The sequence below is a fragment of the Theobroma cacao genome, chromosome 1, assembly GCF_053813885.1.
Source record: "Theobroma cacao isolate CCN51 chromosome 1, ASM5381388v1, whole genome shotgun sequence".
NCBI lineage: Eukaryota > Viridiplantae > Streptophyta > Magnoliopsida > Malvales > Malvaceae > Theobroma > Theobroma cacao.
The window spans coordinates 21,579,717-21,651,805 of NC_142639.1; the positions used below are offsets into that span (position 1 = coordinate 21,579,717).

Below are 72,089 nucleotides of genomic sequence, written 5' to 3' on the forward strand. Positions count from 1 at the left end.
CATTCATTATCTTTTATTTTTGATGATCATAAAACACTCCGAGATTAAGAATGCAATGTCTATGTTCAATATGAATGCTTCAAATCTTTATGCATAATGAGGTGCTACCCTTTAGTCAATGCATCTACCTTTCTTTACATAATATTCAACAAAACCTAAAACTGAGCATCACACACATAAATTAAACATGAAGACCTATTTAATTATATTTGATTTAGTCTTCCTTCTCTCCTTTTTCTTTTTCATCATTAAACAAGATATTCAAAACTCCTCCTTAATGAGTGCATCAAGATTTTCCTTTAATCTTTAAATCAAACTTTAACGAATGAGAATCATAAGCAGTCATACATCTAAGTCATACAAGCTTATAGATATAGTTCAATAACTTCAAGAGTCAAGCTTGTGTCAATGTAAGAACAAGTGTATGGGAGTTAAATCATTTCAAGAAATTGTCAAGGATTACTCAAATAATGCTCAAGCAAATTTGATCATTTTGTCATAATCAAAACTATAATAAATTTAAAGCTAACAAGTTATTATGGATATTCAATATATCTTGCTTAACTACTATGGATATTGTATATCTTGTTTAGCTACTATAGATATTATAAATATTTTATTGCAAATCTTTAAAGAAAACTAGATTCTTTAACTAAGGGGGAGCAACTCATTATGCATAAAGATTTGAAACATTCATATTGAACATAGACATTGCACTATTAATCTAGGAGTGTTTTATCATCATCAAAAATAAGGGAGAGAGAATGTTAACTCCATGTGTTTTTTATGATAACAAAACATTCCCATTCATTGGTGTCTAATTATATTATTTAAGTATGCAAGAGAAAGCTTAAATTCATTAATATATTTGGTATTTGAAAGCGAGTCAAGATGCATGTTCAGTTGCAAGATGGGTTAATTGGTTAAACAAGCAAAGAAAAAAGAGCTTTAATGAAGACAAATTAGTCTTAACTGATTAACACAAATCCTTAATCAATTAAAGCAATTCTGGGCACTAAACTAAGGACAAACAAAAAAGTCTTAACTAATTAACACAAGGTTTAATCAATTAAGCGGGTGCTGGATGAAAAACAAAAGCCTTTTAATCAGTTAAAGGAAAGGAGTTAACTAGTTAAAGTGTTAAAAAGCGCAAAAATTCAAATTTAAAATATTGATGATCGTTCAAGGCACCAAAATCAAAAGATTTAAAGTTGAAGACTTCTTAATTGGCTGGAGCCCATTTTTATCAGTTAAGGATGAATGGAGAGAAGTTTCAATCAGTTAAAAAGAGCATTAATCGATTGAAATGAGGCTAGCCAAAAACAGTACTTGAAGGTGCTCGAAACATAAAGTTATTAATCAGTTAAAGTTACCATTAATTGGTTAACATAGAGAAGTAGTGTGCAAGTTAGAGAAGACTTAATCGATTAAAAATTGCCTTTAACCAGTTAATAAAGCGCTGCTGCACATTTGAATTCAAGCATAAAAGGACAAAACAATGGCCAAAAATGGCTAGAGTCTATCTCCCACGGCCAAAAGTGATTCTGCAACTATTGAAAACCTTTCCAACAGTCAAAAAGCATATAGAGAAGCCATCAAAAGTGATTTTGAGCTTAGAAGACCAAAAACCTTCTCTTTACACTTGTATTTCATTCCCATCCTTTGAAAAAGTTTTTGAACTTAATTTTGTACATCATTGATCAACTAAATGATCAATTGTACTTCATCTTTTCTCTATTTCTTGCTTACTTAGAGTGTGCGAGCCATTCAGAGGGGTTGAACAAGCTTGGGTTAGCTTGGTTGTTGTTATAGGTTTTAACTTAGCCATAGAAAAGTTAGTTTTGGGTTTTGGTTGATCTCAAGAAAAACCATTGTTAAAGGTTGTGGCTGAGCCTATGAAAAGCCATTGTAAAAGCTTGGTGGAAGTTTGGGAATTCCATTGATTTTAGTGAATTGGTTTAAAAATCCCTGATTGGGAGATCAAGATAGTGGATGTAGGTTAAGGGGATCGAACCACTATAAATCATTGTGCTTTGTCTACTTTCTCTTATTTTCCTTTTATTCTTAACTCTTAAATCATTCGTCCAACAAGTTTCAAACTTTCCTCATCAACTTCTTTTAACAAGTTCTTAACTAGGAATTAATTTTAGTGACATTCCAAAAATGCTATTCACCCCCCTCTAGCACTTTACTTGGGACTAACTGAAAGGCCCACACAAACTCAGTGGAGTGACACGTTGGGAGGGAGACCTACCGAATGCCAATTACGTCTCCGTCCAATTAACAACACTTGCCACATAACCCAATAGCTTCTTTTATCTGCACATGGTACAACAAAGGGGTGAGTCATCTAATACTTAGTGAGGGGATGCTATCACAGCATAATATTTCATATATATATATATCTACACCTATCTAGCCATAATATACTCATATTCAAACATCTCCAACTTAAAGGTGCAAGGATAATCTTAATATCCTACATGCACAATTCATCATAGTCAAACTCACCAAATCACATATCAACGGCGTATCATATCCACAAATTTCAAAGTTCTATGTCCTCACAACAAATCATATCAATTCAAAGCTTAACCTTAAAGCTATTATCATCAAACTAGGCTTCATAGGCACACCTTAGTTGCCAAGCAAAACCTCACATATCATTCACAATCAATCACCACAATTTCATATTCAAATCAAAATATGCCATACCCGATGCATGTCGTCATAGTCAAACGAAATCAAATGAGTGATCCTACCCTAGACACAATCAGATCACGAACGGAGGTCAACTAATGGAGAAACAAATCACACTCAGGGCCAAGCCACTGGCAAAGAAATAGATCATGCACCTGCCAAAGCAATCGGAGGAGAACAGATCACGCAAATCGCTGAAGTAACCGACAAAAAAATCAGATCATTGATCGGAGCAAAATCCCAATATCAACATCACCCAAATTAATCTCAACGAATGGAATCAAAACACTACAAGAGGGAATGACAGTCGGAATTAGTACCACGATCCCTACTTACCACTATCCCTGCAGGCACACAAGGTTACAGGGTGTGGGACTCCATTCCACCTCAAATCATAGCAACGTTTGGAATTCATCCCTCGGATCGGATGGAACACATATCCACAAATCAGGCCACCTTGGTTGTGACATTCCATATGTCCACATCGAATCTCATTAAATTCATCAAGCTTCAGTCATCTCTAAGCTTGGTATAATTCTAAGTACCTTCTAATCTCTAAGGCATCATTAAACAAAACATAATCAATCTCCATGCCCTTATGCCCACACCCCACATGGGTATTCATCATATTGAATCAAATCAATCGTGGCTTAATAGCCTTATAATTATCCTCAATCAACCACAATTAAATGGGCATTCACACATAAATCATGTTCACAAACAGTCATGGCTCATCGGCCTCACATAGTTAACATCACTTCTATCGTTGTGCCATTAACCCAAATACATATTATGCCCATATTCCTAATTAGGTAGTCCATTCATCATAATTTGGCACAATCCTTAATTCATAATTCGTATCACACCATGGGTAAGCCTCTTGCTCTAGGTCCTACATACCATGGGTTCTAACACAATGCCATCATGTGGCTCACCACAAATCACACAAACACAGATTTACTCTTCCAAAGAACTAGTTGGCTTAAGCATTCTCATCTAAGCATACAATCATACTTGTTCTCTAGCCTAGACACATACCTCTAAGCAAACATACATATACATATATATATATACATACACATTAATTCTCTAGCCTAGGTATTCTCATTTAGGCATACCCTATACACACATACATAGTTTTCTAGCCTAGGTTCATCCGTCTAGGCATGCATCTTTTATCCTAGTATCATGGCAGTGCATACATTATGCAAAATGCATCACTTGCATTTACTTAAATCCCACTCACCCTGACAATCGAAGGCACACCACAATCAAGCTCAACCTTTAGCCTCCAACGATAGTACCTCGTACTTTGATATGGTGGCTAATAAAGCTTAATTGTGAAACCTCGACCTTTATAAACGCATAACTTGAGGTGGAACTTATGTTTAAAGGTTTAATTTGAGATAATGATGCTAGATTTATGTTACTTATAATTATCTTATGTCGTTATTGGAGTAAGATCAAAAATAATTTTAATTGGTGAAGAAAGGTGCATAATGAACAGTATCCCTATTTGTATATGTTTTGGTTTTTAAATTATATATCCCACTACAGAAGTTTAAATAACATGATTTTTTTACCATTAGAAAGCTAAGAGGTAGGGCTACAACTTTGATGTTTACCACTTTTCCCAGTTCTGGCGGGAAGGTGGTCAAAATCTTTGTCGAAGTGAAAGAACTGTGCCAAAAGAACCAAAATTGGCAGAATGTTTGAGCATCACGACGCTAGAAATTGAGAGCCGCGGCCCTCACCGTAAATTCTACAATTAACAAGATTTTGGGATTTTTGAAGCTAGGACTTTTGGGGGCTACTTAAGGGACCTCTTTCAGAGGATTTTGGACCTTTCCCTAGTGTCAAAATAGTAAAAGATTTCACAAGAACAAGAGGAAGACAAGTGGCATTGCTAAAGGCATTATTGTAATATCATGAACAATTGGATAAGATTTAACTATAAATATCTTCATTCTCCATCACCTTCCTCAGATTTCCAGCACTTCATCTACTTCTTTTTCCTCCCATCCCACATTTCTTCACCTTCCATAGGAGTACTCTTCAAGCTTCCATAACTCTCTCAAGTTAGCCTTCATTTTCATGCTTTTGTGCATTTTTTTTATAGAACCTCTTATGCTCTTTCACTCTTTCACCTTAAAACCCTTAAAATGTCTTAGATCAATACTTTCTCTCACTAACTAGGGTTTTACAAAGAGAAAAAAAGACCTTCTATAATAGTTGGTAATTCTTGAGGAGATATTCAATTGCAAATCTATCAAGGTGAGAATTGAAATTGCGCTAATATTTTAGTTGTTGAGAATGATTAATAGTTAGATTTATAAGTGTTTTGTAGTTAAGGTAGTTTATTCATTTTGGTGTGATTATAATAGTGCAAATAAAGAGCCACTTGATGGTAGTTGGAAGCTAGTTAGGAATAACTAGTAGAACATAATTTAGGAGATAGCTTTTAGAATTCTGGTTATGTGATTGAGTTGATTGTGATGCTAATGTGTGATAGGCTCCACCGAAACCCCACATTACCATTCAGGGCATTAATGGAAGTTGGAGCTGCTTTAAGAATCAACAAAGACAAGTGAGTGAACTTGCATTAAAATGTTTTGGGATATACACATTTATGTTTGATTGAATCTTTAAAATGTTTTATTGGTTTTCTTCAAAACTCGCACTGGAACAAGCCTTTTGAAATGTTTTCATGCTATAAAATGGATGGTGTGATGAATCCATGTGTTTCTGTATAATATTAATGTATATATATATATATATATATATATATATATTATGTCATAAATGGTACATTGTGTGACAAAAATGCAACCGTGCATGTGCGGAGTGAGTGTTCACCGGCTGGTGATGACGGTGGTGAGGGAGATGGATGATGATATTGCTTGTGCACGATGTGGGGGGATGCACATGAGCAGGGCGAGACAATGACTCCAGTTATGTGCACGATGTGGGGGGATGCACATGAGCTAGGTGAGGTGATGACTCAAGCTATGTGCACGATGTGGGGGGATGCACATGAGCTGGGTGAGACGAGGTGTCCGGCTATGTTCACGATGTGGGGGGATGCACATGAGCTGGGCGAGATGGTGGTGTATGTATTTATATATATATATATTTACTATATAGAGATGTTTGGACTTAATATGTGCTTGCATTGACTATTGAAAACTTGAGTATTGTCAATGTGTTCAGTTTATTGTGCAATGGCATGAGTGGATTTTCTCGATGGCAGTGAAAGCCCCTTGGATTTTGTCTAGCCAGAATTTCGTTGCAGCCAGAATGAAACTTTCTGTTCCGCTTATCATTTGGCTGGTTTTTGCCATATTTTCCACTTCTCCAATTTCATGTTGAATATGAATTCTTTATTGTCACATGATTTAGCAACCAAGGGTTCAATTGAGGGTTTTAATAAGAACTTAAGCTAAAGTGCATCATTTTCAAATAAGTGCATTATGATTTCAAACTTTTCCTTATTATATTGCTTGTTCCCTTCCTATGTTCACTCACTGAGTTTGTACTTACGTTTTTAAAATTCATGTTTTAGGTTTTCTGAGTTAAAGGTGATTGGATCCTAGGACGAGGTGTTCCTCCCTATACATTGCTCGGTAGGTTTAACTTGACACTAAGTGTTATCAATCGTGCCCAGAGTCACTCCGTTGACAGTCAAGGTCTAATTATGTGTATATGAATATTTAATGTGAAACATTAAGAATCATTTGTTAATCTATTTATGAATATATTGGTGGATGATGCTGTTATGAATGTATGATTGGGTTTTATGAATCGTTTTCAAAAAAATAGTATTTGAACATTTCAAGCTTTGGATTCTAAAGGAATAGGGATTAATGTATAAGATCAATTGAGTAGGCTTGTTTGGGCTTAGTGGGCTGAGCCCATTGGGCCCTTTCCTCAGTCATGACCCGAGATTTGGGTCGTGACACCAACCGTCCTCCAGCTCACAAATGCATCAATAGCCTCCATTCTCCCCTTAGACACATCAAACAATACAAAATTATTTATTTCCTAGCTTTCAAAAATATCCCAGCTTTTCGAAAATACCCAAATTCAATTCAAGGGGAGAGAGTTTGGCCAAATATGAAAATATCTAGATTTGAGGTTACTAGCCAATTAAATTGAAAATCAATCAATAAAAATGCGTAATCTTACCTCCAGATCATTTCCCAAGTTTAGATCTAGCTCAAATGGACTCCAAATGGCGTTTAGGTGCTTAGGGTTTGAAAAAGGTAAAGAAAGAAAGAGAGGAAGAGCTGAGAGAGATATGGGGCAAAATGCCCATTGACCCCTTTTAATTTTTGCCTTTTCTCTCTGATGTATCGATACATTTGGCAATGTATCGATACATCTGCCCTAATTTTGACTACATGTATCAATACATTTGGGTAGTGTATCGATACATTTCGAACAAAATGCTCTTGAGTGCCCTTTGCTTCAAATGTATCGATACATTGGGACAATATATCGATAAATGTTCATCTTTCTAAGAATGTATCAATACATCTTACCTAGATTGCACCTTTCCAACACCCAAACTTCCAAAAATTCGAACTTAACACTCCAAAAATCATTTCCCCTTTAAGTCATACTTCAAAATGACTATCTCACCTTATAATCCTCATTCATCACTCAAACACACAATTAAATCTCAATCTAAACATTAAAATTCAAGATTTATCACCCATTTCTCAAATTTTGGCTAAGCCTCAAGATATAGTGTTTTAAGTGACACAATCATTATTCTTACCTCAATTCATCAAGAATGCTCAATGTACTCTAAAATTCAAAATCTTTCTCTATAGACCATAATAGCTCGTATGCATGCTCCACAAGCATTAAGTTGAGTTTTCAAGTATACTCATCAAATCACTTGGCCAATACCACATTTAGGCCATATCAAAATTCAAGGGTGTTACATCTTCTGCTTAAACTCGAGGGCTATCAGCAATTAGTTAGCAACATTGGGTTTTTAATGACGTTGGTGGGCAATATTAGTAACTTGTTTGAGGTGATTGCATCAATGTTACCACCTTTAAACGCCTCAAAGTCTTCCTCATCATAACAGTCGGGTCCTCCGCCTCAACTATAGCAGCAGAAACAGCAATAACTGCCACCCCCTTAGTGAGCTTTGTATCAGATACTTCTTTGTATTTTCGTACTTTTCACAGATGTTTACATTGAGTTTCTTTTATTTTTATTGTTTATGGTTTGTATTACATTTTTATGCATATATGTTTGCTATATGTTTACTTTATCAATAACAACATCATATAATAATTGTCATGACCCGGAACTCCCATCGAGCCCTTGACAACCACCGCGACATCCCGATAGACATTCATTACCCGAAAAGTCAATCGAAACCTCGCAAGGTTTCACATCAGTTTTTTTCTCGCTTCCCCTGTGAGTATTAGTCACTAAAATTATGTTTTGGGAGATTATAAACATTTTCCAAATCAAAACAATAGAAAAACAATGTTTTTCTCACATGGGCATTTTGGTCATTTTTTCTCAAAAATCTCAAAATCCGCTAAAAATGTAGTATGCTGGTGCAAAACACATATTTCATAATCAAAAATAAATTTGGATGTCTAAAACATTTGTTTAAAATGAAATTATGACTATTAGAATAAAATAAAAATATTGAATAAAATATTCAATTTTCTCATAAAACAATATTTTTAGAACATTGCATAAATAATTTTACAGCGTAAAAGTAAAATAAATTCATATATATCATAATACAGTAAGCCGAAGTATTTAATTTAATTTACAGTAACAAGTGGGCCCTTGAATAACCGAAAGTAAGAAAAATTGTGAACCTACAATTTGGAAGATGCAAATCCAATGGTGGTCCTCGATGAAATCAACTATCTATAGACTATCTTGACCCTGAAAAGGGTGGAAAGGAGGGTGGTGAGATTATATAATCCCAGTGAGTAAACAAATACCAATTCAGCCATTCATGCCAATATTGTCATAAGCCAATCGATTAGAACCATAAATTCACAATACATCAAATGGTCTCCAATTACTCTATTTTCAAAGCCATTATTCAATTTCAAGATAATTTTATAAAATCATTTCATTAAATCACATTTGGTTTATAAAATCAAAAAATTAATCATTTAATTCGTTTTCCATAAAATCACAAATTCGAATAAAAACCACTCTACATAATTAAGACATTAGTAAGGTTACTCACAATGTCTAGAGTGCGAATTTTTGAAGTACTCTGACTACTGGTCCTCGGATGCAATTTCCTTGCTTTATCGGAGGACGCACCACCTTGACATAGTACAAAATCGAGGAACTTACTACATTGGTACTAAATCGAAATTAAACTAATTTAGACTACGAATGCATGATATGGAATACAAAATGCACTGGTAACCATTTAAACCCGGTATTGACCTAATTCGTCTTATCATCCGATTAATTGGCCAACGTGTCCAATTAGCTCCAAATTGCTCCATTTCTTTTCCAATACCTTAATTCACCAAACACAAGTCAAATAACCTAAAATTTGGCAAAACCATCTTCACTTTTCTTCTTAGAATTTTTGGTCAATAATGGTGCATTATCACCGTGATTTTTCCTACTACTTTTCCACACCATAATTCATCATTTTCTAACCAATTCTCTTAAAATAAAAAATCAAATTCATCCTCACTCAATACAAGGTAGGTTCGGCCATTGATGGGTGATGGGAAAAATGAATTCTTTTCTTGTTGTTTTGTTTCTAGACATGGTAAACTAACTAAAAACACTAACATAACTTGAAATCAAATCAATCCAACATCATACCCATTCGGCTAGCCATGAATCCTTCATGACATCTTGTGATTCAACCATGGAAAATGCAAAATAATGCATGGGAAAGGTAGATCACAAGTCAAAATTAAGAAATTTTACCTTTCATTGCTTGATTACTTGGAATCCACCAATTTTTCTCTTGAATTTTCACCCTAGGGTTCTTGTTCTTTCTTTTCTTCCTTTTTTCTTCTTTGGCCGGCCATATGAATGAGAAATGGGTTGATTTTATGCTGATTTTTAAGCCAAAAAATAAAATGATATAAATTTGACACATGTCACCATTCCATTGGTCCATGTGTCATACTTAGCCATTAAGCAATCTCTCTCTACCACTTAAATTTCCTCAATTATCCATGATAATATTGGGTAAAATCCATGTGCTGGACAAGTGTTGGGTGGTGTAAAATTACAATTTTGCCCCTCGGGTGGCAAAATGACTATTTTACCCCTATGCTCGAAAAAATGCCAAAATTAAAATTCTTCACTTCTCAAACTAAAATTATACTCCTAATGATCAATCTTAGTCAAAAATTCCAGCTAACACTCACATCTTAACCTTGGGTGGCAAAATGACTATTTTACCCCTAGGTCATGAAAATTCCAATTTACCTCCAAATCGATCTTCGAACTCTGAATCACCATTTTAAGTCATTCTAGGGTTTTAAAATTCTTAATTTCATCTTAAAATCTCTATTTGGACTAGTTCGAGGCTTAATTCAACTTAATTGTACCATTTGGTACAATACCGTCTTTTAACGATTTTCGAGGTATCCAAGTAAGCAAACATGCATTCTTATGTAAGAATGGCATAATAAGCATATTGTAAAGCTGGGCTTGATAGCACTACCCCCCTTAAAAAAAAATTTTGACCTCAAAATTTTATTTACTGAACTCAAAGAAAATGTGGGGGTATTGTTTTCTCATCTAAACCTCGACTTCTTATGTCCTCCCCTTTATAGGGAATTTCAATTTGTTCACCTCATTTACCTCCAATTCAACTCTAGTACTTCACTTATATTTATTATTATCCTTTAAAATCAGATCAATAGTAACCTCCACAATTATGATCTCTTATATCGAGACACCAAGCATGCTTCTATTACTATCATTAAACTTGAATCATAACTCCATCTCAATCACACCAATTTCGATCGCATTTTATACTTATTTAGGTATACCAATCACTATCCTATTACTTCATTCCATATCAAATTTCTCAACTTTCATTCATTCATTCCTATCCTCATTCACTATTGTGTAGTTTACGGCATCATTAACATGCCATACTCATTCCTGTACATATCCTCAGCGTTAGGGAAGATTAATGGCTTCAATTATTTTCACATACTTCATGTTTACCTTGCATTTAAGAAATTTCAATCTTCTTAATCCTATTAATCCATCTCATATGGCTTAATTGCATTATAGATTACATTTCCTTAACTATTTTCCCAAAATTCCTTAAGTCTCCATAAATCGACTTCTGATAAGATTCTTGATCGTAACATTACCTATACAACTCATCAAATATATTGAGTTCAAATCTCGAACCACTAAAACCATTTTTCATTTTAGTTGGGTACATCACTAACTCCACACATATGTGTACACGCACATTCAAATGTCCATATTCCTCATTATGTATACGAGTCTCTGTTTACAAATACCTTTAGACTAATTTCTCTTTGTTCATTTCCATCCATAACCAAGATTCAATAGAATGATCTTCATAATTCATACAAATTCTCATCATGCCTGTGCATAGTTCCACATCATTTACATACTTATACTCTTTTCTTATCATTTCCAATTATATGCTTAAGTTTCCATGTACTATATATCATTGCATCACAATGTCATCTCCATTGAATTATAATCTATTATGCCTGTATGCTTTATAATCCCATTGATACTTCAAAGATTTATCTTGACTTGATCATTGCATCTTATGCAATACCACAATTCCTAAGAGTCATCCTTTTTCCTCGATTATTCTTCATGCCTCTACATTACCTTGTATCCTTCTTGCATTCCGATATTGATTTATCACTTAAAAGTCAGACTCATTTGAATCATGTATGCCTTAAGCATTTTTGAATTCCAATTTCCATAATATATTAGGAAAGTTTCATTATCTGACTTCATTATCAAGGTCAACTTCAATCATCCTTTGTTCCACTCTTTCATATGAACATAACATCATTCTCCCTTAACCAATTTATAAATTGCACTTGAAATTGCAAAACTTGAAACTAGATTCTCCTTAAGTACTTTTCAATATTAATATGAATATCACTCTCAGCTTACAGCTTCCTTTTTATAACAGCTTCCTTTTTATAACCACATAACTTAGTGCTTGCTTTCACGAGATCCATAGCAGAACTTCTCTTGAGTATTTCCTTGGGGATATCTATCTTAAACTTATGTCTCACAACATGTGATCACTTAACCCGTAACTTAGCTGTTTGTGTGGCATCCCCTTCAGGGTCCACTCCGAGGTATTGTTACGTCTGGGTCCCCATCACTTAACTTACTTGCATACGCCACGCCTAAGGGCGGCACGACAGGCCCTGCAGAACCTTCTCACCAAGTTTCGAACCCCAGACCTTTTGCTTCCCCCCCTAAAGGGAACGCCTTTAACCATTTCAACTTTAACTCATTCATATCGATACCTTCCAAAACCTTAAAACTCCAGTTAACAAAACTTAGAATCAAGTTCAATGACTTTAGGTCAACTCGTAAGTTCAACTTCACATCTGTCTCATTTTATTCATGCGTCCTAGACATGAAGTGTTCTTAACATCGCGGCACGGTGGCTGTTGGAGTTTACTTAATCAATGTTATTCATCTATATTTAAGGTTACTACACTAATCATTCTCAACCGTTTGGTTTCCCTCCAAGCTTACGTCACAATTTCCATAACCATTTATATCCTCTTGTGCTTATCACATATAATAGGTAAAGTCGATATTTTCAAATTCACCTTATCCTATAACACTTGTCAACAATCAATAAATCTCACTTTAGAATACTCTTTCCATATTGTATAGTAACTTCACCATATAGTATCACGGCACTATGTTCCTCCATTCTACTATCATGCATACTCCACAGAAATTAATTAAAAGATTTACGTACCTTAACTAATGCTAATTCCATTTAATCATATCTTAAATACTCCAAACTTGTAAATTACAACTCCAAGTGTATGTCCATAGATTGATAATCTTTATATATTTCATGATCATGAAAACTACAACTTACAAACTAGCTTTTGATCATATGCACACTATTAGAACATTAATTTCAACATGTTTAATTCTCCTTTGGTGGTATGTTAGGATCATTCCTGGATACATTTCCATATTAACATTGATATACCTTTACCATAGCATTTAGTGCAAATTTGATGAAGGAATTGTCTCCAAATAACTCTTAAATACATAATTATCAAATTGTATACCACTAAATGTTAAGATCTTGACTTTATTCATCAATAACCAATCACATTTATTAAGTGAATAATTTACTTAGTTATTACACCTTGCCTTTGCGATCATAAGATCAAAGTTGTCCTAAACTTAGGATGCAGAAATTCTTTCTCTTAGAGTATATCCAAACATCAACATTTTCTAAATTCCTTACTCTGAGGAGATCACCTTCAAGACTGATCATTCGTATCATAAGCCACACTTTGAACCGAATAAACTTTTAAATTGATCTTTCAAGTAATTCGTATATCAGTCTCAATTATAGAACTTTATATGGCACTTAGACTAGATTCGACATTTCCAAATCATTTAACCTCAAGCTGCCAATTCCACATCTAGTCCTTTAATCCCTTGGCTCCCCATTTTTCTTTGCATAACAAAGTTCAAGCTCATCCTTAGAGCAGATTTGTTTACTAATTTCTTACTTCATGACCACACATCAATTATAGTAATCATTGATACTCACTCTCGAGTTAATTCACGTGCTTATATCCATGAACTATAGTAGGTCCAATTAATTCTTGAAATCTCACAATCGCTTAATTGAAATCAACATCAGTTCCCTCTAAGCTGCTGTACCAATTCAACACATATTCACATATAAAATATTTCAAAATCCCAAACCACTTTTATATGGGCATAACAAGCTCAATTAACATAGTGTTTTTATCTTCATGCACATAAGTATGGGCTTACTATTACCTCTGTCATGACCCGGAACCTCCCTCGGGCCCATGACAACCGTCGCGATGTCCCGATTGACACTCATTATTCGAAATGCCAATCGGAACCCCGCAAGGCTAACGAATCAGTTTCTTGCCTTTCCTGTGAGCAATCGTTGTTAAATATCGAGTTTTAAGAAAATATAAACTATTTTAGATCGAAAACAATCAAAATAAAATTTTCGCCACATAAGGGTATTTTGGTCATTTTTATCAAAAAATTTCAAAACCTGATAAAGATACAACGTATGGTAGAAAAATATCCACTGTAGATTAAAAATAAATTTTTGTAATCTAAATCATTCATTTAGAGTGAAAAGTTGGCTAATTAAACTAAATAAAAATATTTGGTAATATATTTTATTTTCTTATAAAATAATTTTTATAGAACTATACATAAATAATTTTTGTAGCATGAGAATAAAATAAATTCATACATACAATAATTTACAAAGTTATAATGTACAATAATAATTACAATGACAAGTGGCCCATAAATACACCTAGTATTGGTGATAGTAACCTACTGTCTGTGAGATAGAGGGGTCAACTGGAATCCTCGACAAAATCGGATATCTACTAGCTACCACAAGCCTGAAATGTTTGGAAAGGAGGTGGGTGAGATTTTGCAATCCCAATGAGTAAACAGACATTATCATAAATATCTAAAGGCGAGTAAAAGGGAGGCAAGTTTAAACAACAAATCACAAACCATTTCATAAGGTTTTCAATTTATTTCTTAAACCATAAAATATTTGTAATTTAACAAAACAGTTGTCAAGGCTTATAACCTTTATTAAAAACATGGCTCAAGCCAAAATCTAGTCCTCGGGGATACCTTGGCCAAGGCATCTAACCGAGTCCACCAAGGTTGTTAAGATATTTACATGTTAAACACATTCTAGTTTTGAAAACAAGTCGTTCCTTGGCGTTGGCTGAGTTACACATTCACGTGGAGGTTCGATGTGAAGTGAACTCTAACACTACCCCGGGAGTTACCTTCATCGCCTCTACAACCGGAGTAACTATGAAATCGAGTTTACCGTGCCCCTCTAATAGGTAGTCCACGGAAACCCGTCACTACAGTGACTAACCCACCAATTTTAATAAAATTTCGACAGTATAACGTGGCTTTTATTTATTTATCCAGCTTGCATAGTAAAAGACAGCTTACATTCTATTCCTAATGCAATTATAAAATATAGCCACATATACTCATATATCATAAGCCATTCATAAGAAAATATATTTTTTCAAGACAATTGGTAGCCTCCAATTACTCAATTTCATAATCAACACAATATATTTTTATTTGTCACATTTATTTCTAAAACATCAAAAATCCCGTTTTAATCTCATTTTCGTTTCATAAAATACATAAAGAGCATTTAAAAATAAACTCTAGATAATTTACAATAATAATAGGTTTACTCACCGTTTGTACAGATGAATGCTTCCTAGGTGCCCCGATCACTGTTGGTCGGGTACGACTTCCTTACCTTTACCGGAAGGCTCTCCTCCTAGACACATTGTAAAATTTACCCAATTCACTACATTGATGCTAAATCACTATATAATTGACTTAAATCCTATACTAATGCATGGTATGAAATGCAATAGCCTAGAACGGCTTAAACGCGGTATTAACCTATTTTTGGCACTTTACTCAATAAATTGCTAACGCGCTCCATTTTAGCTCTAAATCGTCCCATTCTCTCTCCAACATTTCTAACCATTAAATATCAGCCAATAACCTTCTAAAATCACCAAAATCAGTTCACTTTCCTCCTTGAAAAATTCGGCCAAAAATGGGACATTAACTCTGTAAATTTTCTACTTTGTTTTTCTATCACATTTAACCATTTTTCATCATTTTCTCTTCATTTCTCTTAGAATAAAAATCAGATCATCATCATTGTACCTCATTGCAGATTTGGCCAAGGGTGGGTATTGTGAAAATTTAATGCTTTCTTGCCCAATTTAATTTCTAAACACATTTAACTAACTAAAACTATCAATTTAACTAAAAATCAAAACCTAAAAATTTCAATTTTTCCCCCCTTGAAATTCGGCCAGCCCTTGATGTCACTTTTAGATCTCTCTCCTCAAGCATGCTAAATGGAAACAAAGGCATAGGAAAGGTAGAAATCAAGCTAAAGTCAAAAAATCTTACCGTTAGACGCGTAAACGGGCGAAAAACGTAAATTCCCCTTTGAATTTTCTTGTTTCTCTTTGGTTTTTCTTTTTTTTGTTCCTTTCCTCTCTATTTTCTCTCTTGTTCTCCCTTATGGCCGGCCATCACTTAAAATGGGGTTTAAATGAGCTGACTTTTCATTAAAATAATATTAAATCATTAAAAAGTGCCATGTGTCACTTTCTCATTGGCCCATTTTTAAAATTTCGTCTTTTAAACTTCAATTTTTCACCACTTAACATACCATAGTTGTTCATACCAAAAATAAATAAATCCTATGATTTTGACAAGTTTTGGGTGGTGAAAATTACGATTTTTACTCCGAGACGACAAAATTACCGTTTTGCCCCTATGTTTCGAAAATTGCCGGAATTGAAAATTTTCACTTCCTATCATTAAATTATACTCCAAATAGTTAATCTTGATCAAAAATTTCACTCTATGATCAAATAATTATATTAGGTGACAAAATGACAATTTTACCCCTGAACATCAAAATTTCCAATTTTACCCCTAATGAACCCTCGAACTCCGAACAATCATTTTTAATCATTCTTGAACTGTAAAATATTAAATTTCATCCTACGATTCCTATTTAAACTAGTTCGAGGTTAAATCAACTCAAGTGTACCGTTAGGTACAATATCGGGTTTCGTCTATTCTTAGGTGCTTTCCTAGCATAATAACATGCTACTCAATGCATGTATGTCATGACATGTGTTTATAGGGTCCGGTTTTACAACCTCAAAGCTTACTTTATACACTCCAAGTGAATTACAACCGTCACTATTCATTCTAATCAAAGTGCGCCCCTTATTACCATTATCACACGTGCTCTTTTATATTAACCCCAATATAATCCATAGTCCCCAAATCTTTTTCCAATTGACAACCATGAGTTCAATTATAACTCCACCAAATGAATAAATTATCACGGCCTATTAGTCCAACTCCAAATTTCTCCATCCTTAATCGAAGGGATATATCATTTCATTAACCTTTCATTAGGAGCATTCATTTTAAGATCCCTCTAACACTGGCTCGTGTCACGGGTGGCATCTTAAACCCGAACAACGGCCCTACTTATGACCTTTGCATGACATTAACAAAGAAGTGGATTACTGGGAACAGGAGTTCATATAACTCCTTGTCTACGACTTATGCTCCCATAAGATCTATAAGAAGAAACAGAACGAGTCTAAACAACTCCAAATTCTATATGCAGATGCACGTATTCTATTCTACCAAACCTAACTTAACTCAAGGCCACACTAACACTGTAGTTTTTAAACTAACTTTAAAACAACTTTAAACCCAAAAGCTCTAATCTTTAAAACTAAAAGCTCTGATACCAATAGACTTGTCATGACCCGAAACTCCCATCGAGCTCGTGACAACCGCCACGACGTTCCTATAGACATTCATTACCCGGAATGTCAATCGAAACCTCGCAAGGCTTAACATCAGTTTTTTTCTCGCTTCCCCTATGAGTATTAGTCACTAAAATTATGCTTTGAGAGATTATAAATATTTTCCAAATCAAAACAATAGAAAAATAATTTTTTTCTCACAGGGGCATTTTGGTCATTTTTCCTAAAAAATCTCAAAATTCGCTAAAAATATAGTATGCTGGTGCAAAACACATATTTCATAATCAAAAATAAATTTGGATGTCTAAAACATTCGTTTAAAATGAAATTATGACTATTAGAATAAAATAAAAATATTGAATAAAATATTCAATTTTCTCATAAAACAATATTTTTAGAACATTGCATAAATAATTTTTACAGCGTAAAAGCAAAATAAATTCATATATATCGTAACACAATAACCCGGAGTATTTAATTTAATTTACAGTAACAAGTGGGCCCTCGAATAATCGAAAGTAAGAAAAATTATGAACCTACAGTTTGGAAGATGCAAATCCAATGGTGGTCCCCGATGAAATTAGCTATTTATAGACTATATTGAGCTTGAAATAGGAGGAAAGGAGGGTGGTGAGATTATATAATCCCAGTGAGTAAACAAATACTAATTCAATCATTCATGCCAATACTGTCATAAGCCAATCGATTAGAACCATAAATTCACAATACATCAAATGCTCTCCAATTACTCTGTTTTCAAAGCCATTATTCAATTTCAAGATAATTTTATAAAATCATTTCATTAAATCACATTTGGTTTATAAAACCGAAAAATTAATCATTTAATTCATTTTTCATAAAATCACAAAATCGGATAAAAACCACTCTAGATAATTAAGACGATAGTAAAGTTACTCACAATGTCTAGAGTGCGAATTTTCGAAGTACTCTAACTACTGGTCCTCGGATGCAATTTTCTTGCCTTTATCGGAGGACTCACCACCTTGACATAGTACAAAATCGAGAAATTTACAACATTGGTACTAAATCAAAATTAAACTAATTTAGACTACTAATGCATGATATGGAATGCAAAATGCACGGGTAACCATTTAAATCCGGTATTGACCTAATTCGTCTTATCATTCGATTAATTGGCCAACATGTAAAACCCAACCCTATAAATACATGTCATGACATACATGCACTGAGTAGCATGTTATTATGCTAGGAAAGCACATAAGAAAAGACGAAACCCGATATCGTACCTAACGGTACACTTGAGTTGATTTAACCTCGAACTAGTTCAAACAGGAATTGTAGGATGAAATTTAATATTTTATAGTTCAGGAATGACTAAAAATGATTGTTCGGAGTTCGAGGGTTCATTTGGGGTAAAATTAGAAATTTTGATATTCAAGGGCAAAATCGTCATTTTGCCACCTAAGATAATAATTTGATCATGGAGTGAAATTTTTGACCAAGATTAACTATTTGGAGTATAATTTAATGATAGGAAGTGAAAAATTTTAATTCTGGTGATTTTTGGAGTGTAGGGGCAAAATCGTAATTTTGCCACCCATGGACAAAATTTGAGATTTTGAGAGAATTTTGATCAAAGTTGACAAATTGGAGAATGGTATGAGCATAAGGGATGAAAAATATGTCTATGGGCAATTTTTCAATTTTTGGGGCAAAAATGTAATTTTTGACTTTTACGGGGGCAAAAGTGTAAATTGCAAAAATTACTCCACCGAGACTTTGGATGAGTCTGAGAATTTTATCTAAGCTATGAATATATGAGACAAGTGTATGGTGAAAATTTGGAAACAAATGGATGAAATTTTAAAAATGGGCCAATGGGAAAGTGACACATGGCATTTTTTTAATGAAATAATATTATTTTAATGAAAAGTCAGCCATTTAAACCCAAATTTTGAGTGCTGGCCGGCCATAAGGAAGAAAAACAGAGGAAATAGAGAGGAAAGGAAGAAGAAAAGAAAAACCAAAGAGAAACAAGAAAATTCAAAGAGAAATTCGCGGTTTTCGACCGTTTACGCGTCTAACGGTAAGATTTTTCGATTTTAGCTTGATTTCTACCTTTCCTATGCCTTTATTTCCATTTAGCATGCTTGAGGAGAGAGATCAAAAAGTGATATCAAGGGCTGGACGAAATTCTAGGAGAGAGAAATTGAAATTTTTAGGTTTTGATTTTTAGTTAAATTGATAGTTTTAGTTAGTTAAATGTGTTTAGAAATTAAATTGGGCAAGAAATCAGTAAATTTTCACAATACCCACTCTTGGCTGGATGCTCAATGCTGTACAATGATGATGAATTGATTTTATTCTAAGGAAAATGAAGAGAAATGATGAAAAACGATTAAACGTGATAGAAAAACAAAGTAGAAAATTTACCGAGTTAATGTCCCATTTTTGGCCGAATTTTCCAAGGAAGGGAGTGAGCTGATTTTGTTGTTTTTAGAAGGTTATTGGCTGATATTTAATGGTTAGAAATGTTGGAGAGAGAATGGGATGATTTAGAGCTAAAATAGAGCGCGTTAGCAATTTATCGGGCAAAGTGCCAAAAATAGGTTAATACCGCATTTAAGTCGTTTTAGGCTATTGCATTTCATACCATGCATTAGTATAGGATTTAAGTTAATTATATAGTGATTTAGCATCAATGTGATGAATTGTGTAAATTTTTGTAATGTGTCTAGGAGGAGAGCCTTCCGGAAAAGGCAAAGAAGTCATACCCGACGAGTAGTGATCGGGGCGCTTAGAAAGCTTTTATTTTGTACAAACGGTGAGTAAACTTATTATTATTGTAAATTATCTAGAGTTTATTTTAAATGCCCTTTATGTATTTTATGAAATGAGAACGAGATTAAAACGGGATTTTTGATGTTTTAGGAATAAATGTGACAAATAAAAATATATTGTATTGATTATGAAATTGAGTAATTGGAGGCTACAAATTGACTTGAAAAATATATATTTTCCTAGGAATGGCTTATGCGAAATGAGTATATGTGGCTATATTTTGTGAATGCATTGGGAAATTTATGTAAGTTGTTTTACTATGCAGGCTGGATAAATAAATAAAAGCCACGTTATACTGTCGAAATTTTATTAAAATTGGTGGGTTAGTCACTGCAGTGACGGGTTTCCGTGGACTGCCTATTAGAGGGGCACGGTAAACCCAGTTATATAGTTACTCCGGTTGTAGAGGCGAGGAGGGTAACTCCTGGGGTAGTATTAGAGTTCACTTCACGTCGAACCCCCACGTGAATGTGTAACTCGGCCAACGCCAAGGAACGGCTGGTTTTAAAAATAAAAATGTGTTACACGTGTGAATATTTTAACACCCTTGGCGGACTCGGTTAGATGCCTCGGCCAAGGTATCCCCGAGGATTAGTTTTGGCTTGACCATTGTTTTTATAAAAGACATAAGCCTTAACAATTGTTTTGGTAAATTACAAATATTTTATGGTTTAAGAAATAAATTGAAAACATTATGAAATGGGTTGAAATTTACTGTTTAAACTTGCCTCCATTTTACTCGCCTTTAGATATTTATGATAATGTCTGTTTACTCATTGGGATTGCAAAATCTCACCCAACTCCTTTCCACCCATTTCAGGTTCAGTATAGACTGTAGATAGCTGATCTCATCGAGGACTACCATTGGATCTGCATTTTCCAAATCGTAGGTTCACAGTCCTCTTTACTTTTGTTTATTCGGGGGCCCTCTGGTTATTGTAAATTAAATTAAATATTTTGGCTTACTGTATTTCAGTATGTATAAATTTATTTAGCTTTTACGCTATAAAAATTATTCACGTATAACTTTATAAATATTGTTTTATAAGAAAATAGAATATTTCCCTTAATATTTCTTTTATTTTCTTATTTTATTCAAATAATCGTAATTTCGTTTTAAATGAAGATTTTAGACTTTTAAACTCATTTTGAATATGAATTATGTATTTTGTACTTGTATATTACGTTTTAGCCAGTTTTGAAATTTTTGAGAAAAAAATGACCAAAATACCCCTATGTGGCGAAAATTTTATTTTGATTGTTTTTGATCTAAAATAGTATATATTCTCTAAAGACTCGATATCTAACAATGATTGCTCACAAGAAAGGAAAGAAACTGATATGTAAGCCTTGCGGGGTTCCGGTTGGCATTCCGGATAATGAGTGTCAATCGGGACGTCGCGGCGATTGTCATGGGCCTGAGGGAGGTTCCGGGTCGTGACACAACATGTCCAATTTAGCTCCAAATTGCTCCATTTCTTTTCCAATACCTTAATTCACCAAACACAAGTCAAATAACCTAAAATTTGGCAAAACCATCTTCACTTTTCTTCTTAGAATTTTTGGTCAATAATGGTGCATTATCACCATGATTTTTCCTACTACTTTTCCATACCATAATTCATCATTTTCTAAGCAATTCTCTTAAATAAAAAATCAAATTCATTCTCACTCAATACAAGGTAGGTTCGGCCATTGATGGGTGATAGGGAAAATGAATTCTTTTCTTGTTGTTTTGTTTCTAGACATGGTAAACTAACTAAAAACACTAACATAACTTGAAATCAAATCAATCCAACATCATTCTCTCTCCATACCCATTCGACTAGCCATGAATCCTTCATGACATCTTGTGATTCAACCATGGAAAATGCAACATAATGCATGGGAAAGGTAGATCACAAGTCAAAATCAAGAAATTTTACCTTTGATTGCTTGATTACTTGGAATCCACCAATTTTTCTCTTGAATTTTCACCCTAGGGTTCTTATTCTTTCTTTTCTTCCTTTGTTCTTCTTTGGCCGGCCATATGAATGAGAAATGGGCTGATTTTATGCTGATTTTTAAGCCAAAAAATAAAATGATATAAATTTGACACATGTCACCATTCCATTGGTCCATGTGTCATACTTAGCCATTAAGCAATCTCTCTCTACCACTTAAATTTCCTTAATTATCCATGATAATATTGGGTAAAATCCATGTGCTGGACAAGTGTTGGGTGGTGTAAAATTACAATTTTGCCCTTGGGGTGGCAAAATGACTACTTTACCCTTATGCTCGAAAAAATGCCGGAATTAAAATTCTTCACTTCTCAAACTCAAATTATACTCCCAATGATCAATCTTAGTCAAAAATTTCAGCCAACACTCACATCTTAACCTCGGGTGGCAAAATGACTATTTTGCCCCTAGATCATGAAAATTTCAATTTAATTCCATATCGGTCCTCGAACTCCGAATCACTATTTTAAGTCATTATGGGGTTTTAAAATTCTCAATTTCATCTTAAAATCTCTATTTGGACTAGTTCGAGGCTTAATTCAACTTAATTGTACCATTTGGTACAATACCGTCCTTCAACGATTTTCGAGGTATCCAAGTAAGCAAACATGCATTCTTATGTAAGAATGGCATAATAAACATATTGTAGAGCTGGGCTTGACAATAATATTGTTACCAACATGACAAAATTTAATTTCAAAAAAATGATTTTGTAATTATTATTAACAAATTTCATCCATTACGAACAGAATTCATCAATTACCAACAAAGTTCATAAAAAATACCGACGAAATACTAACAGATTCTAAGGCATTGCTGACAAATTTGGCTTTTGAGCTTCAAAACCTACTCCGTCGATAATTTTGCAATGGAATTATCGACAAATTTATGCAGTCGACAATTATTGATGGATAATAATTCGTCGGTAATACTATTGATGGAATTTAACAATGAATTTTTCCCATTATCGATGAATATATTAACTGATAAATTCGAGCTTTTTCCAACAGAAATACTGACAGAATATTCGACCAGTAGTCTTATCGAAGAAAAATTTGTTACTAATGGATTTGCCATTACCGACGATAATAGTATTGATTGAATACTGATAAAATTTTTTATTGATAATGTAACATATCAAGAGAATCAAAAGTATTACCGAAAGAATTTTTCATCGATAATATCTTATTTTCTGTAGTGGGTTGTGTCATTGAGTTCTCTTTTTCTGCCTTGAACTCTCTTTTTTTTATCTTTTCAATTGTTACTCAATTATTCTGTTGATTTAATGGTTCTTAATTGTGGTTTGAGTTTTACATTGTAAATCCTTATGTATAGATGTTGGTGGCGGTTCTTATTTGGTTATTGAACCTAATTTTGGTTTGCTATCTTTCTTGTCAAAGCATTCCAAAATTAGCTGCATTTTTGTTTTCCTCCCATGAATGTTTTATTTCCTGTTAATTAATGAATGCCATTATTTTTTAAAATATATATTTTCAATTAACTAATTAAAAATTATGAAAAAGACAAATAACACCTTGTAATTAGAAAAAATGTTCTTTTTCTAATGCATATTCTTTATTCATTTCAAATTTCCGTTAATTATAAGGAAAAGAAAAGGAAAAATATGTGTCATTTTCCTTATACAAAACGACTTGAACAAAACCATTCTTCACATGTGTGGGGCTTGCCACCTTCATCAATCGATATATAAATAAATGTATATATATATATATATATATATGTATATGTGTGTGTGTGTGTGTGTGTCTGAGTTTACCAAAGGAGCTTAATTTTCTAGGAAGTTCTAGTATCGGCATACATGAACGTTGCCTGGGATGGCACTGCAGAATCACGATGTCACAGCCCAATTCTCGAGCCATGATCGGTGCAAGGGCCCAATAGGCACAGCCCACTAGGCCTTAGCAAGCCTCTCTATATGAACCTGTACATTAGTCCATCTATCATCCATATTTCTTTAAGATCTATACTTTATAACGTTCAAATGATAAATTTCTTCGAAAACCATTCATAAAACCCAAGTATATACTCATAATGGCATCATCAATCAAAATATACATAGATAGTTTGCCAAATGAATCTTAACAATTCACATTAAGCATACATGTACATATACAAAGACCCTAACCGTCAGCGGAACGACTCTGGGCGTGGGTGTTAACATTTAGTGTCATGGCAAACTTACCGAAAAATGGATAAGATGGAGCACCTCGACCTAGGACCCAATCACCTCCAATTCAGAAAACCTAAAACATGAAGTTAAAAAGAATGAGTATAAACCCAGTGAGTGAACATAGGAAGGGACCAAGCATACAATACGAAAAGTTTTTAAAAAAAAACACGATGCACTTTTGTAAAAAAAATAATGCAATTTATTTTAATTTCTTGTTAAAAGCCCTCAATTCAGTCCTTGAATATTTAATCCCTTAGTGTTGAAGACTTCATGATCAACAATGAAGTTAAAGAGCGAGAACTGCAACAGATCTCCAAACAACGCAGAGAGTTTCTCGCTGCGGCGAGAATCAATTTGGTTGCGACGAGAACAATGACTCTCTAGGTAGAAAGTTTCTCATCACGGCAAAAATCAATTTGGCTACAACGAGAATAGTGACTTCTAAGACAGAAAGTTTCTCGCCGCAGTGAAAATCAATCTGGCTGCGGCGAGAACAGAGCAAATGGAGTTAGAAGGATTTTTACTGCAACAAAAATCCATTCTTGCTGCAACGAAAAATGAGGTTGCTTGCAATGTACTTATTTAGGTTCGGTTTATGTTTGCTCACCCCTAGTACAATTTATATATATCATAAACAAACCCGGTGCTATGTTGTCTTTTAACTTATTTTAGAAACATTTGACAATTTCAATTTTCAACATTCAAGGCAATCACATATCCTTTCCCTAGCCTCTCTATAGTATGTGTCAACACATATACAACTACCAGCTCAACCTAGCTCATGTGCACTCCCACACCGCACATAGCTAATGTCATCATGTGCACTCCCACACCGCACACAGCAATATCATCATGCGCACTCCCACACCGCACCTCACCATCACCGTCATGTGCACTCCTACATCGTACATGCATGGTTGTAGTTATCATGCAATATTGCCTTTCAAGGCATAACATACATGTCAACATGTAAACAGAAATCTTTACACATTAATACTTTTCACATATTTTATTGTTTTGGCCATACACTTAGTTACACAATCCTATTTCCTAAAGAACTAATATTGACCTTCATACAACTATTTGTCACATCCCAAAATCATCATTACGACACATGCAACAATTCACTTAGTAATTCAACACAATGTAGGAAACACATGAATTCATCACATTACACATTTCACAACGTAAAGACGTTTCATCAAAGGCTTGTTCCCAAGCATATTTTAAAGAAAAGACAAATAAAATTTTTCAAGTGATTCATTCAAACGCATAAGCATTTATCCCAAAATATTTTTAATGCAAGTTCACTCACCTTAATAATGTCACCTTACAAAACTAGCACCCACAAATCCTAATCCAAGTAAGTCTTGAAATGTCATCAGAACCTATATTTACAATTAAACCATGAAAGCCTCAAATAAGTCATAAATTTGAACTTAAAAATTCTAATAAATGTACACTAGCTAAATTACATTTTAACCTAACATTTAACCTAGAATTCTAGTCTAATTTACAAACCCATTAAATTGACTATTCAAATTTAAGGTTTCTTTACCTTGATGAGCTTGGATGCATAAAGGTCAACAAAACCTAATATTTCCAAGAAAAAGAATTTGAAGAAATTAGGAAATAAAATTTGAAAATATAACCCATAAATTCTAAAATTCCAGAGTTGATAATATATACTTTTTGGTTTCAAAAAATGAAGATTTGAAGCTGAAAATTCAAGTGTTGATGAAGATGGAGTAGAAATAGAAAATAAAAGAAAGAAAGAGAGATTTTTTTCTCTCTCCTAGGGTTTAGTTGTGCTGAAAAATGGGGTTGAAAGTTGTGGGTTTGGTACCCAAGAAGGTAAGAGAAGGAAGAAGTAAGAAAAGAAAATGAAAAAATTTGATTTTCATGGTCGAGAGATGAAAATGGTGTTGGAAGGGTGAAGAAGAAGAAGAAAATGCCTTTTTGTGAAGATAAGAACCAGTCATGGAAGAAGAAGAAAAGAGTCAAAGCTTCCTTTGAAAGCTTTGACCAAGCTAAGGGTAAAATTATCATTTAACCCTCCAAGATTTTCACCCTTTTTAATTAAGTCCTCTCACAATCTTTTAATTCGAATTTCTTTCTATTTTTCTTCCTTAACACTTGTACCAATAAAATATCAAATTTATACTTCAACGCGGTATCACCATAATATTTAAATATATACTTACTCATGCTAGCTTTATTTAACAAAGACACGCGTGCCCACTAACATCGTTTTTCTCTGAAATTCCCTCGTTCTTCTACTTCCCCACTTAGATTGACCATATACTCCTCCTTCATGACTAATTTCGACATTGAATAAAATATTAATATTGTAATATTATTTTATTAATAAAATATTATTTTATTTCCCAATTTTTCACTTGTTTCCTTGGTACCCAAAGTATCTTATTATGCCCCGATTCACTTTCGAATCTCTTTTTATCTCGTTAATTCATCCTCAATGAAAGTATTATTATTTAATTATTATTTTCTCGCATGCGGAATATTTTACTTTAGAATATCCTTTTCACCCGTCATCACTCTTTGACACTTAAATTCACGTCAATTAGCCATTCGTCTTATCGATACAGTTATGTTTACTACTATACGAGGTACGGGTTATTACACACGGACAATACACCAAAGAAAGCAAATTGTTACCAGCAAGATACTGAAATAACACAGATTTTGCATTGACTGGAATCAAATAAAAAGTAAAAGAAAATTCCTTTATCCAAAAACTAAAACTAAGTTACAGCAATAGTCGTATATAACACAAATTAACCACTGTAGTAGGAAAGGAAAGAATTGGGTTAGCTTCTTTGATCTTACAAACAAAAGATATGGAACATAATGGAAATTAGATGATGTGTGTTTCGGAGTTAAGGCAAACGCTTGCTCTTTTGACATTTTTCCTAACCGTTGAGTTTGATCTTACGGATAAGAGAGATGAGCTTAGACATTGTCAAGGGCTTCTCTTGGTAGTCATCCAGACCAGCTTCAATGAATTCTTGTATATCTTCTTCCATTGAGCGTGACGATACGCCTGCAATCATGCTACGATTGCCCATTTCACGAAGTTTCCTCGTTGCCTGTCAATATTCCAAATCAAGCAGAAGAGCTTTGAATCAGATCAGTGATGTCAGTTCAATATTCTTGAAGTAAGAAGCAAAAAATTAACTAATTGATTACAGGCCAAAGCCAAACATTTTCTTACCTCAATGCCATTCATGATAGGCATCTCCATGTCCATTAGAATCAGGTCAAACTTTTTTCCAGAACAATGGGCATCGACAGCTTCTTTCCCATTACCGACAACTTCGTTTTCTACGCCAAGATTGTTCAAGAGCCTGCAGTGAATCGTTCGGTTGATCCTATTATCGTCCACAACAAGTGCAGTGATCTTGGTGGATTGCGCTTTTTCCACAGCATGTCTGCTCTGCGCCATGTTAATTCTTCTTATTTTCTGCTTCGGGCTCCAGGAACTGAGTAATTTCCTATAAACCGATCACCAAATTGTTAGTGAGTTGTGAGTTTCATTTCACTTTAATTTAATCAATGCAGACTACATATTCTGTTTTGTTTGAGGCAGACCAGAGATATTTTTGATGCACAAGGAAGTGACAAAAGGACGTAATGACACTAGCTAAAGCATTTACGTTGGTCAGACAATTAGTAAATATTTAGTGTAACTGATTAGACAGGGAATGACCTGGTCGAGATTAAGCTTTGACCATATTTAATAAATCAAAGAAGAATAGTATATATCTCAAAACAAAAATCCTCAATAATAACAATCCCCTTGATTTTAGAAGAGAGTTGTTCGCTTGAGAATATGATTTCGCTACTGCTAAAAGTTGCAAAAGTTTTTCCATGGAGAATATTCCAAGAAGATGAGTCCATTTAGATATGCTTGCATCTCAAGCACTAGAAGAAGACCTCCTCTTTGACCAGTTACCATATATGTGGCCGATGCACATAGAAACAAGTATATGCAGTAAACCTAATAAAGTGAAACAAGCCATGGCAGGTTGAAGGTCATACTAACCAGAATGAAGAAGACAGGATTGGGACTGTGGTGGGGGAAGTAATAATGCTAGTAAATAGCTGCGGAAGAGCATGATGATTGATGATGATTTTCTCCCATGGGTGAATTCTTGGGTTTTAAAGGGGCTTTCTACGCCAAAGATAGCGAGCAATGAGATATGGAACAGTATCGATTGGAATGTGTTGAAAATATCACAGAATCTAAAAATGCCCATGCTTGGGAGATATCATGATGAAAGAAACATCTTCAATAAAAATGAAAAACTGCTGTAAAATAATAACATTAACTTTAATTGTACGGTCCAATCTGCCAACTTGCCTAGACAACCTTTTTTGTTGTCTGTTTTTTACTGTTCTTTATTTATATTAATTAGCTAAGTAAAATATTATGAAACAAAAAAAATTAAAATTGTAATTCAATTTGACATTTTATGTCACGTGACATTAATATGGTATACTAACATGTCATAATCTACGTAACATACTAATATGATTATGTGATATTTTTCATTTTTTACGCCAACGTCACGTGAGGTATAAAACAATAAATAGTATTTTCACTAACGACAATTAATCAACCGTTAATCATATAAATTTATTTAATTAAAAATAAAAATACAAAAAAATTATTTCAATAATTTAAATTTTTTTTCAATACCATATCTATAATTAAATACTTAGTGTCCCTTAAGTTTTTCCCACTAGTCTGCTACTTTGATAAAGAAATATGTCATTGCTTAGGTAAGGAAATCAGATGCACAATTATGTTGGACCTATCACTACTTTTGGCTCCAATCAAAGGAGCATAATTCTGTGAACCATCCAATTTTAAGCATAATTTTAGATTTCATCAAAATTTCTGGGATGATGTAGATTTTCAGGGTAATTACAAATTGGTGCGATGGGACGAAAATAATGATTGGTTGCCACCATGGTAAAAAATATTTATTAAGAAGGAAAAGTCAAGTTCTACAATTGGTAAAGAAGAAATTGCATTTACTCTTTTGACCTTAATGAAATGGCAGCCAGTTGAAAAGAGCTTGCCCAATCTCCGGTCTTCTCTCCCTTTTTTTTTTTTTTTATCCTTTGCTATATATATAGTTAAATTACATAATACTCAAAAAAATTCTTAAATTATTTAAAAAAATTTAAATAAACTCTTTTTTTGAGTACATTCGATAAAGCCCTTATAATTTTTTTGGTCAAATAAGTTTTTATAATTAATTATTGATTAATTGTCATTAGTCAAAATGTCACTAGTCGTTTAATATCCACATGACACTGATATAATGTTAATATAGAGAATGAAAAATACTACATGATCATATAATTATATCAAATTAACGTCACATTATTATTAATTATGATATATTAACATGTCATATTAGCATATCAAATTAATATCATGCGACATAAAATGACAAATAATATTTTGACTAATTCAATCATTAATTATAAAGATTTATTTGACTCAAAACAAAATTATAAAAATTAATTTGAGTAAAAATAAAAATATAAGGGTTTAATTAAACGTAATAAAAATATAAAAACTTATTTAAATTTTCCTGAATGATTTAAAGAGTTTTTAAATAAGGTAAAATGCCCTGACTCTCTTAAGTTTTGATCAAAATTACATAAAAATTTATTAATTTTTGAAATGAAAACTTTACCCCAAGATTATAAACACCATTGACAGAAGTTATAAAAAAAACTAAAATACCCTTTCTTTATTTATTAATTTAAAAAATTATTTTTTAAAAAAAATATTTTTTAAAAAAAAATAAAAAAGAGCACCCATCCATGCTCCCAAGGTAGGAGAGCACCAATTAGTGCTCCCCAAAAGAGGGGAGCTCCAGATCAATGCTCCCAAGGGAGAAGCCCAATCAAGGCTTCCTAAGGGAGCATTCGGCTCCCCATCTAGGGAGCTTTTTCTTTTTAAATTAATAATAAATAATAATAAATAATAAAATTATATAATAGTAATTATAAAAATTAATTAAAAGTAAAATTATCTTTTTATCCTTGTCACAACAGGAAGTTCACAAAAATATTAACGGTTGGACTTACGTATCCAATGAAAAATATTTTTTTAGACGGAATGTTCATTTCAAAAACTAATGGACATCCGTGTAATTTCGATCAAAACTTAAAGAGTCAAGTTATTATACCTTTTTTAAATATTATGACAATCTTCTACTTTGCATAACGTCTTATGTATAAAATTTTATATTAAAATGCAGCATCAAGGCTTAACATGAAACGAGGAAACCCATTTGATGAGTTAAGAGGCATACATATACTACAAGCACGATGTCTACATGGTTCTTCTTCTATGTATATAAAGCTGAGGTTTATTCTTTTATTTTTATGTGAGAGAAATCTTCTCATATATGCAAAAACAAAGTCAATTTATTTTGTATAATAAAAAAAACTTATATTACAATTTCATGATAATATTAGGTTCAGAGTTAAGGGTATGAAAATTTTCATTTGATATATTCTAAATATATCCATAGAACTGGACCGAAATGTAGATATGTTAAAGGGTCTCATGTACTAATGTACCAAGCTCGAGGTACTTGGTGAGGAAAATTCATTATCTCTTTGTCTTTTCTAGGGTTTTTGTACATTAAGAACCCAAGGTACATGGCGAAAGAAATTCATTCTCTTTTTTTTTATATGATTTTTATTTCTTGATAGGAACCCTTCATTTTATAAAACAAGCCTATGCTTAGTTTAGTTATAGTATATAAGTCTAATAGTTATAGTTTTTTTTTTTTTTTTTTTTTGGAAAAGCAATATAAGTCTAGTAGTTATATATATATGTATATATATTTGAGTTTTTGCGTAAAAAATAAATCCATTGTTTATTCTTTTTGTATTGGGTTGAGGCTTATTGATAGAAAACCTATATTTCAATTGTGACTTCTCTTTTATATTAATTTATGATTTTAAGTGTCAAAAAACCACATTATGACACTTTTTCAAAATGTGTCAAAGCAGAGTGTATATTTCTGTGTTATTCATATGTACAAATGTTTGAGCTCCCGAGAACATTAAGTACCCATGTCATAAAAAATGCAAATCAAATGTTCCTACAACCATGAGTCAGCCATTAGGGTCAAGAAAGAACATGTAAGTCTAAGAGATGTACATTTTATTTTATTTTATTTTATTTTTTATTTTGAGCTTAAAAGATGTAGTCTAAAAAGGTAATCTATAATACATATATAAAACTGATTACTTTATACCCCCACAAATGCCTACAAAATGCATACTAAAGCAAAATCCAATGACTTATATTAGATGGCATTTCATTCCTTTGAAAAAAAACATGGAAGTTAAGAAATTACTTCCAGTCAGATAAAGATTAGCATTGCAAGGAATTGCTAATGAAGGCATTTTTCTGAGGAAAATGAAGCTAGCTTAGCTCAGCGGACTTTCTTATTCATGGCAGTACCAAAGCTATAGCCGATATTTGATATTAAACTACTAGACAATAGAAAACATTTGGAAAGCAAACAGCCCAAAACATCAAATTAAAGCTAGGATTTTATTGGGTAGATGAAGTCCTCTGATGCGCAGGATTCTGTGCTCCTCACTGGCCATCGAGTTCCCTCAGGATAGGCACCAAAATGTCTGGAGTGAGGGGTTTCTCAATGAACTCATCAACTCCAGCAGCCAGAAATGCCTGCCTCTCTCTCTCATAAAAGTGAGCAGTGACACCCAGCATCTTGCACCGCACGCCCATGGCACGAATCTGCCTTGTGGTCTGCCATCAAACCATTGAAGAGAAAACAGTTGATAATTAATAATGACAGGCAGGATATAACGATGGCATTTAACTAACGTCTCAAAACCAAGTAATGTTTGCTGCTACCACAAGGCCATTCAGGACAGGAGGCAGGATATAACGATGGCATTTAACTAACGTCTCAAAACCAAGTAATGTTTGCTGCTACCACAAGGCCATTCAGGACAGGAAGAACCATGTCAATGACAATGAGGTTGAAGTTTGCCCCAGAGGCAATGATCTCAACAGCAGCCATGCCACTGTCCACAGCCTGGGTTTCAACTCCATAAGCCTGAAGAAGTCCCAGCTCGACCATCCGACAAAACCTGCCACCATCAGCCCAAGAGCAGTCAACCTGTTCCTCAGGATCACACGAGGAAATTCATTGGCCTTTTCTTCTTCATCAGGTGCTCCTCCGTTGGCCCTACGTTGAGCTGTTGGATTAGCCGAAGCTACGGCTGCTGGTGCCATTATTTCTGCATGCAGCTGGAATTAATTAAAGAGGGATTAGACGAAGTTTATAATAGAGTGCAGGTTTATTTAAAAAAGATGAAAGATGTTACTCCTCGAATTTCAAGTGTTATTTACACTCAATTCTACAATGTAAAGGTGTTTGACAAGAAATTGTACTGACTAGCGATAACAAGAGAAAAAATCCAACAAAGGCTGACTTAATCTTGCCTGCTTTCCGGTGATGGCGCAAATGCTTATGAGTTTTGAGTAAGCACTTACCTCCCCTAGCCAGAAACATCTTTAGTTGTAAAAAGAGTAACACCGAATTACCTAAAACTACAACAAACGAAATAACTGCACAAAACTAATAACTAACGTAGAGACACTACTATGCTAATGCGTTCAAGAGGCAATGTTGCAATATATAACACTTACAAACAAATCCTGGAAACTGATTTGATGATTTGATGTCAAAGCAAGAGGCTACATACAGGTTTATATAGCCTGTATAGGATTAAAATTTTGGATTCACCTTCCATCCCCGGTGAGGAAATATACAGATTGGGACAAAAAAGTTAGATGTAAAGGGACGAAATTCGCTGAAAAGCGGTGATGGTTAAGGATACACTGAAGAATGCTTATCTAATAATCAGATTTTCTCTTCTATGTGTAATTAATTAGATATGTTAGCATCTTTACATTTTTATTACACGTGACAGTGTTTGGTTCACATTCATAATTTTTTTTGTAATACTTTCAATTTAATCGTTATTTTTTTTAAAATTCTTTTAACACAACCGTCGCCTCTTTTACATATCTGTTGATCAGATTTTCTCTTTTTTGTGCAATTAATTAAATATGCTAGCATCTTTACACTTTATCACACGTGACTGAACTGTATTTGGTTCACATTCATTACTTTTATTTCAATACTTTCAATTTAACCGTTACTTTTCTTACTATTCTTTTAATACAACCGTCACCTCTTTTACTTATCTCCATTTTTTTTTTATATAACAATCACCCTCATCAATAATACAGACCCATTCATCATTCACTGTGAATTTCGTTTAAGAATTTCAAATATGTTTTAAATTGAAAATATGAACCCATGACAAGTGATATCGAAACCTATCCAAATTAATCTTCACTAAATAAAAGCTCCTTGAAAGATAATAAAGTGGAAATAAGTCCAAACCAAGGTAAATCTCTTTTATATGTAAAGAAATCAGTGCATCAAAAATGTTACATAATTGAATAGGAAAAAAACGCCACAGATCTCACACAATAAGAGAGATAAATAAAAACTTTTTTCATCTACCCGATTGAAAATGTGAATCAGTCACAAAATGGGTAATAATTGCAACAGTTAAAGATGTTACTAGTAAAAAATTGAGATGCAATGGAAGAGAACCAAACGCGGATATTACCGTACCAAAAAATGAGCTGACTTTTAGTTGGAATCCAGGATGTTATATGAAAACTGAAGCGGTTGCAATCGTGACATGCTAGAGTCAACTAACAAAAATAGCACGCTTTGTATGAGCCAGATTTTGAGACTTTCAATCTCTACCCTGATGGATATGAAATGAACCAATAGAGTTGGTACAACAGCGAGAGAATTGATCATATACTAAGGAAATTTCATAATTTTCAAAAGTCTAGCTTAGGGTGAAGCAAAAACAATATTTGGATGGAATACAAAGTACAGAAACTTCTCCAAAACCATATTTCTTTATCAATATAACAACAATGTTACGAAAATGGTGATTACAACAGGGGCACAGTAGTGCAGCGTGCAATTCCCTATTTGATTCCCCACCAAAAGCACTCGTCCTCCAAAACCCAGCAAACCAAAGGAAAGAGAACTAAAATACATTTAAAAAGGAGAAAACAAAAATCACCCTCGACATGCATTCACACAATATACAAAATACACAACAATGAATAAGTAAACATTTCCCAATCCCAATCCCAATCCCGACTCCCTGTCCAAATGTACCAGTTAATCATGGTTAGCATCTATGGGGGTGCCAGTCCTGGCCTGTGAGATCCGATTCGCATAAATTGTAACCAACCGCAACTGTGTGCTGTTAAGCCCCTCCAAGTGTGGCAAAAATGCTTTCCCAAGCATTATATAAATATCCACTAAACAGAAAACGACTGTCTGTACCATCAACAATAACACGCAATGAGACATCAGACATCAATGAGGTTTAAGAAGAGCAAAGAAAAAAGATAACATACTATTTTGTACTTCAAACATGTGGAAACACAAGTTTATTTGCTTCTACCAGAGATAAAGACAAGCATATTACCAAGAGAAGCAGTCACGCTCTTATCAACTATTCTTCTCAACCATGTACCATGTCCACCTACTGAAATATAGATTTTGGAACAGAACACAGTAATCTTTTTCTGATTCTTATATTCTACTGCAGTGCAGCACACTACTCTATTATAGGCTCTGGTTTAGGCCATAGGCATAATGTGCCGATCACACTCCAATAACACAGAAAAGGAGCCGACAGGACTCATGCCTCTAAGGCTAGGTGCAAGGGGCCTGGCACTCATTCAATAATATGCATATTATAGGTTGCAGCCAACTTGTGCTATAATTCATTGAAAACATAATCTTTCTGTAGGTATAATGTCATATAGCATTTTCCTGAAGTCAGAACATTGCAGTTGCAATTGACTGCACATTCCTCTTTTAGACAGCTAACAAAAAACCAATATCATTGGCAAGATATCAAGGGTAGATTCTGTTACAGGCTTAGAGAATAAATCCCAGAAGCACATTTTCGATGTTGAAAATACCTCAGAGAAACCATTTTCAAATTTATGTAATTATTGGACCTCAAATAGAAAAATTAAAGAAAACATCATTCTGATGCCAAGGACGAGAATCATTACTCAGCATAAAAATAAAGTACTGGACTGTGTATAAAACTGAGCCAAGCCAAGCCAAACAATAGTCAGCCAGAGCATTGCTCAATATATAGTTCAAGTCAAGCTCATCTCTCAAAACTTCACTTTAGAATGAAAACAAGCTTTGAAGTTCAAGCTCAGCTTGACTTCACTCATAAAACAAGTCAATTGAAACTCAAACAAAAACTTGGTGGCCCAATTGTAAAATTAACGAAAGAAAAGATTAGTAATATTTATAATAATATAATTATCAGATGGGATTATCTTGTGAGCCTCTGTGTTGTATGCTACACTTATTGAATTAAAAGCTAAATGCTGAATTTAAATCCAATTCCTTTTTTTTTTTTTTTTTGCTAATTGAGCAAGCCCAACCAAGATTCTTTACAAGCCAAAGGCAAACAGCAAACAGTTTATGAATTGCTTGACTTGTTTAATTGTTTTCATCATCCCTACTCTGTGTCTCCAAAGAGACATCCCAACCATTAGAACTTGAACTTTCAAATTGGAAGTCTAAGATTCAAATCTTGGAAAGGGGAGGGTTTATGGGATGGGAGAGAGCTACTGCCTTTTGTATAGCTCAAGTCGCATATACATGAAAAAGAAAAAGAGAAAAGCATCGCTACTCCATGCATAGAACCTAAGTGTGCCCCAAGTATTCCCAAATATCAACACATAAAGCACCCTAGATGTTTATAGTCAAGATGTGTCTTATGAGAAAATTTAATTTTTGTTACAATTTTTTATATCTCAGGGCAACCATATCACTTACAAAGGATCAAGCAGCTAGATAACATAAACGGTAACACAAAAGACAAGTAAATTATTTTCTTTCAGAAGATCAAAAAAATTCCTCCTTTCTCTCAACTGCCCCCTCCCTACCCGATCCACCACCAATCCTCCACTTTTTCTCTCTCCTTTCTCCAACGTATAAAATCCTAAATTTGAGGCATTACTGTATAATGATAAATTTCCAAGCAAGAAAGGCAAACATGCAAAAACATAATTATTACCTTCCGGACGTCTGCACTCTGGTTTCCAAAGGCTTCAAAAAGAGCAGGCAAAAATGAGGGCAATTGAACCATTAGTTCCTCCTGTGATAGCCGCCCTACAAGCTGAACAGAAAAGCACAGAGCTTAGATACAGACAACACTTAACGCTAGTAGGCACAATTTATTTGTAGGAATAGTACAACTGACAAAGGAAAGCATACAAAAGCCCAATCCAAATAGACAGGAGAGCAATGACAATTCCAAGAATACAATAAAGTTTACACAAGCATGTAACATATCTGACAAATGCTGAATATTGATCCACTTGGTCTAATAAACAGGAAAACAATTATCATAATAATACAATTAACTTTTCACAAGATAATCCTCCTTTAATCTTAATCAATAGATGTCTCTCTTTACATTCACACCCTAGTTCAAGCAACACAGCTTAAGATAAACCATGGCACCTTTGGCTTACTCTCTTTTCCTATGCCACACTTGTCTTAAGACACCCATAACTCTTACAAATGTTTCGCAGATTCATTTAGACCCACTCTTCCTGCCCTCAATGTGCACTAGAATTAACAGTTTAGAGCAAGTATAATATGTGGTACACCATTCTTATGCACAGAGAGTATCATGCAACCACTTAAAACACACAAATCTGCATGCATGTGTCCTTGCATGCAGAATCTCAGCAGAAACTAGAGAAAAAAATAAAATTTAACAATTTTAACTCCAACTACGATTCAGTATAAATACCTTTGTTAAACAGTTTATGCAAATAACCAGAGTCTTCTCATCTTCAGTGACTAATAAAGGTACAATAACCTACAACCACAGTCATTTTATAACATCAGTAGTTAGAATAACCTGACACCAGAGGAGTAGAAAGCCAAAGCACTCTTTCTCTTCATTTAACAACAGGAAAACAAGTCATAAGAGAGAGAGAGAGAGAGAACCACATACACTTAAACATCTGAATGGATCATATTGAGACAACACGGTGTTCAAGCAGTGCTCAGCTTCGCTTGAAACCTAAACATGGATCAAAAAAGTTGAGACGTGGAATACGGGCAACAATACTCTCAAAGGACAAGTCAAGGAAAGTAAATTACTTTGGGAACAATATCTTTTGTTACATGAAGCAGCTTCTCAATCACTATTTCAACAGAATCTTCCATAGCATCTTTCTGGACGCATGAAAAGCCAAAAAAGGGATGAACTAAGCACACTTGCATGTTAGGGGGAAAAAAAGAAAATCCGGACAATGCTCAGAAATATGTAAATATGAGCAAACCTGGTTTTTAAGCATTTCAACTATCAATGATAAGGCAAGTTCTCGGATTGAGGAATCAGAATCATCTACAACTTCAAGTACAGCTGTCAAAATCTGATTGAAGTACTGCATAAATACAATTAATATTACAACTGGATGTACATCAGATATAGCATCGCAATATTTGACATAGGATACAGGACATATTCTTTCCTAACAGAATAGCACGGTTAAGAAACTTTCATGAGAAGGAATCAAATAAGGATTAAAGTTATAAAACTTGAGGCAAGCAGAAGGGTTCAACCTGGTCATTTCATGTTCGGGTCTTTTCAGGTTCTGATCATTCCAGGGTCAGCAAGCTTCCTACCATCTTCAATTTTATAATATAATTGGTAATTAAATTTTGCCTTTTGTAAAAAAATCATTCAACTACAAATTCAATCATTTTACTATTAACTTCAGGTCATTGCAGGTTTGAATCAAATCAGTTTGGGTTCAGGTCATTTGCAGTTCAGATTGTGGCGGGTTCAAGTTTCTTCGGATTCGGGTCTTTGACTTGTTGGTCAACTCGGTTCTGATCAGGTTCCTTTTTTCTTCCTTTTTTTTAGCCGGTTTTCAGGTTCAGGTTCATTTTGCCACCTTTATATAAAACTAATATAGGAAACAAATTTTCTCTGTATCAAAGAAAAGTGAAACAAGGGAGAGCCTTAGTGGACAGCCACATTCAAGACAGCTACGAGATACATAACTGAGTGTTAGCAAAGAAAATAGTTAAGACCATCTAACAATCAGACCAGCAACCAGAACCAACTAGACTCAATAGAAACCAGAAAAATTAATGCCCACTGCAACAAAATAAAGCCAATTCCAGAAAATACTCTGTTTGAGTTGACACACCTTGTTCCAAATGGAGAAATCATTAGCCAGAGAAATTTCAATTAATTGCTGAAGTGCACTGCGCTTACTTGCAGTAGGGCTCTCATCATTCCCATTGCAGATCTAGAACCACAGAAGAAAGCATTTATCAAACATGTAGTTCTTGAAACACAATGAGCGCTATGAGAAGTCAACAACTTATTTTCTCCAAGTAAACTCAATTGATAGAACAATTACTATCATCAGGGAAAAAAATAAGAATACTAAACTCACCAGGTGAAGAATTTGAGGAATGCTAGGCCCAGTGTCTGGCATAGAGCTAACCTTTACAGCTGCAGGTTTAAGATGATTAAGATCCAAGTCAGATGAAGTCTCATTATTATGTCCAAGCCCTTCAATGGCCCCCAAAGAGTCAGATCTACTCAGACCATTCATTTCCAAACGTGGAGTAGATAGACTTTCCAGGTTAACACCGCTTTCAAAGTTCTCCACCCGGCCAGTTCGAGATCCCAAGCTCTGACCCGAATTAACAATGTAGGACAATTCTTTGGTTTTCAAAGGAAGAGCATCTGCATTTGCACTGGACTCAAAGTTCTGATATAAGTTCTCCTGAGTTTCATCAGATGTTGCCTGGCCAATACTGCTTGCGATCAGGGTTGAATCCTGGGTGGAACCCCACTTCCTACCACCTTCACTATCAAGGGAACCAGCAGAATACCTTCCAAGTAAAAGACTCTTCTTGGACACACCAATATATCCTTCTTCAGATGATGTTCCAACAACATCAGATGGATCATAGGAAGACTTAGCACGCTGCCTTTCTTTCTTGTTCTGCAAATAGTTTATTAGGTCCACCTCAATACGAGGAGTGTACTGTTTAAGTGCCCGTCTCAATGAATTTTGTTCTTCAACTGATAAACTAAGAATAAAATTCAGAACTGCAGTCGGATCAAAGTGTGAGTAGACAGATATAATGCAAGAAATAGCTGCATCCTTAAGCTTAGTATTTTTGTCATGGACCAATGGCATCAATTTAGCAAGCCATAACTTCAGGATGCCAATATTACCAGAACCTTCAGAACTCATAGCATGCTTGTTGAAGGAACTAATAGCAAACTCAATAACAGCCAACTTTGCCTTTGGTGATCGCTGTTCATCTAATGAACGCAGCAAAGCAGGTAAGAGAGAATCTATGCTATAAGTTTTGCTAACAATTTCCAAAGTCGTTGAGCAAGGTTGCCTAACCAACTCCTTTGGATCAATTAACCGTGAAAAAACATGGGGTAAGATTCTTTCCATGTAACTCTCAAAGGGCTTTCGACATGATGGAATAATATCTGCAAGAGTTGAAAGGGCAGCCTGTGCAACTTTATGGTGGGGATCATCCAAGTGCTGGAAAAACAGTTTCATTACCTTCTCAAAATTCTGAACCACTTCCTGAATACCTTTTGGTCCCTGCTGCAGCAAAGACCGGAGATAAGTAAAAGCAGCAACCCTAGCACACCAATCAGAACTAGGACTGAGCCCCTCACTGAGGGCATCACTGAGAGAAGCAGGACCTTCAACATAATTTGACATCTCTCCAAGTGACAGCTGGCTATCATCAAAACTCTTTCTCCTTCCTGCAGACATCCGCCCAGCTACATGTTTTCTCAAAAGTGGCCTCTGGAAGTTTGGAATATAATTGTTCTGTGAATCCTTAGTGTTTACATCTCTATAAGGTGTGTCCAAATATTGTCTGTCAACATGTGGATTTATAAACCGCCTAGCCTCCCTAATGTCACTGTTCTCTTCAACAGAACCTCGCTCTTGTCTTTCAGATGCCCTTTTGGCAGAGTATAATGGGAAAGCTGGCAAAGACTCAGTTGCCACACTACTTCTATATGATAACTTGCCTGAATCTTTGGAAGCTTGAATTTGAGTAATGATGTCAGACATAATCATACCACCATTGCGGTTACTACCTTTACCAACACTAGAGGTAGTTGATTCTACTCCTAAAGAGCTTGTGAGACTATTAGAAGCTGGAACAGTAGCAGGGAATGGTGGATCACGAGATGATGGAGGGTCAACTCCTGCACTAGTGGGCAATAAAAGAGAAATTTAGCCGCTCACAAATTGAATCAACTTTCAGATCATTTCAGGTAATTATCAGTGCATAATCAAGTGACCTCATGTACAAAAATTTCAAGTTTAAGTTAAGTTAAACATAGAAAATCCATTCAATACCTAGATCCAAACTTGATGACCTCTGTTTTTCAGATATGTCCAGTCCTCTAAGCATACTTTCAATGGCACTGACTTTCTGTTTGCTTGCATGCAACACACTCTCCAGAGTACGTTCAGCACCTTTCCCAAGGGGCTTTGACTGGGATAGAATCAAACCAGAAGAGAGAGAAGTCCCTGAGGATAAACTTGAAGTTCTGTCCATTGCAACTATAGCAGACGTTCCATATCCAGGAAGATTTGAAGGAGCAGAAGTTTGAGAGGAAAATGGCATCTGTATATTTCTGTCACGGAGAGAAGGAGAAGCATGCCGCCTATGCATCCCTCCATCTTCTTCGTTAATTATCTGTGCAAAAAGCAAGACTTGAAACCACAATCTAGAAAATGGAATCATTCCAAAATATCCATTGACTAGAAAAGCTATATATACCCTTTGAATGACAGGATCAAAGAATGAGAACAAGCGACGAGAACGATCTGGCCAAGTTTTGGTGAACATTCTGTAGCACATTCTAGCAGTTGATCGTACCTGTTAAGTTCCAAATTCCCTAGTCATCTTATCATTGATTTTAGCATGGCCTCAAACAGATAATAAGCAAAAGGAAAATAACATTAAGTTTTGGGAATTAGTGTTGCCATATAAGGTCATCTTTTCAGATTACCCTCTTTATGTAGATAATATGAGTTCATTCAAAAATGTTAAGTGAAGCATCAGCCACAAATCAATGATGTTTACACAGGAGAAGCCTATCAAAATGATCAACTCAGTCGTTTACATTAAGGGCTCAATGCACAACAATACACACCAAACATCAAGAACAAAAATAATTGACAACATAGCTACCTCACTCATTGCATCTGCAACGCAACACCTAATAAGGTCCTCATATAAATCAGCCGATCGCTGTATTTCTGGTGCATCTGGCCAATGTTCAAGTATCAACAACGCGTACTCGACACACCTGCAGAAAGGAGATAAAAAAGTGAGTAGAGAAATAGAAAATAGAAGACTTCATCACAACATAGCAGAAAAAACAGGAATACCTAGCACGGAGTACAGAACTACGGTCATTCTTCGCACAATCAGCTATGCGGGGAAGCACACGGGCAGCTTTGCAGTTACGCAACATCTGCAAATTAGAAAGTTAACATCAAAAGCAGAAAAATCAAAAGAAAAAGGAAAATAGGGAAGGGGAGACAAAAATAAAGGAAAAAATTACCGTTTTTATGCAGTTATCTGCGGACTCTGCAATTACAAGCACAGTAATCACAACCAACTTGAAAAGGACCTGATTATCATACCATGAAATTAACAAGTGCATATGAGAATATAAATGTCGTTACACTACACAAGAAAGTTCAACTTACTGGGATGAACATCTCGGCACATGCCTCAAAATCTCCCAAGAGCTCCTTTGATAAGAAGGATAATAAATGGCAAGCCTGAAAAAAAGGAAACTAACTCAGAAACAGCTACACTTACGCTGCCAGAAAAGCACTTAGGGAATAAGAAAGTAAACAAGTGTAAATCAACCACCACTATTATACAGCCTCTCTCAAAATTCTTTATGGTCACTGTATAAAATTCCATCCACAAGTGTTACAGACAAGAAGTTTAACACATTATGCACAAACTTGGAATCTCACTAGCTTGGCTAGGTCAGTGAGAAGAATATGAAAACGACCAGAGCAAGAAGACACAAGCTTCATAGTCTTTACCAACAAAAATTTACAGAACTGCGATGACGACGTTAGAAGCATGTAAGAATTCTAGCAACTAACAGGAAGCAACAAAAATTGCAGCCTTTATAGTCTTTACCAAAAACACTAAAAACCTGTAAGATCTCTACTCAAGTGAAGTTCTAAGCTTATATCATCCCCTCCCAGGTGAATTAGCCAAAAACACCCTTCTTGGAGGTTTAAAGAGAATCAACATGGGAAGGACAGGTATGATGATGGGTCCATGAAATTTTCCCTAACATGAAACTCCAGCATTTTTTACTATATAGATATGTTCTAATCAAATAACAACACTGGAAAACTCAAGAACAAAATGAACAAAAATTCCAGCGATTGAGTAATTCTGACAATTAACTAAACAATTCAAAACAAAGTTCAGCAGTAAACTTAATATAAAAGGAAGTATTTAGAAAATAATATTCAAAAAGTATTCACAGGAGAAAGAAAACCTTACTCTAGGTGCTAGAATAAGCACTAATAGTTCAGAACGGCATAGATAAATTATAAACAAAAGAAACAAATCTCCTATAATATGAAAAGAAAGCACCACAAAACACAATAAATGGTACACACCTGCTTCACTATGCTTGACCTTCTATCCGATAATTGTGTACTTAGCGGGCCAACAAGCTGCTTCAGGAGTCCCCGGAAACATGGATAATCGGTAGCACCTGAGTATTTGTTCATTAGTCTTAATTGTTAAACCTCCCACTTCTCAAGCCATAAGCTATAGAGGAGAATATGCCATAAAAAAATGGATTTTTGATAGATAATTGTGTAAATAACAGAACAACTTTGCAGATGTCAAAACCAAGGGGAAATAGATTAAAGGAAAGGGATAACACAGGAATTTATTTACGTGGGTTTTGACAGCCCTTTATATACCTAGGAATTTGTATACCTGGCTCAGTTAGCATTGGCCACTTCTTTAAGAATAAGAATTTTCATACCTGTTCAGCTAACAATAGTGACTATAACTCTATAACAGCAGACAAATATGCAGTGCAAAACATTTGTGGGAGGGTGGATAAGAGAGAGAACAAAAACCTCCAGAAACAAGGCCTTCAACTCTCTGCATGGCAGCAATGCGTATGGACCAATCTTTTTCTGGCACAAGGGTAGAAGCAATTTTCTCAAATTCCCTTATTAGTTCCTTATCTGAGTAAACTTTAATTGGATCTATGGGTTTTTCTGTGATATCACTTTCACCTGCAAAAAACAAGATCACTTCATTAAAATTGAAGCCTTTGAACCATGATTTAAAAGCAGGCACCATATTTGAGAAATATATAATTTAGAAAACATCAACTTCTTTTAACCATCATTGTCAAAAGAAAGGTAGACAACATTGAGAGTACATTGGTTTATGCAAAGATCAGCATATCATGAGAACCATCCTAAATCCCTAATTCACAAAGAACATAAATTATTTGATATACACAGATCCAAACCTCCAAAAAGAGATGTCTCCCTTGAAGAACTCGAACTCTTGGCTCTTGGACTGCTTTTCTTGGGGTTAAGGATTGCAGGCTTTATCTCTCCAGCACCAAAACCACTCAACATTCCATCTGAAGATCGAACTTGTGGCTCAATTTTCTCTAATCTAGCATTAATATCTCTCACCTGCAGTTGTAAATTATGTTGTAAAAATAACAGAGAGTAATAACATCAATCCCTTTCTTCTAGAAGGAAATGTGATCAACTTTAAATGATAACTAATATTATTATTTATAATTACTACATGTTAAATTAAGGTAGACTTATTAGGAACAAGAAGGGGGGTGGGAGGAAGTAAACTGTCAATGCGAAATGAGTAAAAAGAAAAAGAAGAATATAATTCATCTGCAGCAGCAAAAATATTCAAAACAAAGCCAGAGGACGGAATATAGTATTCTAAAATTAAATATTCACCATAGATGCAGGAAGCTGATGGCGATGAAGTTCATCACGGAACTGAGTTCCAGCCTGCGTATACATTTCCTGTAAAAGAAATGATTTGATAAGAATTCTGCCGCCAGATATGACAAACCTTAACATATGAACCATGAAATCTCTAAAAGCACATTTGTCAAGAAGAAGAATGGCACATGTGGACCTTCAAATTACCAAAGAACTACTGCTTCAGTTACTGCAACACTCGTTAATGCATCCAAAGCAGAAATACCCAAGAAGAAAAAGAAAATTAACCCAATGAAAATTAACATATTGAATTGTTTTTTGACAAGATATCAAAACTATCAAGGACCAACATTCATCAAAAGAAGCATGACAGATTAATAAAAATAATTCACATTAATACTAATCCAAGGAGAGGACAACAAATGTCCAAACATCCAATATTTAAGGTTGCTGAATTTTTTGAACAGGAAAGTTAAGGCAAAACTTTAAAGAGAAAAGGAGGTCCAAACTTGAGTCAGCAGAAATCTAATTTGAGATGATTTTTCTTTGTTTAATGTTAAATGTATCTACCACAATGCTGGGAATATAGCAGGCAATCATTTTCCCACTGAAATGACATGAGAAGCTATTGACATCAAATGACATAAACATGTTTTATACATATTACTCTGGGGCCACAGCAAGGTGTCAAAAAATTTATTTCTAGTTTTCTTCTTCCAAGAAAATGAAAATTCTTGAGCAACTTAAGATTTTAATGTTCTCATGGGTAATTAACAGGTTCAGATCTCAGATGTTAGTGCCTATTCATTTTCTCATCATATTTTCTCTGTCCTCTAAAGGCATGTAAAAGGCTTATTGCTGGGTGATCAACATGTTTTTCTAGAACTGAGAAGCACAAGAGATGCCTCAGTAGTCAGCTCACCTATCAGGCTATATATCACCTGTCTATTCAAGTGAAAGTGGAAGTTGAAAGCATGGGTTAAATTTTTGAGTATGACCAAAACAAGAAGAAAAAGACAACAGATCATATTTGATTTTAAGTAAAGATTATCAAGTTCTTTCCACACATAAGTTCAAAATGTTGTTAAGCTCTTCTCAAAATAATGCACAAAAGGAAGCTCCACTAACCTCAATGCACAATATAGCTGCTTCACGAACACCAGGATTTGAATCATTCAGCATCTGCAAAATCTAAGAAATAAAGAAATTATAAATGTCAAATTATCCGTGTCACATTTAATGATGAGACAATAAAAATCCATTTTGGAAATGTTAAGAAGCATACAGGTGGAAGAATAGCCCGTTGAAGTGGAAGTTCAGTAGATGCAAAAAGACTGATTGCCGATGTGACTGTACGTGCAAATTCTTCCCGAACTCTCCAACTTTTATGCGTCCAGGCATAAGAGCCAGCTCTTTCAACAATAATTGTTGGAGAAGAAACCTGAAACACCAAATAATTAGTACATTTTACAAATCAAACTAATTTTCATCACTTAGCCTAAAAGCTTAAAGCATTTCAAAAACTCAGCAAGGCACTCATAGTCAAATTTACTCCAAAAGTAATTGCAATAATAAAACGTAAATCACCTTTCTTAAAAAAGAAAAAAATCAAACTGAATAAAGAAAACCTAAACCACCAGGCAATAAAAACTAAAAAATGCAAAGGATAAATTCATTAGATTGTGAGCTCCCTCATCCCATAAAGGTTGTCTTCTTTGGAAATGCACATTCATTAAGGAACCATCTGTTACTTTCTGCTACTTGCTTTTTGCAGCCAAAAGCACAAAAAAGAGTGGTACGACACAAAAGCAAACAACATTTTTGAAGACTTAGAATATTAAAATTGGAACTTTCTGGAGAACAAAATACTACATGATTTTACTTTTTCATAAAATATTTAAATTGAACTTGGGAGTTGGATTTTAGTCAGTTGTTCATATTTAATCTACTATGATTTTGTCTCTACTGTTGGTTCTTGCTTCATAGCAATGTTCTAGGAAGCCAAAAGCAAGTAACAAAAACAACAACTGAATGGGATCCAAGAAAAGTCAATAAATGCTTTTTGACAGCTAATACATTCGACATTCCTTAAACATTATGCACAATGCAGATAATTATGACTTGCTTTAGAGTGAGAAACAGAACAGAAAATCTCAAATGCTAAGGCTTCAGTTTTTGAGTGTGACTTTTTGAACCACACCAAAAATAAAAACATAGACTTTTGGGAGCAGGAGAATATCATGTATCTGCTTTCCTAGAATATATGAGGTGCATAGAAGGTGCAAGGTGATTGCATGAGGAAGGATAGTTCACGAACTGGCTTTCTTATTTAATGTTAACCAAAGATTAAAATGGAATGACTGCTTACATAAGAAGCATGAAAGTCATCCACAGGTAATGGAGAATGGTACTATTCAATTGCAAAAGCATACATTAGAGACTATTCTTGACTACCACTTTTCTTAAATTCTCTACAAAACTCATATAACTTTAAAAAGAAATAAAATGAGGAAGGAATTAAGACTCCATTTTCCCAAGAAATTGCAATGGCAATAAATGATCTTGAATTATTTGAAGTAAAACAATTAGGAAACCCTTGACTCATCCAAAAGCTAAGAAACACTGTATGTTTCATATCTCCTAAATAAAACAATTTGAGATAAAAAACTTCCATAAAATACACTAACTAAAGTCTTCCATAGTGAGGAAACTTGGTCAAATCTATCAAAATATTGCTCTAAAAACACTTAAAAACTAAATTACAACAAAGCTAAAAAATATTTTTTAAAAAACACAAAATCATTAAGAAAATGGTAACAAAAATGGTGATACTTAAAGGTCGCCTCCAAGAACAACCACAAATTAAATTTCTCGGCACATTATTAAACCATAAGAGCAGTCAGATTATACAACTACAAGGAACTGTCAATGTCTTCGTTTCCACTGAATCAATGTAAAACCCTAAATTCAACCACACATCACATAAATTCCATTCAAATTGAACAAAAATCAGTGCTGACACACATTATAAAGATAGAGGGCTTTCAGCAGTTTTAAGTAAGCGAAGGAATTATATGAGCGGTAGCCATTCAATAACATAAATAAAAATAAACAATATCTTAACCTCCATGAGAGTGAGCAGTAGGCGTCTGGCGGCGTCTCTAACGGGCTGTTTGGCGTCACCTAACCGTTCAACAACCGCGGGAACGAGCGCGTTGAAATGCAACTTCAAGTGATCACCGGAGAGGACGGCGGCGGAAGCAAGAGCCTGGAGAGCGCCCTGAGAGACTCTGAAGTTGTTGTCCTTGAGGAGATCCAGGCAGCAATCGACAAGCGAAGTGACTTCCGAAGAAGTGAGGCTCTTTCTAGAACCTTCGAGGAGTTGATAGAGCCGCTCCACCGCCGCCATTCGCTCCTTGGTGTCTTTGGCACGTGCCAGCTCCAGTGCCTCCTCCATCTGGATCCGGATCCGGTGAGACCGTGCTCAGATCTGAACAACTACTCAACAAGTTGCTATAATTCGAAAAACAGGAAGAAAAAAGAAAGGAAAAAGTGGAAATGTGTTTAGCGAGAGAGAGAGAGAAAGAGGGGATTAAATTAAAGGGAAGGAAAATGGTTGTTGTTGAAGAAGAGAGATTTGGCGGAGAAATGCCGCTTAATTTTTCTTCCGTGAAGGAAAGGGAGAAAGAGAGTAAAGTGCACTGAGATTGAGAGAGAAGACGATGGAAGTGTGTGGTTAAGGTGGTTATGGACATTACCCACCCGTTTTGTGTCAATTTACGAGTTTTGCCACTGTGACTTTCTTTTCCCTTGTCTGTGACTGCGCTCTATTTTACTCTGTTCGCATGTACCGTTAACAGCCGCACAGTGATGATTGGATATTTTGGATTTGGAGTTACTGAATCGGAAGCCGAAACCTTTAGATTTTTTTCCTTTTTCTTTTTTTTTTCTTTTTCAAAAGAGGTAAAAGAAAAAGAAAAAACTGTTTTTGGTGAAGAATATCAAAACTAAGGGTGAAAAGTTTAGATCTAAGTCTTAACATTTATTATATCCATGCCAATTGTCAATTATTCATCCAACGTTTACTCTACAACAACTTGTGAATCTATCTCTTATATGAGTTCAAATGAAAAAATTATAATAAGAAAGAGTCGTGCAATTTAATCCACTTGAAGTTTGATAGTTGTGTATTTATGTATATTCATGAATGAATAATTATTTGAATATTTTCTTTCAAAGAATATACAAATTTTATAAAATAAATGTAAAAATAATTAATTTTATTTATTTAGGTTTCATGTCTAATTTGAATAGAAATGTCCATAGGTAAAATATTTGTTATTTTTTTAATATTTTAATTCAAAATTTATAAATATCTGATTAAATTTTTAAATTGCTATTTGAATCTATACACCAATTTTCTAAACACTCACCATCAAAAACATGTATACGTTGAACACTTGATTAAACTCAATTTAAAATTAATCTTTAGGTATATTATTAATGGAATTAAATTAATAAATTAAAATTAATTCATAAAAAATAATTTAAAATTTAAAATTATATTTAAAACAATTAATGAATTTTAATAAATATTACATTAATGTAAAGAATTCATAAATAAAAACTAAAATTAATATTAAAAATCATCAAATTTGGATAGTGGGTACCCTAAGAGTACTATCTTGAATTTATGATGGTTAGTAATTTTACTATCTGAACCTAATTAGAAGATACCCTAATCTTACTTCATCGGTTCAAGTAATACAAGTTACCCAATTATAAAATTCTCATTGACATCCCCAAATTTAATCTCTCTTTCCATGAATGAATTAGCAATACAGTCAATGATAATAACGAGAGTTGTTGAACTCTGAGCATAATGTTTGTCTAAGTTGATTGGTTTGAAGATTAAGACTACTAAGCCAAGTTGTAAGGAAAACGTGAAGTTACCTTCCCTTAAACCTTAATGAAAGGCCATCAGATTAGAAATTTAGCTACTCCCCTTTTTCTTTCAGTAATTGCATGCTTATCACATAATCCAATACCTACTTTAAACTCGGAAGGAATATTTAAAAGACTCGCCAATAAGTACGTGGATTCAAAAGTCATAATGTCTAATACTATTATTTTACCATCATTAAATGATTGTTTGACAAACCTAATATTGAATTTATTATCATGGAATTATGTTAAGGTAGTGCTTGATATTTTAAAATGTAATGTGATTATTAAATATAATTGTTTGAGTATGATTACTGAAAAAATAACATTATAATGTTCAGTGTGTATGAAAAAGTGCTGATTAAAATATTGAGAATATAACATTGTAATGTTTGATTTATAAATACTTTATTGAAAATGTGATGTTAATTTTTAAAATTATTATTATATATGAAAATGCAACTTTAATACACTTTCATGCTTTTTATAATTAAATTAATTAATTTAAATTAATTAAATGAGATTTGCATTTTTTATCAATTTACAATTAAATTAGTTATTAAATTATTTAATTAATTAAATGATATTTACATTACATAGAATGTTACTTACTTCCCTCATATCAAATATTCCCTACTTATTAAATAAAACAACAACACTAATTATCTTTTACACATTGCTGTTAATATTCAAAAAGTAAAGAAAAACAAGAAGAATACACAATTGAATTTTTGAGATGCTAGTAAATAGATTTAAATGATCTACACTATATATAATTAGAACAACCCTCAGGAATTTTGTAGTATTTATTCTAAAAATTTTACATTAAACTAAAATCTTAGTTCATCTAACTCAAAACTTACTTTGACCATTTATTCTACTTCTAAGAAGAACACGATGTAAAAAGATTTAAAAAAAAAAACCCTAATTTTTCTTTAGAGTCTAGACTACCTTCTTGATTTATTTTAGCTTAGAATTCTATCAATATATGGGGTTTCTTTTTCACCTCTAACTTAAGAAACAAAAAGAGATGATATTTTTATATTATGTTCCCATAATCCAATCATTTGGAAAATTGCTAAAATCCCCAATTGCTTAACTCCAAAGCATTACATGTCCTATATGTCTATTATAGTCTTTTCAATCTTACCTAATCAATAATGAAGATATTATATTAAATCATAAAATCTTCTTTAAGCTTATGAATGGATCAATTTAAGTAGGCAAGATTAAACCTAAAGCTCAATTCAATTTCTTATTTGAGTTAGCTAAACTTAACAATAAAACAAGTTTATACCAATTAGCAAATTGGTTTTGTGATACTCCATCGTATATAAGATGTGAAAGTAACTATTAAAATCTACATAAGGATTCAAGCCAATCATTATTAATGATTTGAATTTAAACATTTGAAAGTCAAATAATTTAGGCTTGAAAAGTTGCTCAAGTAGTAATACTTGGACCCGGATCATTATAATTAATATCAGAGCATATGTCAATTTGGTGTGAGTTTTCACGTTATGCTGTAAGATTTTGATCTTATAAAATAAGCTTAAATTGTGATTATGATGTTGTGACTTTGACGAGAATATCAAGAATTTGAATTGATAAAATTTTGATAAATATGTTTATAAAAATTAAAATTAATCACTATTAGAAACTTAATTTTAAACTTTTGAATGTGATTTATATTCAAAAAGTTGTTGGATTAATTTACACTCAGATCGTTACAAGTTTTGAGTTGTTTTCTTTTATAAAAAATTAGCTGAAGATTTCAAGTAACTTAATTAATGTTTGTGGTATTTGTTGCGTTGGTTAGTTTTTTTTTTTTTCTTATATTATCTATAAGAATCTGTAGGGGTTTGGCTGCGCCCCCAACCGAACCAGATTCAAGCATCTAAGGAGACCAAGAAGTCGAAACCTGACAACTACTACATTAACCCTACAAGATAAGTGTGATTGGAATAGCTTTTGAAATTGAACAGCCGATGCAAAGTTTTACCAGAAATTAGTAACAAATTGTTTGTTCACGGGTCATTGAGTTCATCATTGTAATCATAGTTAATGGAAGTTTACAAAGGAAATTGGTTTCAAACCAGGCCATGATTTTGATTGGGCAAAGGTATGAACAAGAAAAGCCTAACTTCTTGACAAAGCCAAGCCAACTACCGCCTTTTGGACATAACTGAAGAAAATGATTCCAAAAGTTTTTTGTGTCCACTTCCACTTTGATTTTATCATGTTGGGGTGCACCCTCCTCTAATAATTTACAAAAATTAATCAATTCAGTGTCGCTAATAAGTTATTAATAGCTAAACAGGTTGGATCATCTTGATATGTTGCTGGACGGATGGACTCCCTAAACTTGGGTGCCTTTCAACAGTGCCTTAGCCGCCAATTATATTATGCCGTAATTGAGATATTATGAAGCTTCAGTTCACTTGGCTTTCTGGATTATGCGTACAAAGTTCAATTTGGAAGACCCAAAATTGACAACTCATGGAGATGCGAAAGCATTTTCAAAAGTATATGAACTTCAGTACGGATTGAAAGAGAATAAGAAACCCTTAGATAATGTTTTTGGTTCGTTCCAAGGATCACTCCATTTAACCCATTCTATTTATTTATTTCTCATTTATATTGCTATATTGATTAGTTTTTTAAGTGAATAAATTACAAATTGAAAATTCAAAAACAAAGGAGAGATTTTTATGTGTGAAAAATTTATTTTTTATATTATATAAAAGTTTTGCTTTAATTAATCTTGATTATTTTGTCTTTTATTAATCTTAGTAAAAAAAATTATAGCGATATGATCTCTATGAAAACGTTTGAATAAAAATAATTAATGATACTTTGTAGAGAAAAAGAATAATAAATAAAAAAGATGAAAAAAAAAATAATGATACTTTGTAAGATCGATCTCACTAGACGAGGATAATATTTTTCAAGTGCGATTGGTCTCAAGTTTTATGAAATTGATCTCAAAGAGAGAAGGTATATAGAAAATGTTTTACCTCTTTTTTAAATATAAGACATTTTACACTGATGAACACAAATTTCTGATTTGACATTCTTAATTTTGGGACTTTTTTTTTTCTCAATTAATAGGTTATATTACTGGAAAAGATATCATAGTTTTTCCTCTTCTTTTTCAATCTTTCCCTCATGGGTACACTTCTTTCCAATCCATCTGTCTTGTAGACAATTTGGAGTTTGTTGGGTTTCTCTTCTTATCCCAAGGTTCTTGATTTTCTAGTGTTTTTGGATTTTGTTCAGCCCAGGTCTTGTATTCTTAAGTCGCTGTTCCTAGGACGAGTCTTCTCACTGTACGTGGGTTTGGTTTGCTGGATAGCATCTATGATTCCATAAACTGGTTCATTAAATGGTGAATTCAAGGACGCAAGGTTAGTCTCCCTAGTGGTCGTAAGCTTGTGGTCCAAATGCTGGGATAAAATCTCTAGCTACAGTGATTCCAAGAGAGGGCCAGACTCACAGTTAAGAATTGTGACAAAAAATGCTCTATATTTTCGGATTCTAAATAACAATTTAAAATTGAAAGTTTAATGTTGAGAAATAAAAATTTCAAGATGCAATAAACAACACAACTGTCAATTAATAAGTATATAACATTCTAGAATAAGCCAATAGATAAATCAAATAAAAAGCAAAATTGAAAACGAAAATTAATCTTTTAGTACATGCCAGAATTACATACCCTTGCGGTTGGTTTTATAATTTAAAAGTTTCGTAAAAGATATTTTTATTCCTTTAAAATAAAAAATTTAATAAAGATTATTTTGATAATTTAATTGGATTTAGGGTTTTTAAGAATTTCTATTATATTATGTGTATTTTCCTTATGATAAATTATTAAAAAAATTTATTGTCACTTATTTTTTTTATTATTTCATTTATGATCCAAACTACATAATAATTATTTTAATTTTTTTATTCTCTTAAAATAATTATTTCATTTTTCTTTTATTCCATTCCATTCCAAAACATTTTCAAAGTACAACTAAGATTCAATGTGTTAGCATGTAAACTTTAGGGGTGGAATGACTAGGTACGGATTGAGAAATGAATACGAGAAAACAAGTGCATGAAATAACTATATATTATCTTCGTTAAAGATAACATTCTTGTTTGACACGTTAGAAATCGCAATAAACCAAACCAGTCTTCTGCCCCTAAGAGATGGGATATCTCCTTCACCCTTTATCACCATAACGAGGATATGTTCCTTACATCGGGGTTAGTTGAGCAAAAGGAAAACGAGGTCTCTCTTTGAAAGCTATAAAGTAGAATAGGATGGACCACTTCATGATCAGTACACACGACCAATCAAGTTTGTGCCCTCATTTGTTATTTCTCCTGTAAGATAAAAGCAAATACCATCAATAGAGATGGGGAAGGGGCCACCCTACCAAGTCCCAAGGCAGAAATAAGAGCGTATATACATAACCATTAAAGCACTATCATAGCCAGACTTTCTGTCTGTACATAGTCATACCTCCTCTGCCCTTTGCTTCCTTTCTCATTCACCTATCTGGTTAATAATCAACAATCTGTCTCCTTTATTCTTTCATCAATTCCACTCTATTGTTTCAACCATAGCATGGGATGCAATGTTTCCAACCATCAGGTGCTTTCCATTAGATGCATGGATAGCTTGACGAGCGTAAACGAGTTGTCAATGAATTTGGAAAAACCAAAGAATTTGTATTCTAACTATTTACATACATTAAAAATTGTCTCTAAATAGATTAATTGGTTGATGCTTATATGGTTTAATTGTTTGACACATGGTGATTTGATTTGGGTTGAATTTAGGTTGATGGAGAGTTTCAGGTTAATTTGGGGCTTATGATCCTTAAAGATTGCAACCTTCACTATTTTTGGATTGTCTTTATATTATTGAGCTTTCTTTCACTTTAAGCTAATCAGGCTCGCAACATTACATGGACCTTTCTCTAGTTTGATGTACAAAGTTTAGCTCCCGCTCGGATAATAGAATAAAATGACATGTTAATAGTTATTGACATTTAAAATGTCAAACGAGTAGCAAAATAGAACTCTAAAACTCATAATTGCATAATTGCACAGTACAAACTCATTTATAATGTCTAGCCAAACTTCAAAATCAACCAAACAAATTAGGCCAGTAGAAAGCTTCATTCATAACTAGTTAACAAAGATTGAATCACTAAAACCAGCACCAAAAAGGTTTTTCATACAAAAAAACATGCTTGACATTTCTAAAACTTTTCTTACAATGATAAACTAAAATCAATAGTTCAACAGATAAGAGATCATGAAGATCCAAAATTAATGTCTCCAAGGAATCACCATCATAAGGTACATTTGAGATTATTTGTAAACGCCTTATTTTGTGCTAGTTAATTTAAGATATTCCTTTATTTTTTTTTATTTTGTTTCATTTATTGGTCTTCAATTACCTAATATTAAGTCAAGTTAAGAGAGTCTAATTGGATTCGGCCCTTTTAAGATTAAAATATAGAGACTTTAAGCCCAATCATTACAATAAAAATAGGCTTTACCACGGAATCAATTTTGTCAATAATAATTCATTAGTAATTATTGACGGGAGAAGAATATGAGGAATATGGATAGACTACCAATGAAAAATGCCAATAGAAGTCAATCCGTCGGTAATAGAATGGTGCATACAAATAGCAAAATGGCACAAAGTTTACTGACAAAATTATTCCATCGGTAATATTTTATCAACAGAACCTACCAACTATTTTACCAACGGACTAAGCGGTTGGTAATTTGGTGAGACATTGATAACACTACCAACAGATTTGTTGACGAAAATTCCATCGATATTATTTTTTTATTTATCCACAGAATATTTCATCGGTGATTTCGTAGGTAATTAATTATTAAAATTAGCAAGAGGGAGTTTTCCCCCCATTTATTCCTATTTTAGTTACCGACGAGTTCTTCCATTAGTGATTCCGTTGGTAAGTAAAATAAAAATCCCCACGCGATATTTTCCCCTGATTTCTCCCTTTTCTCTTTTCTCGCTTTTGCTTTCTCTTCACTCTCATGTTGCCCTACAGTTCACCTACCTGAGTGCACCTTTTGTCGACGACCAGCGCCCCATGCCAACCCACCGTCCAGCCCTCCCACTTTCAAGTCCCCTTCCTCAAGCTTCTACCGCTTCTCTAATCGCCCCCTTCCATTTGAGTTTCTCAATTTTGCTTTAGCTAGTGGTGTGTTTGTGTTGCCCAAAAGGTAAGGTTTTCTTGCTTTTAATTTACCATACACTTGGTGTTTAGATTTTGTTATTATATTTGGGAGTAATCTTGTTGGTAGATTTTGTTTATATTTTGGGAATAATGTGTTGATTTGTGGTTGGATTGATTAATTGCTAGTATTTTGTATTGATTCTAGTTGTATACGTGCATCATTGTTGCTGATATTTTAATTGGAAATAATGTGTTGGCTCATGGATGTTGGTATTTTGGCTATTGAATATGTTGATTCATGAGCATAAGTAAACATTCATGGATTTTTAGGCATGAAATCTTTTAAATTTTTAGTGATTAAGAAAATTAGTAAAGTTTCATTAAATATAAATTTAGTAATAAAGAAAATTAGTAATTAAGCAATTAAGAAAATTAGTAAATACCTTAAAATTTATAATTATTTCAATTAAATAAGGTTTGATTAAATTTATGAAAGAATTTAACTAATCAAATAAAAAAATGTTTTAGTAATTAAGGATTTAGTTAAATTAGTTATTAAGAAATAAATTAAATAAGTAATATTATATAATATTTTATTTAATTAAATTAATTAAGGGTTTAGGGAATTAATTACATAATTTAATTAATTATGAATAATCATGTATTGATAATTAAGCAGTTAATTAAATTAGTTAATTTAGTAAAATTTAGGATGTATTTAAAATAACTAAGGATTTATTAAATTAATTAAATGTTTGGTAATTAAGCAATTAACTAAATTAGTAATATTATTTCATTTTTAAAATATTTAAATAAATTAAGATGTTAATTAATGAGTTAATAAAATAATTTATTTATTTAAGTAATGTAATGTGTTATAAGAAATTAACAATCAATTAAATTTTTAATATTATAAATAAATAATAAACTAATGAAATGAAAAAAATGTTTGAGTACTTAAGCAATTAACTAAATTCATAATATTATTTAATTTTAAAAATATTTAAATAAATTAAGTTGTTAATGAGTTAATTAACTAATTATGAAGAATCTTGAATTACTAATTAATTAATTAAGTAAATTTAGTAAAATTTAAAATTGTTGAAATTAATTAATGTTTTATTAAATTAATTAATTAAATTACTAATATTATTTAATTTTAAAACCATTATTTAAAACTATTAATTAATTAAATTACTAATATTATTTAATTAAATTGCTTTACTTAAGCAATTAATTAAATTACTAATATTATTTAATTTTAAAACTATTTAAATAAATTAAGGTGTTTAGTGAGTTAATTTAATAATTTATTTAAGGTTTAGGGTTTAATGTAATATGTTATAATTAGTAATTAAGTAATTAATTAAATAAGTAATATTATATAATATTATATTTATTTGATGTATTTCTCCCACTTTTGATAGATTAAATTTCTTTAGGATGAAGGGGTGGTCACGTGCATTTGTCACGACCTGGAACTCTCATCGGGCCAGTGACAACCGTCGCGACGTCTCGATAGACACTCATTACTCCGAATACCGATCGAAATCCCGCAAGGCTTACCATCAGCTTCCGCATCTCCCCGGTGAGCGACAGTTATTAAATCTCGCATTTCAAGAAATCATAAGTAGTTTCCAAATCAAAACAATAAAATATTATTTCCTGACTCACAGGGGCATTTTCGTCATTTTTTTTCAAAAATACCGAAACCCACCAAAAATATGGTGTAAAAGATAAATATGTTCATACATACTTTAAATCAGATAACTGAAGTATAAAATTACTTTTATAGTGACACGTGGGCCCCCAATTGACCAAGAAGGTGTAGGGCTACGAACCCTTACTTTCTAGGATGCAATTCCGAGATTAATTCTCGTCTTAATCAACTATCAACAAATTGTCCTGAGCCTGAAAAATAGATAGGAAGAGGGGTGCGATTATGATTGCATAATCTTAGTGAGTAAACAGACACCATCTAAACTATCTAAAGGCGAGTAAAGAGAGACAATTAAAAATAATTCATTTTAGCAAATTTTTCACAACACGAATATTCATTTCAACCAAATAATCAATATGGCTCGTGAATTTCTCAAAACTTAGCTCATGCCAAATCTTGTACTCGGGAACACTTGGACTAGGGGTATCCAACTGAGTCCACCAAGGCTGTGAAAAATTTTATATAATCATAAAACTTGTCTTTATTTTGAAAAAAAAAACAGTCGTTCCTTGGCGTTGACTGAGTCTCACTTCACATGGTGGTTAACATGAAGTGTGCTCAAAAAGCCCACCTCAAGAGATACCCTACGCTCCTCTACGACCGAGGTGAGAATATAAAAGAGTTTACTGTGCCCCTTTAATAGGCTGATCCACGGAACCCCGCCACTGTAGTAGCTAATCTTTATTTTATCTACCACCTGATTTATAAAATCCTTATCTACATGACATAGCAATTTATCGCAATCTAGCCTCTCAAGGCTGAATACATAGTATATATAATTTTGATACAAATACCAACTTTGCCATTCATGCTCACATATTGTTATAAGCCATATAATTTAAAACACAATTTATAACACAAGCAGGTAGTCTCCAATTACTCTATTTTCAAAACCAGTATTCAATTTTCCAGAAAATTTATAAAATCATTTTATAAAATCACAATTTCTCCTAAAACATAGCAATTTACTATTTAAACCCATTTTCTATAAAATCACACAATTGTATAAAACTACGCTAGATAATTAAGAAGATAATAAGTTTACTCACAGTATTAAGAGTAGAAATACTCTTATTTTCAGTCTGCGGGTACAGTCCTTTACCCGTATCCAATGGCTCATCACCTAGCCATAATCCATGACACATATTCCAATAAAATTGTGTCTAACAGTCATAAGCTATTTCAGGCTCAATATATATGCATGATATGAAATGAAAATGCACGGGTAGCCATCTAGACCCGGTATTGACCTAAGTCGATTTTTCATCCGATAAATTGTCCAATGCGTCCGATTTCACTCCAACTTGCTCCATTTCTTTTCTAATCCCTCAATTCACCAAGTACAATTAATTAACACACAATTAGGCAAAATTTATCTTCACTTTTCTTCTTGGAACTTTCGACCAATAATGGTACACTGACTCCGTGATTTTTCTTACTTAATTTTCTCTCCATAATTCATTAATTCCTACACCAAAAATTATTATTTCTTAATCAAATCACCTAAAATAACATCCCATTCTTTCTCATTATTCACTTAGAGAATTCGGCTATTGATGGGTTCCAAACCTTTGGTGGTTTTCTTCACTTGTTTTCATGCTACACATCATTAATCACCTAAAAACACTAACATACTTAAAAATCAAACCAATCCAAGATCATTCTCTCTCCATACCCATTTTGACCAGCCATGAATTCATCATGAAAACATGTAATTTAACCATGGAAATTAAGGGAAAATGCATGGGTAAGGTAAATCACTAGCAAAATCAAACAAATTTTACCTTTGCTTGATCAAATCCTTGAATTCCAACACTTTCTCTTTAATTTTTCCCACCTAGGGTTTGTTCTTCCTTGGTTTCTCTTCTCTTTGGTTTGGTTGATCACTATGGGAGAAATGGGTTGATTTTTTACATTTTTATAAAGAAATAATAAAATAATAAAAACATGACACATGGTATTTCCTTATTGGTTCAAATTTTAAATATTTGACGTTTAATTCTTTAATTCTCCACCACACATTTCTCATGTTTATCCATTTCCATGATGAATAAAATCCCTTGCTCTTGACAAGTGTCGAGAGTGAAAATTTACCGATTTTCCCCCGGGGTGGCAAAATTATCATTTCGTCCCTATACTCCAAATTATACCGAAATTAAAAATTTTCACTTCTAAACTTCAAATCATACTCCAATAAGTCAAATGGGACCAAAAAAATCTTTTCTAAAAATTTTCATTTTGTCTCCAAATGGCAATGACCATTTTACCATTGGATAGTGAAAATTTCGGTTTAACTCCAAATTGATCCTCGAACTCCGAATTACCATTTTGAGTTATCCTTGGACCGTGAAACTCTTAATTTCACCTTAAAATTCCTATTTGAACTAGTTCGAGGCTTAATCAACTTAATGGTACCATTAGGGGCAATATCGTCTTTTAACGATTTCTCGAACTTTTTAAATATGCAAACATTCTATTGAGCATGTAAATGACGTCGTAATTATTTTATAGAACAGGGTTTGACAACATTGGTTTGTAACTGAAAGTTCTATGGTACATATGAGTTAAAACCTTTTTATTTTCTCAAATTACAACTTAAATTAATAATCTAAGTTTTGGTTTTAATATTGGAGAAGTACATGGTCTACAAAAGCTAAAGTTATGGCTTTTTACAATGGCTAGAGATCAGATGCTCATAGCAGTCTCAACTTTAGGTCCCAAAAACCTCATTTGCACAAGATAATTCTTAAAAATACTATTTAGCATAGAAAACTAGTGAGTAATATTTTCTCAATTATAAAACATAATTTTGAATGTGATTCTAAAGTCTGCTGTATGAAAGATATTCCTGGCATACAACAAACTTAAAAATCACATTCAAAATTATGTTTTATAATTAATTGTGAAAAGAATACTCACCAGTTTTTCATTATCAGTAGCATTTTTGACAATTATCTTAAAAAAATCAAGTTTTTTGGACATAAAGTTAAGGCTACTATGACCATATCTCTAGCCACTGTCAAAAGTCATAGCTTTAGCTTTTGTACACCACTTCTCTAATATTAAAGCTATAGCTTAGGTTGTTAATTTAAATTTTAATATGAGAAAAAAATAATTTACTAATAGAATTTTTGTTGAAAAATATCGATGAAAATTAGCGACGAAAATTTTCAATTATTGACTAAAAAATCGATAGAAGGAACAGACCCTTTGCCAACGGAATTACTGACAAAAAATTTGGTCTATAAATTACCGACGAAATTTTCTGTTATCAACGAATTTGCTTTTATTGATGACGGTATTTGCGACTGAATACCAACAAAAATTTTGGTCGATAATGCCCTATTTTTTGGTAGTGAATTCCATATTAGGTCTTGGAGCTTTTAAAGCCCAAATCATGCTAAGCTCTTCTTGAATAATAATAATAATAAAAAGAGGAAGCTAACTATTGTAATCGATTTTCCTCCTCTCCTATAGTCTTCTTTTTGTTGGAGTAGGATCTTAGTGAATTAATGTGATTGTGTAAAGCATAGATTTCAATTTTTTTTTTTATAAAGGAAGCAAGCAATCCAATTACACAAGCGGAAACACACATTATTATTATTACAAGCAATATAATCACATCAAAAAATAAAATAAGAATCTATTAAGTAAAAAAAACTATACCTTTATTTTGAGATTCTTATGGTCGGACACCACCACACCAATGAATGATTTCTCGACCAAATAAGTTTATCACTTATTCTTCATGAATACTTTCAACTTGAACCTTGAGTGGACAAGGTGTGGAATGCAAGGCTACAAGATGGTAATCGATTTTATTTTCTTTTCTTTGGAAAAGCTTGGAGGAGGAAAAGAGAAGAGATGGCTGAAACTTTTTTTTTTTTAAGAAAAAGTACGTTTTTACATTTTCTTCCAATCTCTTCTGTTTTTATTAAAACTCTTGCTTCAAAGGTTTAATCAAAATGAAACACCTTTGAATCAATCTTGACCATCCATTCAGAGTTATAAAAACATCAAACATGCTCCATAATTATCAAAATAAAAATTAAAGAATAAATAATTTAATTCTTTAATTATCATTTAGAGTTCTTGATAAATAAAACTCCTTATTGAATAATAACTCTTATTTTATTATTATCCATCTTTATTTAAAAAGAATTAATAATAAAAGGGTGATAGTCAAACATGGAGTCTCCTTTTATCAACATGGATGTCTAGATTCATTTTGCAAGAATCCTCCTAAAATTATCTTAATTTAAGATAACTCTTGTCTGTAATTAAGACAAAAAAATATTTTATCTTGTCTAAATTGAGACAAATATGTTTTCTTGTCTAAATTAAGACAAAATGTTAAAGCTGCCATTTTTGTACACAATTTAATTAAACAAATTAAAACATGCATTCCAACTTAAACAAGTTGAATTCTACGAAGCTAAGTGGGGAGTCTATTTGGACATAGATATTCCAATCTCCAATAAACTTAGAATTATTCTTAATCTCATTAACAATAATTCAAGCTTATTAACCATGAATCACTCCACCATATATTCATGGTTGCACTTTTGGATTAACTATAATTACAAGAAACAATTCAATACTTGATATTAATTGTTAGTTGTCCAATTGCAAACCTTATATTGTGAACCCTCATAACCATCCAATGACAAAAGATAAAATTATCGTTTTACCCTTTATGTCAATTTTGTCCTTTAGTCTCAAATTTCATCCAATTAGTGATTCAATACTCTAGATCTAATCTTTTGAGTATCCAGATGTGATGAGTAGCTAATTCATCAATCCACTAGGCCCAGATTAATCACCAATCTTTTTTAAATCACTAAAAGTGATGTTAATGCTATGAACTTCATTATCTGGATATATGTTCCCAGATGTTCATCTTGATTATAATCCCAAAATACGGAGTCTAGATCAACACTTTATGATGATCATGCTCATGGTAAATCAAAGATTATAAGGAGATTAAACACGAGTCCACTATCCATCAGGATTTCGGTTCTACTATAAGCAAATGCATAAGTGTGAGATCAAGATTTGTTGGTCCCAAGTAAATGTGCTAGAGGGGGGGTGAATAGCACTTTTTGGCTCTTAATCAAATTGGCTCTAAGTTGAGAACAAGTTTAAGATCAATAAAGACTCGTTCTATGCAAGATGAGGGAATGATTTAAGAAGGAATAAAAATAAAAGCAAAAGTAGAGTAGACAATACGCAACAATTTATAATGGTTCGGTCCAAGACTTACATCCACTACCTTGATTATCCAACCAAGGATTTTTCAAACTAATTCACTATGAACCGGTGAAAGTCACAAGCTTTCACCAAGCTTTACAATGGCTTTTACCAGGCTTAGCTAAAACCTTTCACAATAGTTTTTATCGGGATCAACTAAAACCCAAAGTGGTTTTTCAAAGGCTCAACCACAACCTTTCACAATGGTTTTTCACAGGCTCAACCAAAACCCAAAGTGAGTTTTCAAAGGCTCAACCACAACCTACAACAATGGTTTTTCTCACAAGATCAACCAAAACCCAACAATTAACTTTTTAAGGCTAAGTTAGAACCTATACACTCAATCAAGCAATCCTAGCTTGAATAAATCCCTTAGAGTGCCTTGCACACTCTAAGTAATTAAGAAATGAAGAAAAGATGAAGTACAATTGATCACCTAGCTGATCTAAGATGTACAAAGCTAAGCTCAAACACTTTTTCAAAGGATAAGAGTGAAATACAAGTGAAAATAGAAGGTTTTTGGTCTTCTAAGCTCAAAATCCCTTTGGATAACTTCTCTCTCTTGTTTTTGACTGTTGGAGAGGCTTTAAATACTTGCAAAATCAATTCTGGCCGTTGGAGACAGAAACTAGCGGTTTCTAGTTGTTATTTTATCTTCTAGTGCTCAATTCAAATTTTCTAACAAAATGATCTTAGTTGACTAACTGCGCTCTTAGTCGACTAAGTTGTCTCTATCTTCTGATCCCAATTTTTGGCAGTGAGCACTTAGTCGACTAACTTCTTTCTTAGTCGATTAAGTTATTTCTGTCTTGAAGTCTAAATTTCTGATAGTATGCTTTTAGTCAACTAACCCATTTCTTGGTCGACTAAGTCTTTTCTGTTTCTCAATACTCTCAAGCCCGCCAACTTCTAATTCAAATTTTAGCTGACTAACTCCCATCATCATCAAAGTAAGAGGGTTCTATTTTGTGACTCCATTGTAGCTCTTTTTTTATTGCTTGTTTAACCAATTAACCCATCTTGCAACTAAACAAGCATCTTGACTTGCTTACAAATACCAAATATATTAATGATTTAAGCTTCTCCTGCATAGTTAAAAATAAAATTAGTCATCAATGAATGGAAATATTTTGCTATCATAAAAAACATATAGAGTCAACATTCTCTATCTCTTATTTTTGATGATGACAAAACACTCCTCGATTAATAGTGCAATGTCTATGTTCAATATAAATGCTTCAAATCTTTATGCATAATGAGTTGCTCCCCCTTAGTCAATGCATCTAGTTTTCTTTAAAGATTTACAATAAACTATTTATAATATTCATAATAACTAAACAAGATATACAATGCCCACAATAGTTAAGCAAGATATATTGAATATCTATAATAGCTGGCACATAATATTCAATAAAATCATAACTAATCATCACACATATAAATTAAACATGAAAACTTATCACACTCAATTTAACTTAGTTTTCCTTCTCTCTTTTTTTTTTTGCCATAATGAAAAAAGATATTCAAAACTCTCCTTTAATGAGTGCATCAAGATTTTCTTTTAATCTTTAAATCAAACTTTAATGAATGAGAATCATAAGCACTCATATACCTAAGTCATACAAGCTTATAGATATAGTTCAATAACTTCAAGAGTCAAGCTTGTGTCTATGTAAGAACAAATATATGGGAGTTAAATCCTTTCAAGAATTTGTCAAAGATTACTCAAATAATGTTCAAGCAAATTTGATCATTTTGTCATAAGCAAAACTATAATAATTTTAAAGCTAACAAGATTTAGGTAATGGTAAAACTTAAATTTGATTCTCACATGATTCTAGTTCATGTTATAGTGTCATTACTCGAAGTCAACCATTTCGATGATTTGAGACTCATCATTCCTTTGAAATGAATCACATTCGTTTCGTTGGAAGTAATTTGGACACTACAGCCTTAACATAATAAAGTGACCACCTTTATTATATGGTTGTGAATAATTTTTTAGATTCAATTAAAATACATGTCTCCTATGTATGACTCTTCATACAAATATATTTTAATATCTCAATAGAATCTTGGTACCTTAATAACTAGATAATGAATGCTTACTAAAACAAACTCTTTGTCTTATTATCAAAATGTACTTTTATTACAAATAAATTTAATGAATTTAAGCATGAGAATATACTTGCTCTCCAAGGCACCATATTCTCAAAATTCCTAACAATCTCCCACTTGCCTTAAAGAAAGTATGACATATCCCTCATTGCAAGACTTTCTATGTGACCATCGAAACTCTTTTGTGTTAGAGTCTTTGTGAATGGATCGGCGAAGGTTTGCTATGTTGGAATTTTCTTCACAATTACTTCTTCACGTTGTATGATCTCTCAAATAAGATGATACTTCCTTTCAATATGTTTTGCTGCTTTATGATTCCGCGGTTCTTTTGAGTTAGCCACTGCTCCACTGTTATCACAATAGTATAATAGGCTTGTCCGCATCTAGAATTACTTTAAGGTCCATAAGGAACTTATGAAGCCATACAGCTTCCTTTGTTGCTTCACAAGCTGCAACATATTCTGCTTCCATAGTAGAGTCTGCAATACAAGATTGCTTTACACTCCTCCAAACTATGGCTCCTCCTCCAATGGTGAAAACAGATCCTGATGTTGATTTTATAGAATCAACATCAGACTGAAAATCTGAATCAGTGTACTCTGTCATTACAAGGTCACTTTTAGAATATACAAGCATGTAATTTTTCGTTCTACGAAGATATTTAAAAATGCACTTGACTGCAATCTAGTGCTCCACGCCTGAGTTTGACTGAAATCTGCTAACCAATCCAATTGCATAACAAATATCTAGCCTAGTGCATAGCATAGCATACATGAGACTTCTAACGGCTGATGCATATGGAATCCATCTCATGTTTTCAACTTCCTCTAGAGATTTAGGTGACATCTCCTTAGAAAGTTTGACTCCATGTCTAGAGGGCATAAAACCCTTCTTGGAATCTTGCATAACAAACTTGGCCAAAATCTTGTTTATGTAGGTTGCTTGAGATAATGCTATCTACTTGTTCTTACGATCCCTTATAAGTTTGATCCCTAGTACATAGCTAGCTTTTCCTAAATCCTTCATATTGAATTGTTGGTTCAGCCAACCTTTAACAGTTGATAACATTCCTATATCATTCCCAATGAGTAGAATGTCATCAACATAAAGGACTAGGAAAACAACCTTTTTATTATGTATCCTTTTATAGACACAAGGTTTGTCAACATTTTGCTGAAAATCGTATGATTTGATAGCAGTATCAAATCTTATGTTCCAAGACCTAGATGTTTGCTTAAATCCATAGATAGACCTATGCAATTCACAAACCTTATGGTCGTGGCCCTTTTTAATGAAACCTTCTAGTTGAGATATAAATGAGCTATTCAAGATCTACATTTAAAAATGCGGTCTTGACATCCATTTGCCGTATCTCATAATCAAGATGTGCGGCTATGGATAGTAGGATCCTAATGGATTTAAGCATAGCAACCAGTGAGAAGGTTTTATCATAGTCAATCCCTTCTCTTTGGGTAAAACCCTTGGCCACTAGTTTAGCCTTGAAGGTCTCTACCTTCCCATCACTTCCTCTTTTTCTCTTGTAAATCTATTTGCACCCTATAGGTTTTATTCCTTCATGAGGATCTACTAGAGTTTAGACTTTATTAGAATCCATGGAGTCCAACTCAGATTTCATTGCCTTATGCCATTCTTCAGCATCAACATCATTAATAGCTTCCTTATATGTAATAGGATCATATTCATGTTCGTTTGAGAGTGCAATCATGTTTTCTCCTAGACCCATGTATCTTTCTAGTTGTCTCACAACCCTCTCACTATGTCGTGGCACCACTATTTGATGTTCAAGTTGTGTTTATGTTTCAACCCTTGAATCAGACTATGTTATGACATCTTCAGAATTAACTCTTAAATCTGAAGGATCAGATAATTCTTCTAAGATGATTTCACTTCTAGGTTTATGATTTCTCATAAACTCTTCCTCTAAGAAAGTGGCATTCGTACTAACGAAAACTTTCTTATCTTGAGGACTATAGAAGTAATAACTTCTTGTTCCCTTTGGATATCCTACAAACAAGCACACTTCAGTCTTTGGCTCCATCTTTGTGGACTCAAGCTTTAAAACATGTGCAGGACACCCCCAAGTTTGTAGATGACGTAGAGATGATTTACACCTTGTCCATAGCTCCTTTGGTGTCTTGGCACAACCTTAGATGGAGCAAAATTAAGCAAGTATTGAGTAGTTTGCATACAATATCCCCAGAATGGGATTGGAAGGTTAGCATAGGACATCATTGATCTAACCATTTTTAAAAGAGTCCTATTTCTTCTTTCAGCTACACCATTATGTTGAGGTGTTCTTGGCGTTGACAAATTGGAAATTATCCCATTGTTAGTGAGATATTGCTGAAATTCATCTGATAAATACTCACCTCCCCGATTTGATCGAAGTTATTTCAATGGCTTGCCTAGTTGCTTTTCAACTTCGGCTTTGGATTCTTTGAACTTTTCAAAGGATTCACTTTTTCTGTGCATTAAATACACAAAGCCATGTCTAGAGTAATCATTAATAAAAGTTATGAAATATTCATAACCTCATCTAGCTTCTACGTTCATTGGTCCACACACATCTATGTGCTCCAAGTCTAGAACGTTTGGCATTCTGTTACCTTTCGCCTTGAAAGGCCCTTTAGTCATTTTAGCTTCAATACAAAACTCACATATTGGCAAAGGACACTTAACCATGACTGGTAGAGTATCATCCTTTATAAGCCTATTGAGTCTATTTTGATTTATATGACCTAAACGCAGATGCCAAAGATAATTTTGATTTATACTAGATTCTTTGACTCTTTCAGTTTCAAATTGTATTGCTTCTATAACATTTGTAGAATAAGTCATAGGCTCAAGGAAATAAAGATTATATCTTACAATTCCAGAACAAATAAAATCTTTATTCAAAAAAATAGTGAGTGTCTCACTAAAATAAACTGAATATCTAGACTTTATTAGACAAAAGACAGAAATCAAATTTCTATAAGTCTCTAGAATGTAATAAACATTTTCCAAAACTAAGCCACGACCATAAGGAAATTGAAGAATAATGGCTCCCACTGCTAATGCTGAAACGAAGGTGCCATTTGCCATCCTCATCCGAAACTACCCTTTACTCAGTTTTCTCCTTTGTTGAAACCCCTATATAGAATTGCAAACATGGTTAGTGGCTCCATAATCTACTATCCAAGTATCTGTAGAATCAACCACTAAACAGGCTTCTAACATATTTAGAAAAGCCATACCTTGTTTATTCTTCTGGATTTCTTCAACGTAGATCTTGCAATTTTGCTTTCAATGTCCTTTCACACCACAATGGAAACATTTTCCTTTGGTATTGTCTTTTGAAGCAGTCTTTTTCTTCATGGGCTTTTTCTTTGCTCCCACTGAGCCCTTAGAAATCTTTTTATTTCCAATTATCTTCTTTTTACCTTTGAGTTTGGGCTTGGAAATGGAAATTGCATGTGCTTCAGGCTTCTTTTTCAAATCAAGAACCTCCTCCACATTTTGAAGATCATTCATTAGCCCACTTAAGGTGTAATCCCTACTGTGTAGTTCATAATCCAATTTGAATTGTGAAAATGATGAATTCAAGCTATGAACAATCATTGATATTTGCATTTTCGCATCAATCTCAGCACTATTTAGTTCTACCTAATTGACACAAAAGATCACTTTCAACATGTAATCTCTAACTGGTTCCCTAGGTTTCTGCTTAAGGTCCTTAAAAGCATTGATTGCTTTCACTTTAGCAGATCTAGTTTTCGTACCAAACATCTCATGTAGGTGCAACATTATGTCAGCAGCATTAACCATGCCTTCGTGCTGCTTTTGCAATATACTGTTCATAGAGGCCAATATATAACATTTAGCTAGCTCGTTTGCATTATGCCATTTCTTATGATATTCAATATCTTGTGGAGTTGATAGGGGAGTCAATGCTTCAGGCTCATGGTCAGAAAGAACCCATGTGATCTTGTCATAATTAAGGACAATATTAAGGTTTCTTTTCCATTCAGAGTAGTTATCACCATTTAGAGTGCATTTTTTTAGCAAAATTGAAAGTGGATTCATATTTGTGATGCAAATAAATTTTTGAAAGTACATTTGAAATTATGTAAGCACACTAGTTATTCATAGACTTTGAACATTTCATGATGCATGTATGCATGATGACAATATATAAAACCCTATAAATTATATTATTAGTTTGACGGTCACCTACCTTTCTGTAATAAATTAACCGACTATGGGCCGTGAGAATTTACTACCAGGAAATTGGGACCCTCCCACTTAACTATGTTGCCCAGTACTTAACATGGTTAAGGAGTGCCTTCATTTGGTCCACGAAGTTTACTAACAGAGCTACTGTAGGCAGGTTAATAGTAAATTCATGTTGAGTGTAATAACTATTGTTTCATTCTTTTAAGCTCCTTACTTAGTGAGCCTCTATAGGAGGTCTCACTTCATAATCCACCTAAAAGGATTTATCATTTCAAAGACCCAGTCCGTCATGATCTAGATTCATGTCCACCTGTAGGGAGTGACATGTTTCACATGCCAATGGGCCAACTATGGAGACCGTGGACTCTAAGATTACTAGCTTCCTCTCCCACTCAATATTTTTATACATAGGGTTTTGATTGACCTTTTTACTAGATTTTCTAGATGCATATTTAGAATATCCTAAGTTAAATTATGGGATTGGTTATGTTTCCAACTAAACGCTTTTAGTATATAACTAAGTCTATATTACCATCTTGTCTAGATGTGATTTATTTTCCTATATTCATTATGTATCTCATAGTATAAAACTCCTTTTAAACTTAAATACATAATGTATGCATGACATTCCTTAAGAGATGTTGGCACCTTAATTCTAGATGACATGTTTTCAAGCATACAAATAATATCTAATATCATTCATATAAATACATATAAATATTTTTATATATGTATATGTATATATATATATATATATATATATATATATAATAAGCCACATTAATGTCCATCCTATAAAAAATAAAATAAAATTACAACTTGTAATTCTCTTGAATCATGCTTGCTTCTGCTGCTTGTTAGGATCACATCCATTTGGCACTTTTGGCAATTTTAATCCTCAATTTTAAAATGCTAATCATAAAAAAATTGAAGAGAATTAATAATAGTAAAAAAAATAGAGAGACCAAATATTACCTAATTACCTTTTTCCTTTTGGCTTTGAACTTATTTCTCCATGGATGCACCAAATACATCAAGAAATATTAAAATTACATGGGTTTTCCTAGTTACATAAATCTAAGGAAAAATAATAAAAAAAAATCAAGAAGGAAACATGGCGATGATAGGCTACCTTTCTTGTTACATAACCAAAAGAAAAATGTTACATGTAAAATTTTCTAGGACAATTAATGTGGCAAAACCTTGAATCATGCATCATAACATACAACCATATATTGATCATATAAAACTAGTTAAACATATGCAAAGGTGCCAACCATGCAAAATAAATATAGGAAACATGCAATGACCTTTCCCCGGTCGCTACCGGCGTCCAAGACTTCCGGAAAAGACTCGCCAAGTCTCAAACAAGCCTGTCTAAAATTTACTTGTTAATCCACTACATTCAATCACCATATAATATTGATACTTTCATATACTAAATTGAACCATAAATATAAAAATCAATACAAACTTTTTTCTTTTATTCGTAAGTATATGCATTAAAATTTATAATCTCCCAATTAATGCTTATATAAAAATTTAGAATTCGTTTACAACTTAATAAATGAAATGCTACAACTTGACCTCTAACAGCGAGCGACCCTGAATAAAATGCTAGGAGATGCCTTTATTATTCACGGTGGACCGAACGAATCACTGACTACACGCTAGGCTGATCCTTATTTGCAAAAGGGGAAATAAAGGGGTGTGAGTCTCATAGACTCAGTGAAAATCATCGACTCAGTGAGTAGGGCGTGGATGGGAAACAAGCAAACGACAAATCAGTTGAATATAAAAATGCAAGATTATAAAAGCAACTCGTTTCAAACGAGGGTTTGTGCCTTATATAAAAATAAAAAATTTCTTATAAAGTATAATAATCGAGGTAATAAAATTTGTCGCATCAAAATATATTAATAATCATTTTCGAATCAAATCAATAAAATTTAGCAAGCTCCCGCGAAACCAAATAATATTTAAAATCATGCCCAAATCATAACTCTCCCCATATGCGAGGAATTACAGATTCATTTCACAGATAAACATATAGGGGAGTTGCGAAAACCGTTTAATTCCATTTTCACCATGCAGAGAAATATAATTCATAATATTAAAACTTATTTCAACTCATATAAAACCATTACATTTTTGTCAAAAATAAACAACATGGCTTATGACTTTATTAGAAAACTGGCTTGTGTCAAAATTATTCTCATACTCGGTTGTCAAGGATACCTTGGCCTGGGGCTATCCCAACCAAGTTTGCCAAGGCTGTTAAAAAGTCATATACGCATAAATCATGTTTTTATTCTGAAAACATAGCCGTTCCTTGGCGTTGGCTGAGTTCACCCTCACGTGGTGGTTTGGTGTGAAGTGAACTCTAAAGTTGTACCTCGGGAGTTACCCTACACGCCTCTCCAACCGATGTAAGAATATAACAGGGTTACCGTGCCCCTCTAATAGGCTGATCCATGAAACCCGCCCACTACAGCAAGTTAAACCCACCATACAATAAAATTTGCAATAGCGTGACATGGCAATTATCTTACAACCCAGCCTATCAAGGCAAATAATAGTTTATACATTTTCAACACATTTACCAATCCAGCCAATCATGCCCACATTATCATAAGCCATTTGATTCAAAATATAATTTATAACACAACAAGTAGCAGTCTCTAATTACTCTTGAATTTCTTGGTTAAAATGAAATCACCTTTTAAAAGAATTCAAATTTAATCTTCAAGGGGATATTTTAAATCTTTCTCAAAATATCGGTCCTCGCATCATGTTAAAACTCTTTTTTCGTAAAATGTTCATTGTAAATATTTGCATGATATTTTGTAAAGCCCGACCTTATAAAATACTATTCATGACATACATGTGATGATAGGATGATTGCATGCTAGGAGAGTCCCGAAAAATTTACAAAAGTCAGTATTGTACCTAGAGGTACAACAAAGTTTATTTAATCCTCGAACTAGATCAAATAGGAATTT

General features: G+C 33.3%; 2 protein-coding genes and 1 pseudogene across 3 annotated transcripts; all 3 read right to left on the reverse strand.

Moving 5' to 3' along the window:
- Positions 1-27,277: 27,277 nt before the first annotated feature.
- Positions 27,278-27,810, reverse strand: LOC18612905 (two-component response regulator 24-like). The gene is made up of 2 exons (XM_018121633.2): positions 27,580-27,810; positions 27,278-27,454 (listed from the first exon to the last, which is right to left on the reverse strand). The coding sequence occupies exons 1-2, from the start codon at positions 27,808-27,810 to the stop codon at positions 27,278-27,280; spliced, it is 408 nt and encodes a 135-aa protein (XP_017977122.2).
- Positions 27,811-31,941: 4,131 nt separating this feature from the next.
- Positions 31,942-32,683, reverse strand: LOC18612906 (two-component response regulator 24-like; annotated as a pseudogene).
- Positions 32,684-34,370: 1,687 nt separating this feature from the next.
- CLASP (CLIP-associated protein) lies at positions 34,371-48,324 on the reverse strand. 2 transcript variants are annotated; one of them, XM_088805276.1, is made up of 21 exons: positions 47,723-48,324; positions 45,884-46,039; positions 45,727-45,780; positions 44,611-44,679; positions 44,151-44,322; positions 43,747-43,908; positions 43,273-43,370; positions 42,328-42,402; positions 42,180-42,248; positions 42,004-42,089; positions 41,804-41,921; positions 41,390-41,488; positions 40,963-41,305; positions 39,007-40,808; positions 38,755-38,856; positions 37,879-37,983; positions 37,697-37,771; positions 37,548-37,616; positions 37,341-37,409; positions 36,597-36,698; positions 34,371-34,822 (listed from the first exon to the last, which is right to left on the reverse strand). In XM_088805276.1, exons 1-21 carry the CDS (start codon positions 48,053-48,055, stop codon positions 34,661-34,663), a joined length of 4,320 nt encoding a protein of 1,439 aa, XP_088661402.1. In that variant the 5' UTR covers positions 48,056-48,324; the 3' UTR covers positions 34,371-34,660. The 2 variants fall into 2 exon arrangements, with proteins under 2 accessions (XP_088661402.1, XP_017982212.1); XM_018126723.2 differs by having other exon boundaries at positions 45,727-45,789.
- Between the last annotated feature and the right edge of the window lie 23,765 nt (positions 48,325-72,089).

What these genes read in the sequence shown, in the direction of transcription:
- LOC18612905 (XM_018121633.2), bottom strand. Translation starts at nt 27,810, where the DNA reads ATGGCGCAGAGCAGACATGCTGTGGAAAAAGCGCAATCCACCAAGATC. An exon ending in CTATCATGAATGGCATTGAG is followed by an intron (nt 27,455 to 27,579) that starts GTAAGAAAATGT and finishes GAATATTGACAG; the next exon opens with GCAACGAGGAAACTTCGTGA.
- CLASP (XM_018126723.2), bottom strand. Translation starts at nt 48,055, where the DNA reads ATGGAGGAGGCACTGGAGCTGGCACGTGCCAAAGACACCAAGGAGCGA. An exon ending in CAGCTATATTGTGCATTGAG is followed by an intron (nt 44,680 to 45,726) that starts GTTAGTGGAGCT and finishes TTTCTTTTACAG; the next exon opens with GAAATGTATACGCAGGCTGG. An exon ending in GCATAAACTGTTTAACAAAG is followed by an intron (nt 36,699 to 37,340) that starts GTATTTATACTG and finishes TTTTCTGTTCAG; the next exon opens with CTTGTAGGGCGGCTATCACA.